At 46.9% G+C, this 71,626-nt stretch overlaps 1 protein-coding gene and 2 long non-coding RNA genes across 3 annotated transcripts; 2 read left to right on the forward strand and 1 right to left on the reverse strand.

The window, feature by feature from the left end:
* Positions 1 to 26,941: 26,941 nt before the first annotated feature.
* LOC107324622 (uncharacterized) lies at positions 26,942 to 29,040 on the forward strand. Its single transcript, XR_014938469.1, has 3 exons — positions 26,942 to 27,116; positions 27,566 to 27,653; positions 28,115 to 29,040. It is a non-coding gene; the product is annotated as an uncharacterized LOC107324622 (long non-coding RNA).
* Positions 29,041 to 40,672: 11,632 nt separating this feature from the next.
* On the forward strand, positions 40,673 to 41,656 carry LOC146755135 (olfactory receptor 14J1-like). The gene has a single exon (XM_085526380.1). It carries the CDS (start codon positions 40,691 to 40,693, stop codon positions 41,654 to 41,656), a length of 966 nt encoding a protein of 321 aa, XP_085382506.1. The 5' UTR covers positions 40,673 to 40,690.
* Positions 41,657 to 58,666: 17,010 nt separating this feature from the next.
* On the reverse strand, positions 58,667 to 60,044 carry LOC146755136 (uncharacterized). Its single transcript, XR_014938408.1, has 3 exons — positions 59,771 to 60,044; positions 59,233 to 59,320; positions 58,667 to 58,769 (listed from the first exon to the last, which is right to left on the reverse strand). It is a non-coding gene; the product is annotated as an uncharacterized LOC146755136 (long non-coding RNA).
* Between the last annotated feature and the right edge of the window lie 11,582 nt (positions 60,045 to 71,626).

The following is a 71,626-nucleotide window of genomic DNA, read 5'->3' on the forward strand; positions in this document are numbered from 1 at the left end:
AATCATCCGGGACCTCACCTGACAGCCACAACTTCTCAAATATGATGGAGAGCGGCTCAGCAACCACCTCAGCCAGCTCCTTCAGGACCCTGGGATGCACGCCATCTGGCCCCATAGACTTATACTCATTCAGTCTAAGGAGGCACTCTCGGACTTGCTCTACCCTTACAGTGGGGAGGGATTTACCTCCTTGGTCCCCACATTGAGGTATGGGGGTGCAAGACTTAGGCACGTGAAAAAGACTAGAATCCTGGCCACCAGTGAAGACTGAGGTGAAGAACTCATTCAGCACTTCAGCTTTCTCTTCATCTGTTGAAGCCAGTTCTCCTTTTAAATTTACCAAAGTAGGTACGCCCATTTTGGCCTGTCTCTTCTGGCCAATGTACCTGTAGAAGGTTTTCTTATTGTTTTTCACGTCCCTCACCAAGTTCAGTTCTGCCTGCGCCTTGGCTTTCCTGATCCCACGTCTGCAAGTCCGGACGGCATCCCTGTATTCTTCCCAGATGACACGGCCTTGTTTCCAGAGCTTGTACACCCCTTTCTTCACCCTCAGTTCTCTTAGCAGGTCCTTGCTGAGCCATGCCGGTTTTCTACCTCTCCTGCCCACTTTCTTAATCAGGGGAATGGAGACCTCTTGTGCTGCCAGGAGGGCATCCTTGAAGAGCAGCCAGCTCTCCTCAACGTCCTTGTCTTTGAGGGCAGCACGCCAGGGGATATTGGCCAGCAATCTATTGAGTAGCTTGAAGTCAGCTCTTCTAAAGTTCAGCGTCCTGGTCCTGCTCTTTGCCAGGCCCACATGGCTTGAGATCACAAACTCAACCAGGGCATGATCGCTGGAGCCCAGGCAGCCTCCAACCTTGACGCCTTTGATGATCTCCTCAGCGTTGGTGAGCAGCAGGTCCAGCAACGCTTGTCCTCTGGTCGGTCTGTCCAATACCTGAACCAGGTATAGTATGTATTCAGTTATAGTATGTAAAGATTCACTCACCAAATCTCTTGGCTGCACTGTAACCCTTGTGGCATACACTGCACAGCTTCAGCTAATGGGCTGGCAGCAGGTTATGTGCTGCATAGCAGGGTGAGGAGTGTAAGGCAAAACCACATGGTTAGTAAAAGGTTTGTGCTGTGATAATCACAAGGTAGCAGCTGCCTTGCCCTCTCTTCATTTTCTTTTGACATCCACTCCACTTCTTTTATAATTACTTGGGCTCATCATGTGGGTAAAAATATCTTCTCTATTGAAGGAGGATGGATGGTTTTTAATGGTTGGTTTTTTTTTTTTGTTTGTTTGTTTTTTGCTTTTTTTTTTTTTTCTTCTTTAGCATTGAATGAATTGTGGTTGAGCTGGAAACTGACAGAACAGAAATGTATGTTTTTATTAGAGAAACGCTTGATTAGGTTAATTGAATGAGATTCAATGTGGTGTGTGTGTGGCCAACTTAAAAGCTTTCTAACTTTGTCTTGGGTGGAGGTAACTGTATGTCAGGAGTATGAAACACTGAGGGGGCTCTACTGAATTAGCAGGGGGAATCTAATTTCTTTCTGTAACAAAACTCCAACAGCACCAGGGTGCATGTGAAGACAGGTAAACCAGAAGAGCACGTCGCTTTCAGGAGGACTGGGAAGCATTGAAAGTACTGGGATGTCCACTCTCATCCATTCATCATCACTGAACAGTGAATTCTTTCCCGTTTCTGTCTGAGTTCATATCCAAATCCAGAGCGATAACAGCGGTCACAGGGACCCAGCTTGGAGGAGAGTTTGTGTTTGTGATATCCGTGATGGTGTAAAAATCTTTATACCGTGATGGTATAAAATCATCTTTTATACCAAAGTCTGAGGATCCCCCAGGGAGTCCTAGTTGTCAAGCGAGGTGCTTTCATTAAGCCATGATGTGAGATTGATAAGCCATATTTTCCATGCAAATTCGTGCCTCATAGGATAGGATATAGCAGAGTCTGGTGTTTGGAAAGACATTGCAGGAAATAACCTTGAAATACCAACTTCTTGCCTCTTTTATTATGTATGCTGGAGAGTAAGGGTTCGTAATGTCTGCTGGGGAGCTCTGTCCTCCTCCTGATTTTGGTTTATGGTCATGCTCTGACGGTTGCCCTGTGCCCCTATCCGCTGTGTCTGGAAATAGAACACACAAAATGCAGCCCACTGTGCTCCCATTAATAGGAGCAGCATCCATCTCTCTGTAGCCCAGCACTGAGGTTAAATGCAGCAGATCTGAGTGCAGCAATTGCCTGTGTTAGAAGGGGCCAGTTAGATCCTCCATCCTGCGATACAGTTCACAGGACTAGTTGTGGCTTTTGGGAAGGGACTAAGGGATTAAAAAGAACAATATTTACTTTCATCTTTGTTAGCATCTTTATTTTTGCAGGACAGAAAGACAGTGATATTGAAAGTCCTTCTTAAAGTGCTAAGCCTTATCTTATAGATGCAGCTGTCTGCAGAGAGGCCAGGAAAGCACGTGTTGTCCAAGCACTGCAGAGAACCACTCAAAGGGTTGAACTCTCATTTTAATTACTAGCTCTGCTTTATATGATGTCTTTAGAGCTAACTTTATAAGAACCTCTGCATCTGGATTCTGGGATGATGAAATGATGGAGACTCTAGAGGGCAGTGCAGTATCCTTGTAATATGAGGAGCTCTAGTATGTTTGTTTCTTTTCTTTTATACCAATCTTACTCATTATGATGATTGTTTAAAATATTTGGCAGTAGTTTAGGCTTTATTTTAGAGAAGGTTTTGGCTGCTGAATAGTTTTGTGCAAAGAAGACCTGCTCTTTGTCAGAGAACTCCAGACGTTACACTGGCTGTGCTGATTTTTAAAAGCTTTTAATCACTTGTGGGATACTCATGCAGGATTTAAGCAAGCAACCAGCCTAACCTCAGCATTCCTGTGCATCCACATCTGAGCTAATTGTTCCCACACTGCTTTCCTCCACCTCCAGCAGCATATCTTTATGACTGGAGGTGCTATGTGCTTTCCTTGTGTAGAGAAAAATCAATAAATCATCATGTCAGCAAAACACAGCTTGAAAAGAAACTTCCCTGTTCTGGATGGTTTCGAATTAAATTTGGATGGGAATTCAAATGTGCCATCCACACGTCTGCAGATAACCTTATGAGGCTGCTTTCAAAATGATAAGGTGGTGATGCAGGTTGGCAAGCTGCTGCTCTTAAGGATATTGGGCTACAAGCTCAAGGCTGCTTTAGCTGTCAGAAGGGGTTGGTAGCTCCTTTCTGCTCAGTTCAGCTGGCTGAATTACCTAATGAGCATTTAACACGGGCTTTTGCTTTATGACTTTTTGTGTTTCTGCAGAGTGAACCAAAGCCCAGGTCTGGCAGTGCAGGAAGGCTGCGGAGCTGGTTGTCCTCTGGGCATTTGCTTGTTGTGAGCTAGTGCAGGAGCCATACTTGGGTGCCTGCAGTTCTTTTTGGAAGTGTGTGTGTGCGCGTGCAGATAATTATCGAGAAGGATGGAGGGCATGCTTGGCATACGTGACCCTCTTTCCCTGATAGCAGAGAAGAGGTGCACGCGGTACCACCTGCTGTTGTACAGCATCAGCAAGGCTTGCTGCTGTGCTCGCATCCTCCCAGGGGTGCCATGGGGCTGCCCCTACCTTGGGCAGCACCTGCACACTGCTCACACAGGTGCACAGAAGAAGAGGATCATCCCAAACAGTTGCTCTGGGTGCATGCAAGAATCTCTGAGTGAACTCAGCATTACAGAACAGATGACTCTCCTTTGATGTGCATCATTTCTGTTTAGGGGCATTCCATTAATGACATTACCAACAGCTACTGCCTTGTGTGTTATGTCAATTACAAAATGAGCATCCCTGGGCAAAGTGTTTTCACTTCTCTTTGATACTTTTGAAATAATCTGTTTGTTTTCTAACTAGGATGCACCTTGTCAGGTTGAGCAAATTAGAATTGATAGGTAAGCATAAACAGGAGATAAGACACAGGGCTTTAAATTACAGAGCTGAAAAATAAGACAGAACATTCTCTGGTTTCAACCATCCCTGACTGTGCTCAGGGCTGTGTTGGATGGAGCTCTGGGCAGCCTGTTCTGGTGCAGGTTGTCCCTGCCCATGGCAGGTCTTGGAAATGAATGAGATTTAAGGTCCCTTCCAACCTAGACTGTGCAGTGGTTCTGTGAGCTGTCACAGGTGTTACTTGGAGCAGTCCAGCTGCAGGATCATGGAGCTCTGTAGGGGCACAGCAGGTAAATCAGCCAGGTCCATTGCACCCTGGGATCTGTAGGGCATTTTTTCAGGGCTAGCAGTGGTGTTGGTGTGTTCAGCTGGCCAAGTGAATGGATACTGTCTGTTGGACAGCCCTGCTTTTCAAACACTTGTTCTTAAGTATGTTACTTATCAGTAAGTCTTTCTGAATCCTGTTGACTGCTGAGCGATGTGTTGCATAGGTGTTATGTAGAAATGACAGTTAATTTATGTTTGTGCCAATTAATTTCACTGTTTTCTAATTAGTTAAGGTGTGACTTTAAAGTGGATTAACAGAATGATGATAAAACTCCGTGTACGCACTTTCCTTGTGAATGGAGGTTGTTATTTCTCTGCCGCTTAAAACTGATCTGCATGTGCTATCTTAATATATTTAAATTAAAGGAACAATCAGCTTAATTGTGTACTGTTGTGATTCAGGGCTGCTTTGGCTTTTGAAGAGGAGATATTGCAGAAGGCCTTACTGCTGTTGAGCTGATATGCTGTGAGTTCTTGCCTTTAGCATTTCTTCTCTGTGCATCTCTGCCAGCCCTTGTAAAGTGAGAGGCCCCTTCCCTGCTCCCGCTGCTGCCCTCATTGTCTGCTTGGCATTCTCACTCTGTTCTTTGGACTGCTGGTGCTCCAGCTGTTCAGCAGCCGAGGTAGAACAGAAGAAAAAAATCAATATTTTTTTTTTTTCTGCAATTTGAGAGTCCAAGCAAGGCTGTGAGGTTTTTAAGCTCTTTTCTTGCTGTTTTCCTCCAGGTGATTTGGTCCTTCATTAATGGGGGCAGATCTGCCACTAGGCACTGAACTTGGCCTGTTTTGATAACAAAAGATTAAAAAAAGAAACCCCGACACACACAAAAAACCTCCCTGTAATAGTTCAAAAACAGCAGAGGATTCAGTATAAGCAGGCTGTGAATGTGTAGATTTCTTATGCTGTGCCTAGAACTTCCATTTACCAGCTATAGAGAGAAGTTAACTGTCCTCCTAATGACAGATACCTCTGTCAGCTGGGTCAGTAGGGAATTAAACAGGATGACTCTGGGCCCCAAAGCTTATATACTGGTATTACTACATTCATAATTCTTGCTCTTGAATGATGACCATTGGGCTTTTAATTCTCCCTTTATAGGTGTGTTCCTGGCTTATTGAGGTAGAGCTGATGCAATCATCTCAGCTCCCCAGCTTTGCTGGAATTACTCTGCTACCCTGGAAGATCTGGCTGAGGTTTTAAAATGAAATGTGGTTGTGTTTAGCTGTTAGTGAAGGCTGTCCTCACTGCTGGGCTGCAGGTATGTGGTAACCTCACAGGAAATGTGGACCATCTCCTATGTGAAATGGCAAAGTGGGTGAGCAGTGCTGGAGAAGGTGCACCACTCTGCTGTGTGTTGCTGTTCACGTGCTTGTTCCTCTGGTGCTGCCACATGGTGTGGTGCTGAGTGAGTCCTTTATGTGGCTGGGGAGACTGCAACTCCCAGGGCCCTTTGGCAGTGGGTCCTTTCCAGGGAGCGCAGACGGTGAGTGCTTTGCTAGAAAGGTGTGAATTTCTGCTGCTGGAAGAGGAAAGTGCAGGACAGGGACTGGTGGGTGAGTCATGAACATAAGCTGCTCAGACTTGACAAGTCTGTTGCAGCTTTGCCAAGATACAAGGGCTGGTGTCTGCCACCTCTCGTGACCCTCTCAGCAGTGACATGAGGTGTTGGAACCATTCAGGTGTGCTGTGCTTTTGTGCCCAGTGCCCTGCCTGCATCCGGGAAGGGTGCAGCGTTAATCAAGAGAGGGATGGCCAAGCCACATGGGATCCTGGTGTGCTCTATATAGTTAGTACAGCAGGAGCTTGCAGGTGCTTCAGCATCTTTGCCCTGTGGTTTAAATATAATCTTTGTGCACCTCCTGGGTAGGGGTGGTAAGAGGCAGAAGGGCCAAGCTGGCAAAGTCCTAGGAGTGCTGGCAGACAACGAGAGGAAATGAAGTTTTCTGGTCTGCCCCAGGGCTGTGAAGGGCACCATAACTGTCGTGGTTGGAAGAAAGATGTGTCTAGCCAGCATCCTGTCTGTGACAGCAAGGAACGTCTGCGAGGAACACAGGAGCAAGGCAGACAAGAGCTGCTTCTGCTCGCATGGCTTCTCCCAGCTTCCATGATTTGCAGTCCTCAAGCAGAGATGGTTATCAGCTGCTTTCCTTCCCCGAGCTGCACAGATGTGAACTGCAGGCTGGCAAGGTCACTCTGCTTTCCTGTAAATGGCAGGCATGTGCAAAGTGTAATGGATAATTCCATGATGTCAACGACCAAAAGCAAACGTCTTGCAGGGTGTAATTTTTTTTTCTATAGTGTCAAGAGCTTTTATGTGTTCAGCATAAATATCTTCGTATTGATTGGGAGAAGGAGATAAAAATCGATGATTTACAATGCTGAAGTGCTTAGAACATGACATTAAAATGACTCTGGAAGACTTAGCTCATAGGAGACATAGTAAATACTCAGGAGGTACAGGAAATGAAGAGGCTCTTCCCAAGTCCTGAAATCAAGCAATAAATTTAATAGAGTCTGTCTTTTTCCACCTAATGGGTTTTAATACTGACTTTCCTTTAGCAGATTTACTCTCACTTTTGATGTTTGGCTGTGGTTGGTTTGTAACTGTTTTGTTGTTGTTGTAGTTCTTGTTATTTGGCTGTTTAGAACCTGAGGCTGATGGGAGGCTGTTTTATGAGGAAACTTTAGCTTGAATGAAATGGGCACCAAACCCTATTCTGACTGGCTTTGTGTACTGATCAGAAAGAGGGTGTCTTGAACAATGGCATCTTAGGAGCACAGATAATCGTAGAGAGTAATGGTGGAAGGACCACAGGTCCATTCCCTTGCTCTGTGTATAGATGAGCTTATCTAAATCACTCCTAACAGATCTTCCTGCTGCATCGTATCTAGTAAATTTTGAGATCATATCCTTCTGTTTCTATACGTAGTAATATTTGTACGTTTCCCTCCCTTTTCAGCCTAAATTGATCCTTTCTTTGCCCTCTCCTTGTGCACTGAGATATTTCTTCACCTTTTGTTATATTATTCTTTCAGTGGGTGTTTACATTGCTCCTTTCTTTATCCCCATTGTGCTCCCATACACTAGGAGGAGTATGGAGAAGTCCTGAGAAGTACAAGAGGAGGGGTTGCTTCTCATGCTTCATGCAAGGATGATCACAGCTCCATTCTACCAAACACAAACATCTCCTGTCACGTGGGATTTGCAGTGTAAAGGCAAGAGGAGGGTTGTGCAACTCAGCAGTGCCAGGTGCAGATGGAGCTGACATCTCTTGGCTGTAGGTGCTCTGTAGTTATAGAAGACTCTTCACAGGTGAGAGGGTTTCATTGCAGAGAAGCTTACAGGCTTTTCTGTGTCTATCCTGAAAATGATTTGTTGGCAAGATTAATTCATATGAGAATTTGATTCCTTCAGGGCTGGAGAATGGGAATGCAGTAGTGGCTTGTGCTGCAACTATTTGTATTTTGTTTTTGTGTCAAGCAGGAAAATGCTGCCTTTCCTTGCTAACAGCAGCTGCCATTAGTAGCTGTTCCTTGAAGAGGATAAAGGAGGAGCTCTGGGCTTATTGCAGCTTCTTCTCTGAGGATCTCAACTTGAGTTTAGGTTTTAAACCAGAAGGAGAATGTCACTGTAGGGATGAAGAATCCTAGATTGCATTGTTAGAGGAGCAAGAGTCCGTGTAGCAGCACCTGCCAGTGGATTGCTGGTCTGTTTTGCTGAAAGTCAGATGCTGCATTCTATGTGAGGGGCGTACAATGTGGGATGTTCCTAAAGCTCATCCACATGAGCAAATGGCCCAGAAGGCTTTACTCTGTTCATCAGACATCTGTAAGTAGCAAGGCCGGGCAATTACCTGAAGTAGTTTTTCCATGGTTCTTTCAAGAATTTGTGTGCTGCTGCCTGCAGATACAAGTAAAAGGTGGCATAGATCTGCTGTCTCTCTCTGTCTTTCCTGAATCTATATGGGGGAAAGAAAAACTGTTCACTCAAGACTTTGTGTCTCATCAATGCACGGGTCAAATTTGACTTTGGCTGCTTGCTTTAATTGCTGTTTAATGGAAAAGCTATAAAAAGCCTTTGGAGCAACCAATAAGTCAGTAATACATATGGCAAAATGAAAAAGCACATGCATTCCTCAGATGACATGAGAGCAGCTGGGGATGTGATTTGCTGAGGTCTTTCCACCTTTCTTCCCCCAGAAGCTCAGGGGAAGCTCCGTCTGTCCCTTCCACTGCTTTAGCCCAGCTGTGCAGAGCTGTGTGTGCTGACTGTGCATTGCCCAGCACTACCAGGGAGCTCTGCTCAGGATGAGGCCGAAGGGACTCTTATTGTTGGGATTTTGCAAAACCAAAAGGCTACTGCTAAACAGAGGAGAGTGCTGTGAACTGAAATAATTAACAGTGCTTTCATTATTGAAACACGGATTGCTTTGTGTGTGCACTATGAGTACTACAGAGTTTAAAGGAAAGAGTGAAAGGTGTTAATGATACCTCCTCATTAACTAATCCTTCAGATGGGTGTTTCGAGGATTAGGTCCTGTTTTCTCTCCTTGCCAGCAAAGTGATGCATGATCTGTATTCCACCCCTTCCCTGCTGTGCCTGCTCTTTCTTAGTGTGGCTGCGTAGCACCTCCCGCTGTGGTGTCCCAGTCATGGTTGACGTCTGTGAAAGTGATAATGCAAAGCAAGTCTCAGTGTGCCAAAATGGGCTTTATTAATGCATACAAATGCGGTTGTCGCAGAGCTCCAGATGAATGAAGCAGGTCTGTCAGTGAGCAGGAAGGCTGCCTGCTCAGTGCTGCATGTTTCTCACCAAGGGCTGCGTGCACTGGATGCTTGATGGGAAACCAACCTGGTTTCTGGATGACTGGTTAGCTGTGCTGATTTGCTTATACCTGCAAAGCCATGAGGGATGCAAAACTGCCCTTTGTTTGGTTTATAGGGGTAAAGATCTGAACGAAGAGTCAATCATGCTTTTTGTTATGTGATTAAATAGGTCTTTCTTCTTAGCACATCTCCTCTTCCTGTGCCTCTCCCATTGCTCCAGTTTGTGGTTTGTTGCGGGGAGATGCTGGGTAGAATGAATGTGTGGTGGTTTAAAGCAGTCTAGGTGGCCCAGCCATGTGGTTGCTGCTGGCTCACCCACCACAAGGTCAGCATTGCTGGTGTCACTTCACATGGATGAGTGGAGTTGTCCCAGCCTGCCCTCCAGGCAAGGTGCTCAGCAGGAGCACAGGCCTGACTGCAGAGCTGCAGCAGGATGCTCTGGGAAGAAGGCCATGCTTTTTTTTTTGCTGCCTGGCTATCACCACCTGCTGTTCTCTCCTTCTGCCATGCTAGGACAACCACAAACCCTGTGGTGCATCCCCTTCTCCCCCTCCTGCGTGCCCTTGTAAGAGCCTGAGAGAATGAGGATCGTAGTGTGAATGCACAGCAGTGATTGGGAACATCTGCTCAAACCAAAGAATAAGCAGAAACAGCAATTTTGCAAAGCTGCTGGGAGTTTGGGGAAGTGGAAGTGATGAGTAAGAACTTTGCTGTCCAGTCCCATCCACCAGCAATGAGGTGTGTGGGGTGTCCTGGTCCAGGCACAGTCTATGCAGGGATGGCAGTACTCCCTATTGGGGCAGCTCTCCTTGCAGACCCTGCCTGCCTGGAATGCTTGGCTGGAAGAAAAAAGATTAGTAGAAGCAGAAATTCCTACAGCATGCCTACCTGCCAAGTGGTGGTTTCGGTTGGCCCATGATGCTGGAAAGCAGCTCTTAGCTTGGGCATGTGTCCATCTCCATCCGATCTGTGCAGCATCCAACCCCACAGAACAGCAGTGAAGAGACTCCTAGGGCCTGTCGTGTAGAAGGTAAATCACCATATGGGAGTTGATGGCACAGTGTGGCTGCGTGAGGCAACTGGGGCGGGAGAGAGGAAACCCAGGGCCTGCACCTCTTAAAGTAAACTTTTGGAAAACACTTTTTCCCTCCCTAACAATCCATCTATGATCTGTGAGGTTGAAATAATTCAGCCTTGGAAGATAGTAGTGAAGATGGAGAATTAATTTTCCTTCTCATCAGTGGTCACCTCCTGCACTGCAGCGATTCAGAATGACAGCCCACCTCATTAAAACTCAGCGCGTGTGTACTTGATATTAAACAAATCAGATAGCTCTGAGATTGCTTATTTATTCCAGAGAGATAAGGCTGAATTGAACCAAAGCAGCTTGCAGCCCGATGTGTTTCAGCTGAAGGCTGCTAATGACGCATCCTAGAAATACAGAGCATCAGCAAGTCCTTTGTACCTTGCTAATATTTCCCCTCCAGTAACATGAGTGCAATTATAGCTTGGAAGGATGGGAACTGGAAGGCTGGAGGAGAAATCTGAAAAGAGGATTTCATGATGCGAAGTCAGGGGGTGTATGTGGGTGAGTGGGGAGCGGTACCTATAAATAGTTGGTGCTGAAAGCTGCTTTAGGATTGTATGGGAATTTGGAAAGATACAGGTGAAACACTTGTAAATGTGCTTGTTTTACAGAAAGAGGAGAGCAGTGTGCATGCAGGTTGAGGAAAGGAGCAGAGAAGCTGGACAGGAATCCGTGGGAGGGGTGAGAGAAAGCGGAGCCTTAATGGGGAGAAGCTGGGGAAGAAAGAGATGAGTGTGAAGCTGTTTGCGGGAAGGGATGTAAAACTACCATGTGGCTGATGGAAAATTTACTGTCTTGCTCGTGACCACCAGAGAGGAGAGATTGCTGCTGCCTGCCCTCCCTTCCCCCGGTTCATCTTTTGACTTATAGTAATAAGAAACTGTCCTTCCTAAGAGCAGATCATGGGGCTCGGCCGAGGGATTAGAGCTGCACCGCTGACCTCTGAGCGTGCTGTGATGCTGGTGAGTCACTGACTCATCCTCTGTATTGGCAGCCTGATGGATCCCCTGGCAGCTTGTTGGTGGCATCTCTGTGTTGCTGCCTGAGCTGTGCCTGTTGTGCTTAAACTCTGACCTGAGAAACAAGTTCATTCCCGGCTCTTTGTGTTTCTCTCCTCCTCCTTTTCTCAGCTTTTACTTCTTAAAATGTAGACTTCTTTTGACAGATCATCTCCATGGTAACTAACAGGACCGGGCTGCCTACAGAAATTGTAGTAATAAAGTGGTTGGTTTTTACACATGATGAAAAGATGATGAAGCACAATGATAGGTGATAAAGACACAGGTAATTGGTCTAGAATAATATTGCTGCCAAGAAGATGACTGAACTTCCCACACAGAAGATGAACAGATGGCGTATTTATTGAAATTCGTAGGCTGCGAGCAGGAAAAATGTAATTGATGGCTGTGTAGGTTTTGTTTCAGTTTACTATATGTTAAATGGAGCTGGGGAGCAGCGTGCCAGCAGATGGAGCCCGTATGCAGAGCCACCACTCTTCTCTTGGGGAGCTTGTTTTTTGCCTTAGCTCAGAATTCCAATCAGAGCCATAAAAGCAGCAGAACTGCTAATTGCTCTGATGCATTTGCTGGTTTAGATCTGTCGCGTAGCCCTGTTTTATTTTAGAAAGGGTGTAACGCTTTTGTAAGAACAGTTGTGGTAAATTATTTCAGCCTGCTGGGAGGGCTGGAGGAGAAAGCAGAGAAGTGAGTACTTGTGAAACTTGTGCTCAGTGCTGGCTCAGGTGCACGGTTGTGTTAGTAAACAGCAGCTGGAGCTTATTTGCTACCTCAGCTGCTGAAGACTCTCCTCTGGTAGGACGTTCTGTTTTGCAGAAGCCATGGGAAGACAAAGGCAGGATTTCTGCTCCAATTGGAAAAGACCAGTGAGATCATCTGTCTAACCCAACCAAAGATCACCTAGTCCAGCTTGGTCTCAATGGCTCCCTCGCCTCTTTGTGGTGCTGTGCGAGGGCTCTGAGCGTGCAGGGCTGTGGCACCCCTAACTAAGGGCTAGGAGCCCTTAGTTCCCAAAAGATCACAGCAGCTCGAGCTGAAGTGCCACTGCTTCCTCAGCTGCTCCAGCACCTTGGTGTGCCCTGCTGGCTCCCCACGTGCATCAGTAAGAATGTTGTGTGCTGCTTAGTGCATCGTAGGGCTCTCTTCCTCTATGGTGTGGTGCTACTTTATTGATTGGGTAACTCATTTTCTCATCAGGTTTGCTAAGGAAGCCTGTTTTAATTGTGGTTTCAGATTGCTGTTGCTTGCTGTTTGCATACCTGTCTCCCTTAGCCCTGCAGCCAGTATCCCAAACTGGTTGCTTTTGCTTATCTGTTCCTTTTTTATCCCATCACACTGCTTCCCTACTGGCCTTGCTTGCTGTGCTGCCCCTCTGCTCTCCATGTTTGGGGATTTTCAGTGTCCTCTGAGTTTTTTCTGCCTCTGAACCTTCCCTGCTGCCTCTGTGGTTCACAGATCAGGAGCAATTCTTAATGAAAAGCTGGGGACTGACAGTGGAAGCTGCCCATTCTTTCCAAGCATCTTACTTACAAAGTACTTATATTTACGTGTTGTTTTCAGATAAATGCTTTTCCAAGTGATAGGAATATGGAATATTGCAGCTGAAATCCACTTATAAACAAACCTGTGTTGCTACACTGTTGTATAAGCCCAGAGTTTAGCTTAAGTACTGCACATGCTTTTATCCCCTCCCCTCCAGCAGAACTGGAAGGGTTCCTGGCACAGGGCTGGACTGATTTGCAAAGGCTCATTAATGGTTTAGGTTGGAAGAGACCTTAAAGATCATCTACTTCCAACCCCCTTCCTTAGGCTGGCTGCTCCCCACCAGCTCAGGCTGCCCAGGGCCCCATCCGTGGCCTTGGGCACCTGCAGGGATGGAGCACCCACAGCTCAGGGCAGCAATGCCAGCACATCACCACCCTCTGAAATAAAGGAAAGGCAGTTTGCTCTTTGGGGTCTGACAGAGATCTGCAGGGTAGCAGCAGAGGGATTTGTAGGGAGTCCCCTTCATGGCCTCGTGAGGTCTGGGGGTGTCACAAGAAAGCAAGCTCAGAAGGAGCAGAAAGAGGGGGACCTTCATGCATAAGGTGGTCAGCCTGGAGGGGTCCTGGTGTGGAGGGACTGTGTCCTCATCTTGTGCTGAAGCTCTTGGAGTAGGTTTTGATTTACATCTCTGATCTCCACCAGACCTTCACCTAATTGAGTAGATTGACCCTGGCTCATACACAGCAGGCAATTAATCATAGACTGACTAATCAGCTTTCTCAATGGCTGGCACCTTGCAGAAAGGCTGAGAATCGCACACTACCTTCACTCACCAGTTTCAAGATTTGTAGCCAGCTAATTCTATTGAATTCTGTGGATTTACTGTAAACTTTAATTATTATAAGCTCTGAAACGTAATGAAAGTTACTTTGCTTAGCTAACCAAAGTGGTTATTTAAATACTAAGTTCTGTAGATGCTTTAAGTAATTGCACTCAATAGTTTTCCACGCTGTTAACATTTAGCTCAAATCTGTCATATCTATCTAAATGTAAATCCCTTGAAAACCGAGTACCAGAGTGTAGAAGTGTTATAGAAGTGTTATTTAAGGTTTAAAGGTAGTTTTATTCAAACGTCTTCATTTTTCTCTTTCCTCTGGTTCGCCTTCTCACTGCCCTGAACTGTGGAGGACCTTCATGAGCTTATTCATTGCTTCCAATGACTGCTGGACAAGTGGAGCCCGGTCACGTTCTCCTCTGCTGTGTGCTTTATAGTCCTTGGTGCCTGTGTTGTAGAAGCTTCTATACTACAGCCATTGCTCATTCTCCCACTGGACAAGCTATCACTGAGCACATTTATCAAACACTGAAATCCATTCTTATTATTAAACAAAAAAGGGGGAATATGGGAGACACACTACAAGAAATATTATGCAAGGTTTTGCTTGTTTTGCTTGTGCTGAATTTTTTGAAAATATTATGTAAGGTTTTGCTTGTTTTGCTTGTGCTGAAGTTTTTGAATCGTGTTCATAGAGATACAGCTTGTGTGGATCGTCATTTTGAGGCTTCCCCAGTGCTAAAGGAACAGCCTATGGTTAATGTTTGGAATATGGCCACGGGACTTTGAGACTGTTCCCTACCACTGACAACTTGGGGTTGTGAATATGCTCGTATTTCCACAGGGACTGGCCCTATGTGGGTTCCAGCATGATATCTTCGGTCTCATCTGAAGGCAGAAAATAGCATCCAGCCTTCATAGTAATTGTAATTGTGTGTTTCTTACTTAGTGGTATTGCTTTGTAACTTGCTGTGTTATAGATAATATTAGTAATAGTTTGACATAGTGTGTGATTTTCTGTTTTACCAATGCAGTCTCAAGAATTAGAGTTTAAGGCATTAGCTAGGATGTTGTGTGCTTCTTCTATTTTAGTAATAGATCAGATGTGTATTAAACAGGATTTGATGTAATCAATGCTAGAATCTACAGGAATAGCTCTTTTAATGTTTTAGTACTGTTTGGTTATGATGTTATTAGCCTATTAGTTAGCTTTTCTTAATTTGCAAAGACAAAACCTGGAAAGGAATCCCAGGCAAAGAGATGACCCTGTATCATAGAATAGATACCTCTCTTACATCCAACTAATTGGGATTTTTGAAATATAACCATGCATCGTTTTAGACAAAAGTGCACGCTAATAGAACTAAATTTGATAGTTTATTCTGTTTTCCAAGCAGGTGTTCCACTTGGGCTCTATATCACGCACTGGCCATGCGGATGCGGTGTACAACTGGAAGAAATCCTTCAGACCCTGAATGCAGGAGAGAATCTGTGATGGGTGAGAGAGGAAATGTGCACCTTGAAGCAGGGGACGCCCTGCTGGCACTACCTGTCGCATCCACCACCAACATGAAATGCTGTTTCTCAAGGGTCAATAAGTAATAATGCCCCTAGTGATACTTTAGTACGTTTGTCCTCTAAAATTGGTTCTATTTGACATGTTACTTCATAAAATTGCACGATCATTAATCAATTATTAGCCCGGATAACTCAGTCGGTAGAGCATGGTTATGAGAATCCTAAAAGCATTTATTGCACAAATTTTAGTGGTCATTAAAATCAATATATCAGAGTATATGAAAATTGAAGACTTTTCCTGATCAGTTACAGATTAACACAATGGGACCCTCATGGATTTATTTTCAGGTTGCAGAAACTTAGGTTGCAGTACAAACATGTTTGTTCTTTTTAGTGGGTTTAATAGTAATGTTGTTATGTTGTATTTGACTTGTCTCTTTTTCATTTTTAGAGTATTGTCAATCGAGGCCTTGATTGAGTTATAATAGTTATGTTATTAATTTAAGTAGTGTTGCTATTCTATAGGCAGTATTGTAAGAAGAATTCTACGGAGCGTCCGTCATGGATCCAGATGAGAAGTTCACAGAACAGCAGCTACGAAGCAGGATAAAACTACATGAGAACTGATTGAACAAATGAACTGAACTGCTTGTTAAATATGATTAATCGGTCGTTAAATCAAACCCTTTTTCATCCTAAAAGGAAACGGGGGAAATGTAGAGAGTGTTTTTTACAGCTAGCTGAGAAGGGTCGTAAACACGGTGCAGTTAATCAAGCAGCCATAACACCTGCAAGGACAGTGAGATCAACAGGATGCCCTGGGATGGTGAGAAACTAACCATGGTTTTGTGAACTCGGCAAGGGAGTAACTTTCAGGATGATAACAACAAGCTGCAAAGATACTCGGGGATGGTATGTAATTGGGAACCAATGATGAGCTCCACTTTTGCAATATGTATGAGCTAATTATCCATATTATAAAGGTACACGCAGCCAAGGAATAAACGAGAATAGCTGATCATATGTCAATGACAGGTGTGGTCGTCTGCTTTTCTCCCGCCGTTCTGCAACAGAAACAGAAAATAAGATGAAAGATCAGATGGCAGAACAGACAGTTGAAGAGAGTTTCAATTCCAGACAATAAACTTAAAATCTCTGAAGCCAAGTCAAAAACTGTAAAATATTCTAAAGAGGACGGGAGTCTAATTAATGATTTGGAAGGGAAGAGAACAAGCTGACAGATGGGTGCATGCCCAAGTGGACACATTGTTATGCCCTTTAGTATTTTATGGAAATTTGTTTTAAGGGAAGATAAGAGAATATATTGGGCAAACCAACACTACAAAGTACAGTCCCAGTACCAGGAACAGGGCACAAGTGGGCCTCATGGGAAAGGGCCTTCCAGGGCAACAGTGGCAAATTGATTGAAAATTGAACTCCCAAGAAAAGGGGCGTATCACTGTATGAATATTTCCGTAACCTTAGAAACAATTGAGGATGCTGCTGCAGGTGCCTGATGGACAATCCAAGAGGAGGTATCCTGTTTATTCAAAGTTGCATTGCAACATGGAGTAGGCAGGGTTAACACCGATTAGGGAATAGTTTTCTCTGGACCATGGGATAAACTTACTAGTTGCCAAATTTAGGATGACTAAAACAGCTTTTCTTAGTCTGCATCACCTTGCTACTCTTGGTGTGTTTTACTTGTGTTGTTATAAGATGCTTTTTGTGTCTGTGCCAGGATACCAGAAGGGAAAATGGGGTATGGGAGAGACATGAGCTAAGACAAAATGTAGAGAGCGGGCCTTATTTCAGGACACGTCAAGAAAGAATAGAATGATGCAGCAGGTGGAAACCCTGCTAGATTAAAGAAAAAGGGGGAACTGAATAGTGAAAAAATACCCCATAGTAGATGAAAAGGGAACACTTTGCTACAGAAAGGGAAAGGGGGCCTCACTAAGGCAAAGGGTAGTTACAGATAGATAGTTTATGTTAAGGGGGAGCAGAGAAAACAGAGGGATGAAGGCCATGAAGATCAGGGTGGAACAGCCCGAGAACAGTGTGGTGATTAGATGTCCACAGTGCAAGCTGGAACCAGTTTGGGGGGTGCCCCTCCCGAAGTGTCGAAAGTTTACGGTGAGGAAGATGATGAGCCTTCATCCCATGACCACCCCCACAACTCACTACGCATGCGCAAGGGGGGAGGGACTGCATGCTAATGGAGTCTCAGGAATTTAATGAATATGTATACAAATACTTGCATACTATTGATTATGTATTAGTTCAGCCTATATCGGTTGCATGCTTTCTCCTGGAGATGTGCAAGGAAGGTGGAGCTATCCCCCTTGCACCAGGGTGTATGCGCATCACTCATTAAACATACCTGCTTTAGAACTACTTTGTGGTTATGGAGTTTGATTCCGCAAGTCATATGACATAATTATTATTTATTTCTTTTTCTCTGTCTTAGTAAATAGCTTTAACCGAGCAAATTCTAATCTGCAGCAGTGCCCTGATTCCCTTACAGATCTCCTTTGGGCACTTGAATCTGACCCGGTCACGCAGTGAAGAGTACGAGAAGATCTTGAGGTCTTTTCAGGGAGCATCTCCTGAGGTATATTCCTTACACCAGCTTTGGAAGAGGCCTCCATTTCTCTGGTCCTGCTCTGAAGGGGCCCTCTTCTTATGGCATTGCCAGCGAGGAGACCGGCTCTGACACAGCCGTTTGTATTGCCGGCTACTGACTGCAGCAATTGAGTGAACCTGTAGAGACAACTGGACTGTTGTGAGACACACAAGACCTTCAGTCTTGCACAAATGAGAGGCCTTGAGAGCACTGTGACAGGGTAAATAGAGCAGGAATGAAAAGAGCATGTTGTGCTGCTGTCTGTGGCTGTACCTCCCCCAGACCCATACAAAGTAGGAAGAGAGAAGAGATAAGGAAAATTCTATTTTGATATCTTTTTATTTATCTCTTAAACTATTCAGGGTATATGGTTCCACGTTTACATGAGCTCTTGGAGTGAGAAAATGGAAAGTAGGTAGGAAAAAAGTGAAATAAATTTTTATTTATAAGTTCAATCACATTTTTTTTACAGGTTGCTATATCACACACAATCAAACAATCAAAAATTGGTAAAACATAAAGAACCATCACTGGGAATCCTATGAGGAAGTTGTGCATTTTATAGAAGCTGGAATAGTGCGTATTGCAACATCTTTCTGAGAGCGTGCTTGATCTCCCTGTTCCTCATGCTGTAGATAATAGGGTTGAGTGCTGGAGGAACCACTGAGTACAGAAGTGACACTGTCAGATCCAGGAGTGGGGAGGAAATGGACAGGGGCTTCAGGTTGGCAAAAAAGGCAGTGCTGAGAAACAGGGAGACCACGGCCAGGTGAGGGAGGCACGTAGAGAAGGCTTTGTGCTGTCCCTGCTCAGAGGGCATCCTCAGCACAGCCACGAAGATCTGCACATAAGACACCACTATGAAGACAAAGCACCCAAAGAATAAACTACCACTAAAAATGAGAAACACAATTTCCCTGAGGTAGGAGGTTGAGCAGGAGAGCTTGAGGATCTGGGGGATTTCACAGAAAAACTGGTTGACAACATTGCCTTGGCAGAGAGGCAGTGAAAACGTACTGGCAGTGTGCAGCAGGGAATTGAGAACCCCAGCGCCCCAGGCAGCTGCTGCCATGGTGGCACAAGCTCTGCTGTCCATCAAGGTCCTGTAGTGCAGGGGCTTGCAGATGGCAATGTAGCGGTCATAGGACATGATGGTGAGAAAGGAATATTCTGCTGAGGCAAAGAAGACAAAGCAAAAGACCTGTGCAGCACATCCTTTGTAGGAGATGGCCCTGGTGTCCCAGAGGGCGTTGGCCATGGCTTTGGGGAGAGTGGTGGAGATGCAGCCCAGGTCGAGGAGGGCCAGGTTGAGGAGGAAGAAGTACATGGGGGTGTGCAGGCGGCGGTCGCAGGCTACGGCTGTGCTGATGAGGCCGTTGCCCAGGAGGGCAGCCAGGTAGATGCCCAGGAAGAGCCAGAAGTGCAGGAGCTGCAGCTGCCGCGTGTCTGCCAACGGCAGCAGGAGGAACTCGCTGATGGAGCAGCTGTTGGGCATCTGCTGTTGTTGTGCTTGGAGTCCTGCTCAGAGTGCAGAAGATAATGACAAGTCCAGACCATTCTCAGAGACACTCGTCCCGCTGTACTGCGAAATGTTTTCATTTACCTTTGGATAATTTTCATTTAACTCCATAACTTGAATTTATATTCATGAGCTTCACTATCCCTAAAGAAATAGAAGATTAAGGAGCTCTTACTTTCTTCTCATTTCATAATCATCCCGAACTTCTGAATATTTTCCTCTTGGGAGCTGTTTACATGTCTCATATCTTCACTCCAACTGTTCTCAGTGCCCCCAACCCCAGCCTCTTTGCACTTCAATATGTTTTAGTCAAATATGCCTGTTTGCAGGATAAGTGCACTATTGAAGTCTGCAGAAAACAAGAAAAACTTGAACTGATTCTTTCCTTTTAGAAACGAGAGGCTGAAAGCACAACCTGTGTGGCTGTTCACAAAACAGGCAATTGATTGAAGAAATATTTGGGAGTAACATAGCTGTGTTTTAAATTTTACAGCCTCTATTAGATTTCCACCTCTAATCCTTTCTGCCTTCCCTCAGATCAAGATATGGAAAATCCCTTTCTTGGCTCTCCTCTTCAAAGTGCCCTCAGAAACATTCAGTTGTGCAGTGGAGCTGTGATCCCCTGCCCCAGGCAGCAGCTGTGGCAGCACAAGCCCTGCCGGGGGGCTCCGTTCCCCCACACGTCTCCCCGCAGCGCCCTGGGCAGCTCCCCGGGCAGGCTGAGTGCAGACACTCAGGGCTGTGCTCTGACACTGCAGCATGGAAGCCCTCGGGTGGAGCAGAACAGTTTTTCCACAGTAAAGAAACATGCAGTGCCTGCAGCCAGATCTTCTACAGGATGTCCCTGGTTTGGTTAACCCTCTATGAAAAGCAGCTGCATGGTCAGCAGTGAGACTTACCTTTTCATGGTCTGTGAGCAATGTTCCTGCTGTGTGCCCACAGCCTGCTCACACCGTACACATCCTGGAAGCTCTCTCCCCTTTCTCTCCTCTCCTTCTGTCAGCTGCAGGCTGTGCTGTGCACAAGAGCTGCTCCTGGGCACAGCTGTCTCTCTGCAGCACTGCCCACTTGTATGAGCTCCCTGTGTCCCAGGAGCCCGGCCCAGCTCAGCAGCAGAGGATGTCATACTTTATCCTTCTCACTCATCTCCCCTGAGATGTCCCTGTGTCCTCTTGGCCAACAGATCCTGGAAAACAGCCACATCATGATTGTATTTTGAAATCTGATGAATTAAACACCAAATGTACAGTGGTCAGTGACTGATTCCAGACCTGATACCTGAGATCCTGTGATGAAACAAAATGGGCATACAGGCAAGGACAGAGAGAGGTGGACTGCCACTTTGCAGGGCAGTGATTTAACTGAGGCAGTGCAGGAGTCTCATCCCTAATGGGAAACCCTGGGGCTGAAATGGGATTCAACTCCCCATGGACACACAGTATCATTAGGATTCCTCTGGTTCAGCTCCAATGTACACAAGGAGTTGCCTGCATGTGAGCTCCTGCTCTGAGTCCTCGGTCCTTCAGCAGGGAGGCAGTTGCTCACACACAGACACTGGGTGATGCCCAAGGTGCCTGGGCTGCTCCTGGATGTGTTCCAGTGCTGATAAACTGTGTGGGAAGTCCCTGAGATAGACACCTCTTTCCTGAACATCAGCTGCGGGGCAGAGAGGGAACAGAGGTATTATCGACCATCCTGAATGACAACAGACCCCAGCGTTTAGGGCACTTCATTCTGCCTTTGTCTCCACCTCCACTGAGAATGCAGAGTTACACAGCTGACTAAATGGATGAGCTCACAAAAGAAGAGCCAGATCTTTCTCTGTTCTCCATCTGAGGCATATTCTGGAGCTTAAGGCAATACAAAGATAACATACATCTTTATTCTTCAACAGATATAACCTCAGTTTTCAGTAGGCTCTCAAGTGAATGGCTTCAGAAGCAGCCTAGTGTCTCTGGGCTCTCCCACACACTCACATGCAGCTGTAAATGCAGCACAGGACCTTCAGGAAAGCCATGCCCATGGTGTGTCTGTGCTGCTGTGTCAACTTCAAGACCCACGATGGATCTAAAGCCTGTGTGCCACCTTCTTCACAGTAATACCATAGATGAGCTATCCAGTCAGGCTCTGTCCAGTGATGCTTTCCAATGAGTATGTTTACTTCTGTATTATTGCACTAATGAGAACAACAAGACTTGAGGAGCTAGAAATCTTTGTAGAGTTACATGCCTGCTGAGCTCTTATTTGGACCACAGTGGCACAGTTGAATGGCTTCCACAACTGCACTGTAGAACAAGGGGGATACAGATTCTTTATGATGGGTTGGCGAGGAGACAAGGAAGGGCGACTGTCCTCTGTGAGAGTGCACAGAGCTCTGCCTGGGGATGGCAGAGCAGCCAGGTCAGAGCTAATGGAAATGGCCAACAGAGGAGGCCAACAGTGCCTGTTCCTGTCTTCCTGATCAGGGAGAGCAAGTAGAAAGTGCCCTCTGCAAACAGATGGGAGTCTCATGTTGTCAGGCCATTGTCCCCTTTTGGAGCCTTTTTCACTCCAGTATCTGCTGCAGGGACAGCACAGCAGGGCATGTGCCGTCCAGCAGATCCGTGGAGAGCACAGATGGCAGCTTCTTGACCAAGCCATAGAGGAACCAAAGAGGAGAGGTGCTCTGCTGGATCTCATACTCTCTGGTATGGTAGGTCTGGTGGGAATTGTGAAGGTGAAAGGGGCATCAGGACATGTGCAAGATGCAAATGTGTCTCTTATTTATTTATTTATTTGTTTGTTTGTTTGTTTATTTATTTTTGAGGCTGTAAGCTTAAAAGATGAACATATATGGCAATATAACTGAAACAAAGAATTGAAGACAAAGATAGAAATCAATGAAAATGTATTAACCCTTCTCTCAAGATGAGAAGTTCTCATGAGTCTTGTTCCTTTTTTAGTTGTAAATATGTCTTTGATGGGATTTTGTGTTTTTTATTTTTTATTTTTTTCCTTGCTATTCAGGTGTCTTCAGGTTCAGGGCCACAGACAGCGGTGCCATTGCCAATGCCATGTGACTAAAGTCCAGTGTCCGCCGCTGCTCTTCCCTGCTGCCTATATGATGTCCCTCATCCACCAGGTGTCTTCAGCTCTCCTAAATAAATGGCTGTGGTTAAGGGCTTGTTTTCAGCTGGCCGTTTGGGCACACACTCCTGCCACTGCTTTCTTGATTTCCACATCCCTTGCTCTTTGTTCAGTGAGATACATCCCAGTTATCTGTCTGATTTCTGACTTACAGGGAGATTACTGGAATTTGCTCCATTCCTCAAAAGTCTGATGTACTTTGTTTTCAATCCTTCACCGTAATTCTATCTATCCGATCCTATCTGCGTCTAAATCATTTCTTGAACAAATATTCCCTATGAAAGAAAAACCTCAGCAGATGCAGCTTGGACATGGCATGCAGTTGATCACTATGTTTTACTGTTAATTCATTTGCATCACCTTTCCTTCAGTTTGCTGGCCAAAAAAAAAAAAAAAAAAAAAAAAAGAAGAGTAATTTTTACTTTTCTATATGCAGCTGGTTCTCTGTGGAAAGCCAGTGGGAGTTGGTGCAAAGGAGGTTTAACACTGAGCGGGTGACAGCAGAGGAGAAGAGTGATGTGAGGAAAAGTGATGTAAGTCCCATGGGGCCAATGTGAGTAGAAAGGGGGTGGGGATATAGAGGAGCTTTGTCAACACAGTAACAGAATAGAACTCGTTGGGACATCCTGGATTGGTATCAGTTGCACAGTGCTGTTTTAATGTCTTGATTAAACCAAAATATAAATAAATAGACAATAAATTTATAAAGGATTCTTCCTCTTTAAGCTCTCTCCAGGTATCTCTCCAGTTTGCTGAACAAGTTCTAAAAACCTGAAGAAGATAACAGGAAAGCACAAGGCACAGGAGGCTCTTTAGGTTATAATGGGCCCCAGGGCACATTTGATGCTGAGTCCATCCTCCAGTGCAGAGAGAAGTTTGCACAAAGTGCTCAACAAGACAAAGTCAGAAGTAACAGTGAAGTTTCTTGGAGTATTAATGGGCCCACTGAGGGCCATTAGCAAGCAAGCTTCCCAAGGGACTTGTTAGAGAAGATAATTGGAAGATATGACTACAGGCAATGAAAGGCACTGGCATGGTGGCTCTGATGCTGAGAAACCTCTCTTTGTCTTATGAAGCAGAAAGGCCAAGTCCTGATCCCAGACCCTTGGCAGGGAGGACCTCATGATGACTAAGGATCCTTCCTGGGACAGTGAGTTGGAAGTCCGTATGATGTTAAATGAAAGACATGGGGACAGAAGATCCCAGGCTGTGCATGGGGTGCAAGGACAGTGGGAAGTTCATGTCCCATATGGGCCCTGTGTTTCATCGCAGGATGTGGGATGTGAGAAGGGCCCAGTCTGAACAAGCAGTCAATCCCTGTGAAACTCTGAACTTCAGATCTCTCAGTTCCAGTGCCCTCCTTTGCACATTCTCCCATAGTTTGATGTTTTCTATGTTCTGCATTGCCCAGTAGTGCACCCAGTGCTCCAGGTGAGGCTGCAGCAGCTCAGAGCAGACAGGGACGATCCTTTCCCTCACCCAGCTGACAATAAATTGCTTGATGCACTCCAGGGGACCGTTGGCTTTCCTGGCTGCCTGGGCACACTGCTGACTCATGTTCAATTTGATGCTGACCAGGACCCCCAATCCTTTTCAGTCAGACTTCTCTCCAGTGTCCTGTATGCAGTCAGTGTGTATGTCCACTGTTGCCCCTGCCCAGATACACAATCAGGCACTTGTTATATTTTAGGCACTTGGTGCTTAGTACCAACTGGTACCCACTTCTCTGACTTGTCCACATCACTCTGCAAGTCCTCTCCACCCTCAGTGGAGGCAACAGCACCTCCTCATCTGCTATCATCAGCAAACATGCTCAGAACATCTTCTAGTCCAGCATGCAAGTCATCCACAAAAACATGAAAGAGAAGTGGCCCTAAAATGGAGCCATGGGGACCTCTGATAGTGACCATCTAACAGCCTGATGGAGCCCAGTGACTATAGTCCTTTGGGCTTGACCTATTGGCCAACTGTTCACGCACCATGTTCTGGAGTGCATGCGGCTGGGCCGCCACACAGCGTTGTTAGAGAGGGGAGGTACTTTGTTCCTTCTCTCCCCAGGTTTGTTCCCACTGTCACGGAGTGAGCTCTAGAGAGAACTCCATGGCAAAACGCAACAATTGGGTCTCAGCTTCAACTATGACACTTAGGACTCTTGGTTTGCAAGAAGCACGTACTGTGTGGCCATCACCTGCCTCCTGATGAGGCCTTGGAAGAGCAGGAGAATAGTTAGTGCGAAGCATAAGAACACAGAGACAATTCCCAGCCACGTGAGCACAGTGCCATGAATACCGCCGAACCACAGCCAATTCCAGAAGTCAGAGATACCCAGCTTGCTGCCCCATCAGTCATGATTGATGAACCCTTTCTTTTCTCAGAGCCTCTGCACAGCATTCTTCACTCCCTGCAGGGCAGTAGTGGTGTTCTTTTCCCCATTGGAGTTTCTATTCCTTTAGAGTGTGTTAAGAACCTCAGTCATTACCACTATCCCAGTGAACTTGGATAGTGGCCAATGGAGGTTGCAGCTCCTCTGAAGCTCCTCCTCTTCCTCATCCTCTTCATCTGCCAGTACTCGAACCATACCTGGAATGTTGCACAACACGGCCACTGATTAGGTGCAAATGAGGGCTCACGCTCACCATGTGTCATGGCATGTCAGGTAGTCAGTGGTGTTTTGCGACGCACTTAAAGTCATAACTGAGATATTAAGTCTCTTGCTGTAGTTCCCTGGCTTGAAGAAATACCCAGGGAGGGGAACCCTTTGTGTGCCCCGGTGGCGCAAGTGGTAGGAATGCCGCCTTGCAATCCCCCCTGTGGTGCAAGTGGTACAAGTGCCGCTCTGCAGCACAGAGGCTCGAATCCCGGGAGTTGGACTCGATGATCTCTAAGGTCCCTTCCAACCCGCACGAGACTATTACTATTACTATTACTATTACTATTACTATTACTATTACTATTACTATTACTATAACCCAAAATGAGCAGAGTGAGAAAGGGTCCCCTACAGATGATAAGGCCAGGCATATCACACAATTCTCCTGGTGGGAAGTCAGAGTGGCCAACTCTTTCCAGAAATTAGATGCCACTTGGTTGAGCAGAAATGAAAGAAGCAAGGACAGGCACTGTAGAGGTCTTATCCTAGAGTTTCTGGAAGAGTGTATTTCAGGACATAACAAATCTAGTCTTGAAATGAAACATCTTTGTCTGGAGAATATGACTCCCCGGTTGTCCAATCTGACCTGACTCTGCAAACACAATGACAATGCAAAGCGCCAGCAAGTCACTGCTATCCTTGCTAAGCCTGTAACAGTGACAATAAATGAAAAGCAGATGTATCCTTCTATTCAGGCTAAAATATGGGGAAGTCTTGAAGAGATCACAGGTCTCCCTGACGTAATGCTGGACAGTCTCATCAAAACAGGTACCACAGGGGATTTAGGATCCATTAAGGCTGAGGTTACAGCAACCACCGCGGCCCTTCTTGAACCATTCTCGTTCGACTTCTTTGGCTTCTCTCCTCCCACCCCTATTGATGGTTCCTGATCTAAAGTCGCTTCTGCATTGGTATCTTGTATTTCTCCAGCCGCAGGCTCCATCTGATTCCCCTTGTCTAGTGCCGCATCTGAGGGGGTGGCAAGGTTGTCAGACTCAGACTTGGGACAAACCTTATTAGACAAGCAGTCATGCGCTGCTTGCCATAGCTGTTGTGATTCCTTCACTCAGGAAAAAAGACGTAATGACCAAAAGGCTGGAAGCAGATTTTCTGCTTCCTTACTACCAGAGCAAAAATAGTTCTGGAATAGTTATCCTCTCGCCTTTTCTAAATTACATTTATTAGTGCATTCCCCAGGGGTTGAGCCAAACCCCTTCTTCATCATCCAATGTATTAGTGGCTTCAATTCCTTTTCATGGACTGGATAGTCCACATTCTGCCCTGTCCCTTTTAGCATACTCACCACTCGCTTCAATTAAGCCATAACAACCAGACTTCTCTCACCACGAGTGTGCACCCAGTTGTATCAAGTCAGGGTCACCAAATGTAGCCGCGATGCTAAGGACCTACGTTGATTGAATGGCAAACCAGCTAGGCTAACCCCCTACGTTCTGGACATCCACAGCCCAGGGCACACAGAACAGACACATGCAATGAATAACCGTGACCCATATGTCCTGCACATGTGTCCGCCCCCTGGTACATGCAGGCAGAATGTAAATGAGTTCCAGGAAAATAATGAATATGAAGATGAGTTCCAGGAAATTTGTTGGATATGTTTCAGTTTGGTTTTCAAATATATAACACTTCTGCTTACAGGTATGCAAAATAAAAGTGATCCCCTTACACCAGGTGACTAATAAGAGACTAATAACTAGACTTCCTAATTTAAAACCTAACTCTGGGTTATAGAGTTTGATTCCACAACTCAAAGTCATGCTTTTGGAATCAGTCTTTCCACTGGTGAATAACGGATCTGACATCCAAGTGCATTTAGCAGAGATGAGCCTGCTGTCTATCAGAAGGTTTCTGCTCTGTAGCCCCAGGGAAATCTCCTGGGGAAGCAGCGAGGAAGAGAAACTCAAATCCTCAGATGTGCCGAGCTAGGCTGGGCTCCTGGGACACAGGGAGCTCATACAAGTGGGCAGTGCTGCAGAGAGACAGCTGTGCCCAGGAGCTGCTGTTGTGCACAGCACAGACTGCAAGTGACAGACAGAGAGAAGAGAAAGGGGAAAGAGCTTCCAGGATGTGTACGGTGTGAGCAGGCTGTGAGAGCACAGCAGGAGAGTTACTCACAGAACAAGAAATGGTAAGTCTCACTACAGACCATGCAGATGCTTTTCATAGAAATTTCACTTAATCTGGGACATCCCGTAGCAGATCTGGCTGCAGGCACTGCATATTCCTTTACTGTGTTAATAGCCTTCTGCTCCAGCTGAGGGCTTCAGTGCTGCAGTATGAAAGAAAAGCCCTGAAGGCTGCGTGTCCCAGCACGGCTGCAGGCTGTGCAGCCGGAGCTGCAGGTGGGTGCCCAGGGCTGTCCTGCAGAGCAGGGTCCCTGCTGTGCCCCAGGGGCTGTGTGCCGGGTATGGGACTCTGCCGCCTGCCAGGCTCAGCACTCAGCCTGCCCGGGGAGCTGCCCAGGGCGCTGCGGGGAGACGTGTGGGGGGAAGGAGCCCCCGGCAGGGCTTGTGCTGCCACAGCTGCTGCCTGGGGCAGGGGGATCACAGCTCCACTGCACAACACTATGTTTCCTAGGGTCCATTGCAAAAGGAGAGCCAAGGCAGGGGGTTTCCATTTCCTGTTCTGAAAGAAGGAAAGAGGATTGTGGCAGAAATCTAAAAAGGTATGTCTAACTTAAAAACAGCTCTTCAACTCACAAATATTTTTTATCAATCCATCTTTTTTGTTGTTTTTGTTGTTTTTTTTTCTTTTGTGAACAGTCACACAGGTTGTACTTTCAGACTCTTCTTTCAAAAAGGAATCAATCAGTTTAACTTATCGCTGTTTTCTGCAGACATTAATAGTTGATGTCTCCTGCAAACAGGCAGATTTCTTGATTGAAGTACACAGAGGCAGGGGCTGGGATCTCAAAGAACACCTGCTCTAAAGGCGAAAATATGCAGGAGGCTGTGTGAGCAGGATATGAGAAGAAAATAAGAGCTCCCTAATCTACTTCTTTTAAAGGGATGGTGAAGTTCATGATAATGATCATTTTCCGAAGGGAAAGGAAAAAATTATAGTACAGCAGGAGGAGTGTCTCTGAGAATGGTCTATATTTGTCATTATCTTCTGCACTCTGAGCAGGACTCCAAGCCCAACAACAGCAGATGCCCAACAGCAGCTCCATCAGCGAGTTCCTCCTGCTGCCGTTGGCAGACACGCGGCAGCTGCAGCTCCTGCACTTCTGGCTCTTCCTGGGCATCTACCTGGCTGCCCTCCTGGGAAACGGCCTCATCAGCACAGCCGTAGCCTGCGACCGCCGCCTGCACACCCCCATGTACTTCTTCCTCCTCAACCTGGCCCTCCTCGACCTGGGCTGAATCTCCACCACTCTCCCCAAAGCCATGGCCAACGCCCTCTGGGACACCAGGGCCATCTCCTACACAGGATGTGCTGCACAGCTCTTTTTCTTTCTCTTCTTCATCTCAGCAGAGTTGTCCCTTCTCACCATCATGTCCTATGACCGCTACGTTGCCATTTGCAAGCCCCTGCACTATGGGACCTTGATGGACAGCAGAGCTTGTGCCACCATGGTAGCAGCTGCCTGGGGCACTGTGCTTCTCTATTCCCTGCTGCACACTGCCAGTACGTTTTCACTGCCTTTCTGCAAAGGCAATGTTGTCAACCAGTTTTTCTGTGAAATCCCCCAGATCCTCAAACTCTCCTGCTCAGAATCAAATCTCAGGGAAGTTGTGCTTCTATTTTTTAGTGCCAGTTTAGCCTTTGGGTGTTTTGTTTTCATATTGGTGTCCTATGTGCAGATCTTCATGGCTGTGCTGAGGATGCCCTCTGAGAAGGGACGGCACAAAGCCTTCTCCACGTGCCTCCCTCACCTGGCCGTGGTCTCCCTATTTCTTAGCACTGCTTCTTTTGCCTACCTGAAACCCCGCTCCATTTCCTCCCCACTCCTGGATCTGACAGTGGCACTTCTGTACGCAGTGGTTCCTCCAACACTGAACCCTGTTATCTACAGCATGAGGAACAGGGAGATCAAGCACGCTCTCAGGAAGGTGTTGCAATAAGCACTATTCCAGCTTCCATAAAATGCACAGCTTCCTCATACGATTCCCAGTGATGGTTCTTTATGTTTTATGCATCTTTGATTGTTTGCTTATGTGAGATATAGCAATGTGCAAAAAAAAAAAAAAAGTTATTGAACTTATAAATAAAAATTTATTTCACTTCTTTCCTACTTAATTTGCATTTTTTTCACTCCAAGAGCTCATGTAAACATATAACCAGATTACCCAAATACGTTATATGATACCTAAAAAGCTTTCAAAATTGACGTTTACTTAGCTTATCTTTCTTCCTACTTTGTCTGGATTTGGGGAGGTACAGCCACAGACAGCAGCTCAACGTGCTCTTTTCATTTCTGATCTCTTTACACCACCACAGTGCTCTCAAGTCCTCTCATTTGTGCAGTCCTGAAAGTCTTGTGTGTCTCACGACCGTCCTTTTGTCTCTACAGCAGCAATCCAGGGCTGCAGTCAGTAGCCGGCAATATGAACAGGTCTGTCAGAGCTGGTCTCCTTGCTGGCACTGCCATAACAAGAGGGCCCCTTTAGTGCAGGACCAGAGAACTGGAGGGAGGCCTATTCCAAAGCTGGTGTAAGGAATATACATCAGGAGCTGCTCCCTGAGAAAACCTCGAGATCTTCTGGTGCTCTTCAGTGTGTGACCAGATCAGATTGAATAGTCCCAACAAGATCTGTAAGCGTCTCAGGGCAGTGCTGTGGTTTAAGGTTTATGGGTTGAGACAAAGAGAAAAAGAAAAGGATAATAATTATGACAAATGTATTTATACATATATAATATATTTAGTGTATTTTCACACATATACAACATAAGCAGTTGGAGAGGAAAAGGCCTAAAAGATCATCCAGTCCAACCGTTCACCTATTACCTATAGCTCCCACTAAACCATGTCCCTCAACACAATATCCAGTACACCCCCGGACTCACAGAGGCGACAATGTAAATTGTGTAATTCCTAATTATATGGACAATATTACTTCCAAAACCCAAAGATGACCGCAGAGCTGAATGTGCACAAAACTTCACTTTGTCAGCTGCCAATTTTATCGTGGTACAAACTGAGGTAAAACAGCATAGCAAAATAAATACCCTAACACAGCATCCAAGCACCAAGTAAGGAGCTGTGCAGTGAAGCTTCATAAGAAGACTCAACAAGCTCCACACATAGGGAGCACATCCACACATATCAGCACCATGGCCTGCACTTCTCCAGCTCCCACAAAGCCCTGAGTTATCTCGCTCTGGACAGATGTGCTGCTTTCTCAACCCTTGGAGTCTCACATCAGGCACCAAAAGGATGGTGGTTGTTGAACCCAACGTGTGGCTCAGCAGCTCACAGTGCTTTGTGCACTGCCCAATTCCCAGTGGGATGGGGATGAGAACTGGGAAAAAAAGTACAACTTCTGGGTTGTAACAAAGCAGTTTACTAAGAGAGATAAAAGAAGAGGAGTAATAGTTATCACTATATATCCGTTGATATGGAATGGTATGTAACAACTGATGCACAAGCACTTGCTCAGCACCACCAGACTGATGCTCAGCTGGGCCCTGAGCAGTGAAGAGACTGAGATGAACTCCCACCCCTTTCAATACAATTTCTGCTTGCTGTCAGCTGATAGAGAACGTCCCTTTGGCCACTATCAGTCAGCTGTCCTCACTCTGTTCCCTCCCAGCTCCATGTGCCTTCTACTGACCATGGCCTTGGCTCTGTACAACACTGCTTAGCAGCAGCTGTAAACATCAGAGTGTTATCAATGATTTTCTCCGAGAACCAAAACACTGCACCATAGTAGGCAGTCTGAAGAAAAAAAATTCATCTGAGCTGTAACTCAGATTCCTGCCTGTCCCCTCTTCTTGTTCTTCCTGATCAGGAAGCAAGGAACAGAATCTGCCGCTCTCCTCTCTGGGCCCTTCCCATCAGTTCTCAGCTGGCTCCTCTGCCATCCCCAGGCAGAGCTCAGTGCCCTCTCACAGATGGCAGCAGCCTTTCTTCATCTTCATTGCCTAATCGTAATGAAGAGTCTGTACCTACTTTGCTACAGTTCAGAGGTGGGAACCATCCCACCATGTCTCTGTGAACCAAACAAGACCCTAGGCCAGCAAAGGCACAGAGATTTGGAGTTCGCTGAGTGAATGTTTGTGGTCCTCTCATTAGTGTAAGGATTCTTCAGAAAGCATCCCCTTCCAGAAGCATGCTTTGATTTAGCCTGTCTGGGTCTTGCATCTACACTGTGGTACTGATGTTCAGGGACTTGCTCAGAAGCAGCAGCCTGCATGAAAGGAAATGCTCTGTGGTTTTCTCTTGATTTGTCCCGTTTATTTCCCATGCTACCCGCACTGGTCTACAGGCACTTTAGGGCAGCAGCAGGTTGGGGTTACCCCCAGAGGGTTCACAATAAGATTTAGGACGGGGTATTGGCAACAAGACTTTCTCTGAGGAATCCTCACACAATCCTATAGAACAACACAGAGGCTTTCCATTCAATCTCCAACAGCAACAACATCCCTCAGCCCTTCTCTGTCACATCCAATTCCCCACCCTTCCCCATTTGGACCTGGTTTAAAGCCCTATAATCAATCAGTGCAGGAGCATTTCAGATGGGGTCATGGAGGAGGCAGACTGCCATTCTTGGGGTGGCCATTTTCCCAGGAGGGCATGGTGGGAGGGCTTTGTCCCATCGGTTCAACCAACACTTGCATCCACCCAGCAGAAGGCTGTGCCCTCTGTGTCCCACTTGAACTCTGCATGGAGCTTACAGTTGGCAGTGACATGGCTGAGAAGCTCTGGGCATGGATTAAGCGACAGGGAAGTAATGTGCCTTCCTAACTTCCTCCCTGCATACCTTAGCAACTTCCTTGTAATCTCCCCAAGTACCCAGCCCCTTCTTCCAGAGGGCGTAGATTCTCTTTTTCTTCCTGAGTCTCAATAGTTTTTCCCAGTTCATCTGCACTGGTCTTCTTCCCCTATGGCTCACCTTATGGCATTCAGGGACAGCCTGATCTTGTTCCTTTAAGATTTCCATCTTGAGGAGTGTCCAGGCTTCCTGGACCGCTTTACCCATAAGGAGCGACTCCCAAGGGACCTGTGCTACAAGTGTCCTGAACAGGTCAAAGTCCGCCCTCTAGAAGTTCAGGATAGTAGTTTTGCTAGTCACCCTTCTGACATCTCCAAGAATAGAGAATTCTACCATTTCATGGCCACTCTGCCCAAGACAGTCCCCAACCTTCTCAACTCCTACCAGTCCTTCACTGTTAGTGAAGAGCTGGTCTAGCAAGGAACCACCCCTGGTAGGACTTCATACCATCTGCGTAAGGAAGCTGTCTTGCATGCAATCTATAAACCTCTTGGACTGATTCCTCTGCTCTTTATTATATTCCCAGCATATATCAGAGAAGTTGTAGTCTCCCAAGAAAATGAGTGCTGGCAATCTTGCGACTTCAATAAGCTGCTCATAGAATGCCTCACCCATCAATTCATCTTCTTTAGTCAGTCTATAATAGACCATTAGCAAGATGTCACACCTACAGGCCTTTCCCCTGATCCTTACCCACATGCACTCGTCTCGATGGTTCTGAATCCCAAGCTCTTCAACATCAAAACTCTCTTTAATATAAAGGGCCACACCACCACCCTTCCTTCCTCATCTATCCCTTCTGAAGAGCTTGTAACCATCCATCACAGCACTCCAGTCATGGCATTGGTCCCACCATGGGTCGGTAATAGCAACTAGGTTATGGTTTGTCAGATGCACAGTTGATTCCAGCTCCTCCTGCTTGTTGACCAAGCTGTGTGCGTTGGTGTAGATGCACTTCAGCTGAGGCATCTGCCTCTCTCCCAACTCAAGCAGCATTTCCGTAGGTTCATCTCTGGTAAGCCCTGTTTTGTCCCCTCCCCCATCATAGCTAGTTTAAAGCTCTTTCCATAAGCCCCACTACCTTCTGTGCTAGGATTCATTTCCCTCTTTGAGACAGTTGGGTTCCATTCATGGATAACAGACCATGGGCCAGGTAAACTGCCCTGTGATCAAAGAACCCAAAGTTTCTGGCTCAATACCAGTCTCTGAGACAATTGTTCATTGCTTTGCTTTCCAAGCCTGCTCTGTGTCCCTCACTGCCACTGAAGGTATAGAACAAAAAAATCACTTGATCTCACACTCTGTGAACTAAATGGCCTAAATTCCTGAAATCTCTTTTCATAGTTTGTAGTCTTATCTAAGAAATTTCATCACTGCCCACCTAAACTATGAGTAGTGGAAAATAATCAGTGGACCTAACCAGCATTGGGAGTTTCCTCATTATGTCCCTGACCTGAAGCCAAGAAGGCAGCATACTTACTGATGGCTCGGGTCCAGTCTGCAAATGGGGCCCTCTATTCCTCTGAGAAGGGAGTCACCCACCATGGCCACCCTTCTTTCTTTCATGGCAGAGGAAGTCACAAGGCTTGGTAGTGACTGCCTTACATTAGTCTCCTTCCCAGGCAGATCCTCCATTGCCTCCCCATTCTTATCTCCTTCAGATTTCAGAGCGTCAAACCTGTTGCTTAGAGGGAGCAGGGGTAGAGGGCTAGGCAGGCATGGGGGGGCTCCTGTGACGTTGAGTTGGGACTCTCTTCCAACCCTCCTCATCAGTCAGGTCTGTCCGACTGTGACAGGGCAGGGAGTCAACCACTTTTCTGGGGGTATCTGCCTGGCAGTCTTCCCTCGGGGATGCCAGCAAGTCACTCCACCAGCCCATCTCCCGATCACACTCCCTGATGGTAAACTGTGAGTAAAACCTTGAGTAAAGTGAGAGTTCACCTAGAGAAAAGTATGAGTAGAAACCTGGACTGATGTGAGGGTAAACCCAGAGTAAACCCAGGATCCCATCCATCGGGCATGCTCAGCCTCTAAGGGGAACTTTTTCCAGTGTTGCTGTGTAAAAAAAATAGGTTCCTCACATCTAACCTATGTCTCCCCTTTTTAATTTAAATCCATTTCCATTTGTCCTGTTATCATCAGACCATCCCATCATTACTCTAGTGTTAGGCATCTCATCCTCAGATGGAAACCCTGGGGCTGAATTGGGATCAGTTTTTCAAAGAACCACGGGAGTTGCAAGTCCACCTAGCTGAGTTCAGATGTGCACAGTGAGGTGTCTGTGTGTGAGTCCCTCATCTGAATCCTTGGTTTTTATTCCACAGGGACTGCACTGCTCATACACAGACTCTCAGTGATGCCCAAGGTGCCTTGGGTGATCCTAGTTTTGTGCTAGTGCTTGTAAACTGTGACGGAAAATCTATGAGATAGACACCTCCTTCTGGAGCATCAGCTGAGGGCCAGAAGGGAGGTATTCTTGGCCATCCTAAATACCACCTCAGCCACGTGCTTAGGGCACCCATTGTGTCTTTTGCACCTGACCCCATGGAGTATGTAGTGATATTCAGCTTATCAAAAGGATGAGCTCAGAACAGAAGAGGCAGATCTTCCTCTCTGCTCCATCTGCGGCATACTGCGGAGTTCAAGGAGTTGCAAAGCTATGGCACATCTACGTTCTTGCACTGATGACACTTTAGCATGCTCTGGGCTCTCTTTTCCATGGCATCTAAAAATATCCAGGGTCATACCAGTTAACGGGAAGCTGGCAAATGTTGTCTCATTGTAAGGAAGAGCAAGAAAGATGAAATGAGCAATTATGGACCAGCCAGTATCACTCCAGTGCCTGTTAAAATTGTGGAGGAAATGATGGTGGGAGTTACGGAAAAACAGCTGAAGGACAATCCTGTCATGGGTTGCAGCTAATGCAAGATACTGAGGGGAAGGTCATTTCATTTCAGATCCTTTTATGACACGGTTATCCATTTAGCTGACCAAGGGAAGCTAGTTGATGTAATCCTTGAGGATTTCAGTAGAGCTTTTGATACTGTTTCTCACAGCACCCTTCTGGAGAGAATGTCCTGCATATGGCTAGACAGAAACAGAACATGGTGGGTGAGTAGTTGGCCAATAGGTCAGGCCAAAGGGATTATAGTCAATGGGTTCCATCAGCCTCGTAGATGGTCACTATCAGGGTCCCCCATGGCTCCATTTTCGGGCCACTTCTCTCATGTTTTTGTTGATGACTTCCATGCAGAACTAGATGTTCTGAGCAAGTTTGCTGGTGAGACCAGATGAGGAGGTGCTGTTGCCTCCACTGAGGGTGGAGAGGACTTGCAGAGAGATGTGGACAAGTCAGAGAAGTGGGTACCAGTCGGTACTAAGCACCGAGTGCATTAAGTGTAACAAGTGCCTGATTGTGCACCTGGGTAGGGGCAACCCTGGACATACACACTGACTGGATATGGGGCACTGGAGAGAAATCTGACTGAAAAGGACTGGGGGTCCTGTTCTGCATCAAATTGAATGTGAGTCAGCAGTGTGCCCAGGCAGCCAGGAAGGCCCTGGAGTGCATCAAGCATGTTTTGCCAATTGGGTGAGGAAAAGGATTGTCCCTGTGTGCTCTGCACTGCTGCAGCCTCACCTGGAGCACTGGGTGCTCTTCTGGGCAATGCAGAACATAAAGTGCATCAAACTATGGGAGAGTGTGCACAGGAGGGCACTGGAACTGAAAGATCTGAAGTTCAGAGTTTTACTAAAATTGACTGCTTGTTCAGACGGGGCCCTTATCACATCCCACATCCTGTGATGAGATACAGGGCACATGTGGGATATGAACTTGACAGCATCCTTGCACCACATGTAGAGCCTGGGATCTTCTGTCTCCATGCCTTTCATTTAGCATCATACAGACCTCCATCCCACTGCCCCAGGAAGGGTCCTGAGCCAACATGAGAGACAGGATCTCTCTACCACTGGTCTTGTAATCAGGGCTTGACCTGTCTGCTTCGTAAGGCAAAGGAGAGGTTTCTTAGCATGCCAGTGCCTTTCCCTGCCTATAGTCATGGCTTCCAGTTATCTTCTCTAACAAGTCCCTTGGGAAGCTTGCTTGATCATGGCCCTCAGTGGGCCCATTAGTACTGCAAGATACTTCACTATTACTTCTGACTTTGTCTTGCTGAGTACTTTGTGCAAACTTCTCTCTGCACTGGAGATTGATGGACTCAGCATCAAATGCGCCCTGGGGCCCATTATAATCAAAGAGTCTCCTGTGCCTCGTGCCATCTTGTTCTCTTCTTCAGGTTATCAGAACTTGTTCAGCAAAAAGCAGAGATATCTGGAGAGAGATTAAAGAGAAAGAATCCATTATAAATTTATTGTCTATTTATTTATAGTTGGGTTTAAAGAAGACATTAAAGCAGCACTGTGCAACTGATACCAATCCAGGATGTCCCAATGAGTTCTGTACTGTTACTGTGTTGACAAATGTCCTTCTCAACCTCCCTACCCAATTTCTGCTCACAATGGACCTATGGGACTTGCATCACTTTTCTTCACATCACTCTTCTCCTCTGCATTCATCTGCTCAGTGTTAAAACTTCTTTGCACCAACTCCCACTGGCTTTCCTCAGAGAACCAGCTGCACATGGAAAAGGAAAGATTTCTCTTTTTTATCTGGCCAGCAAACGGAAGGAAAGGTGATGCAATTGAATGAACAGTAAAACAGCGATCAACTGCATGCCATGTTCAAGCTGCATCTATTGAAGTTTGTCTTTCATATGGAATACTTTTAAAAGAAATGATTTATACTGAGGTAGCATAGGATAGATTGAATCACAGTGAAGGAGTTGACAACAGAGGCCATCAGACTCTGGGAGATGGAGCAAATTCCAGTAATCTCCCTGGGATAGATAAGCCAGGTAGTTGAGAGGTATCAACTTAAAACTGAACAGGACTTGTGAGTATTTCACACATTGAGAATGTTTAACACATTCTCATTTATTTATATCTTTGTCTTCAACTCTTATTTTTAACTTTTACTGACATTAATGAACATCTTTTAGACATTGTGCTTTAAAAAATTAAAAAGAAAGACAATTAGAAAAAGAAGTAAAAGAAGGAAAAGAAAAAAGAAGATAAAGAAAAAAAAAGTAAAAGAAGCAGAAAAAAAGAAAAAGAGAAAGGAAGAGGAAAAGGAAAAAGAAAGAGAAAGAGGAAAAGAAAAGGAAAAAGAAAAAGAAAAAGAAAGGGAAAAATAGAAAGAGAAAGAGAGAAAGAAAGAAAAAGAAAAGATAGGAAGGGATAGATAGAATTATGGTGAAGGATTTGACAACACAGTCAATCAGACTTTGGAGAGACAGAGCAAATTCAAGTAATCTCCTTGAAAGTCAGAAATCAGACAGATAATTGGGAGGTATCTGACTGAACAAGGATGGGGAAATATGGCAGGCAGTGGGAGGAGCGTGAGTCCAAATGGTCTGCTGAAAACATGCCCTTAACCACGGCCATTTATTCAGGACAGCTCCAGACACCTGAAAAATGAGGGACATCAAATAGGCAGCAGGGAAGAGCAGCGGTGGACGCTGGGCTTTAGTCGCAGGGCAATGGCAATGGCACCACTGTCTGTGTCTCTGTACCCGAAGGCATTTGAAATATAGGGAAAAAAAAAAAAAAAAAAAAAGAAGACACAAAATCCCCACAAATTCTCATATTTACAACTAAAAATGGATCAAGACTCATGAGAATTTCTCATGATGAGAAGGGTTAAAGGATTTTCATTGAATTCTTTGTCTTCAATTCTTTGTTTCAGTTTTATTGACATGTATGTTCATCTTTTAATCTTACAGCCTAAAAACAAACAAACAAACAAACAAATAAATAAAATTAGATCCATTTGTCTTTTGCACGTGGCCTGATGCCCCTCTCACCTTCACAATTCCCACTAGACCTTCATTGCCAGAGAGTATGAGATCCAGCAGAGCACCTCTCCTCTTTGGTTCCTCCACTGCTTGGTCAAGAAGCTGCCATCTGTGCTCTCCACGGTTCTGCTGGACGGCACATGCCCTGCTGTGCTGTCTCTGCAGCAGATACTGGAGTGAAAAAGGCTCCCAAAGGGGACAATGGCCAGACAACATGAGACTCCCATCTGTTTGCAGAGGGCACTTTCTACTTGCTCTCCCTGATCGGGAAGACAGGAACAGACACTGTTGATCTCCTCCATTGGCCATTTCCATTAGCTCTGGCCTGGCTGCTCTGCCACCCCCAGGCAGAGCTCAGTGCACTCTCTTTTCCTTGTCTCCTCACCAATCCATCATTAAGAATGTATACACCAGTGCTACCCCTGTATGCCCCTTGTGCTACAGTGCAGTTGTAGAAGCCATTCAACTGTACCACTGTGGTCCAAACAAGAGCTCAGGCATGTAACTCTACAAAGATTTCTAGCTCCTCAAGTTTTGTTGTTCTCATTAGTGCAATAATACAGAAGTAAACATACTCATTGGAAAGCATCACTGGACAGAGCCTGACTGGATAGCTCATCTATGGTATTACTGTGAAGAAGGTGGCACACAGGCTTTAGATCCATTGTGGATCTTGGAGTTGACACAGCAGCACAGATACACCATGGGCATGGCTTTCCTGAAGGCCCTGTGCTGCATTTACAGTTGCATGTGAGTGTGTGGGAGAGCCCAGAGACACTAGGCTGCTTCTGAAGCCATTCACTTGAGAGCCCACCGAAAACTGAGGTTATGTCTGTTGAAGAATAAAGACGTATGTTATCTTTGTATTCCCTTGAGCTCCAGAATATGCCTCAGATGGAGAACAGAAAAAGATCTGGCTCTTCTTTTGTGAGCTCATCCATTTAGTCAGCTGTGTAACTCTGCATTCTCAGTGGAGTTGGAGACAAAGGCACCATGAAGTGCCCGAAACGCTGGGGTCTGTTGTCATTTAGGATGGTCGATAATACCTCTGTTCCCTCTCTGCCCCACAGCTGATGTTCAGGAAAGAGGTTTCTGTCCCAGGGATTTCCCACACATTTTATAAGCACTGACACTCATCAGGAGCAGCCCAGGCACCTTGGGCATCACCCAGTGTCTGTGTGTGAGCAACTGCCTCCCTGCTGAAGGACCGAGGACTCAGAGCAGGAGCTCACATGCAGGCAACTCCTTGTGCACTTCTGAACTGCATCAGAGGAATCCCAATGATACTGTGTGTCCATGGGGAGCTGAATCCCATTTCAGCCCCAGGGTTTCCCATTAGGGATGAGACTCCTGAACTGCCTCAACTAAATCACTGCCGTGCACAGGGGAAGTCCGCCTCTCTCTGTCCTTGCCTGTATGCCCATTTTGTTTCATCACAGGATCTCAGGTATCAGGTCTGGAATCAGTCACTGACCACTGTACATTTGGTGTTTAATTCATCAGATTTCAAAATACAATCATGATGTGGCTGTTTTCCAGGATCTGTTGGCCAAGAGGACACAGGGACATCTCAGGGGAGATGAGTGAGAAGGATAAAACATGACATCCTCTGCTGCTGAGCTTGGCCGGGCTCCTGGGACACAGTGAGCTCATAAAGGTGGGCATTGCTACAGAGAGAAAGTTGTGCTCAGGAGCAGCTCTTGTGCACAGCACAGGCTGCAGGTGACAGAAGGAGAGGAGAGAAAGGGGAGAGAATTTCCAGGATGTGTACAGTGTGAGCAGGCTGTGGGCACATGAAAAGGTAAGTCTCACTGCAGACCATGCAGCTTCCTTTCATAGAGGGTTAACCAAATCAGGGACATCCCATGGCAGATCTGGCTGCAGGCACTGCATGTTTCTGTACTGTGGAAAAACCCTTCTGCTACAGCTGTGGGCTTCTGTGCTGCAGTATGAAAGCACAGCCCTGAGGGCTACATGTCCCAGCACGGCTGCAGGCTGTGCAGCCAGGGCTACAGGCAAGTGCCCAGGGCTGTCCTGCAGAGCCCCAGGGGCTGTGTGCCGGGTATGGGACTCTGCCGCCTGCCAGGCTCAGCACTCAGCCTGCCCGGGGAGCTGCCCAGGGCGCTGCAGGGAGACGTGTGGGGGGAAGGAGCTCCCCAGCAGGGCCTGTACTGCCACAGCTGCTGCCTGGGGCAGGGGATCATAGTCCCACTGCACAACTGAATGTTTGTGAAGGCCCTTTGCAAGAGGAGAGCCAAGGAAGGGTTTTTTCATATCTTGTTCTGAGGGAAGGCAGAAAGGACTGGAGGTGGAAATCTTATAGAGGCTTATAGAGGTAAAATTTAAAACACAGCTATGTTACTCCCAAATATTTCTTCAATCAATTGCTTGTTTTGTGAACAGCCACACAGGTTGTGCTTTCAGCCTCTCGTTTCTAAAAGGAAAGAATCAGTTTAAGTTTTTGCTGTTTTCTGCAGACTCTAATATTGCACTTATACTGCAAACAGGAATATTTGACTAAAACATATTGAAGTGCAAAGAGGCTGGAGTTGGGGGCACTAAGAACAGTTGGAGTGAAGATATGAGACATGTAAACAGCTCCAAAGAGGAAAATATTCAGAAGCTCAGGATATGATTATGAAATGAGAACATATTAAGAGCTCCTTAATCTTCTATTTCTTTAGGGATTGTGAAGCTCATGAATATAAATTCAAGTTATGGAGTTAAATGAAAATTATCCAAAGGTAAATGAATACATTTCACAGTACAGCAGAAGAACTGTCTCTGAGAATGGTCTGGAATTGTCATTATCTTCTGCACTCTGAGCAGGACTCCAAGCCCAACAACAGCAGATGTCCAACAGCAGCTCCATCAGCGAGTTCCTCCTGCTGCCGTTGGCAGACACGCGGCAGCTGCAGCTCCTGCACTTCTGGCTCTTCCTGGGCATCTACCTGGCTGCCCTCCTGGGCAACGGCCTCATCAGCACAGCCGTAGCCTGCGACCGCCGCCTGCACACCCCCATGTACTTCTTCCTCCTCAACCTGGCCCTCCTCGACCTGGGCTGCATCTCCACCACTCTCCCCAAAGCCATGGCCAACGCCCTCTGGGACATCAGGGCCATCTCCTACACAGGATGTGCTGCACAGCTCTTTTTCCTTCTCTTCTTCCTCTCAGCAGAGTATTCCCTTCTCACCATCATGTCCTATGACCGCTACGTTGCCATCTGCAAGCCCCTGCACTACGGGACCTTGATGGACAGCAGAGCTTGTGCCACCATGGCAGCAGCTGCCTGGGGCGCTGGGGTTCTCAATTCCCTGCTGCACACTGCCAGTACGTTTTCACTGCCTCTCTGCCAAGGCAATGTTGTGAACCAGTTTTTCTGTGAAATCCCCCAGATCCTCAAGCTCTCCTGCTCAGAATCCTACCTCAGGGAAGTTGTGTTTCTCATTTTTAGTATCAGTTTAGCCTTTGGGTGCTTTGTTTTCATAGTTGTGTCGTATGTGCAGATCTTCATGGCTGTGCTGAGGATGCCCTCTGAGCAGGGAAGGCACAAAGCCTTCTCCACGTGCCTCCCTCACCTGGCCGTGGTCTCCCTATTTATCATCACTGGCTTTTATGCCTATCTCAATCCCTACTCTGTCTCCTCTCCATCCATGAACCTGATGGTGGCAGTTATGTACTCAGTGGTACCGCCAGCACTGAACCCTATTATCTACAGCATGAGGAACCAGGAAGTCAAGGATGCAGTGAGGAAAGCGATGTCCATATGTGTTTCAAAAACACTGAACTGCCCATCTTTTCTAATTCATGACAAGTAATGCAGCTTTTTACTGTTGCAAACACTTTGTTTTTTTTAGTTTTGATCAATTTTTATAATTGTAATATATTAAATGTTATTCTTTTTTTTTTTTTTTTTTTTGCTAAAATGTAATTATTGAAATAAATTCCTCTTATCTTGTGCCTTTGTTGTGTAGCCCAGAGACACTGTATATAATGAACCAGGCTCTCTGTGAACCTTAACAGAATAAAGGACGTGCAGTGACTTTGTCTGTCCTCCTTCTTGTGAGACATTTATGGAGGTCTTGGGGTTGGATGTGCTCAGAAACCCACAGTCCAGCAGGAAGCAAATAGCTATTCATCAAACTGTGCAGTGACTTCAGCCTGCAACAGCTGATGGGCCATCCCTGGTCTCCTGGCTGGGGTCTGTGTTTTCAGGCTCACATCTGTCAGTGCCTCTGACAGGCCAGCAGCAGCAGCTGATTTGCACGTTGGTTGTCACGTCCCCTCTTCATCATTCCCTGTGAGACCAGGACAAGTTCTTGGATATGGGTTATCACGTCAGAAGTTTCCAAGCTTCATAGAATCATAGGATCATAGAACTACCCAGGTTGGAAAAGACCTTGAATATCATCAATTCCAACCGCAGCCTAACCATAGTACACTAACTCTAACAACCCTCTGCTAAATCATATCTCTGAGCAGCACATCCAAAAAGCTCTTGAACACATTCAGAGACGATGACTCAACCACCACCCTAGGGAGCCTATTCCTGTGTTTAACTACCCTTTCTGTAAAAAGGTGTTTTATAACGTCCAGCCTGAACTTATCCTGGCACAACTTGAGGCCATTTCCCCTCATCCTGTCACTTGTCACCAGTGAGAAGAGAATTGCCCCACTCTCACTGTAAGCCCCCATCAGATCCCTCAGCCTCTCCTCATAGGGTTGATTTTCCAAGCCCTTCACAAGCCTCTTTGCCCTTCTCTGGACCTGCTCCAGTACCTCCATGACTTTATTGTTCTGAGCTGTCCAGAAATGAACACAGTACTCGAGGTGTAACCTCACCAATGCCGAGTACAGGGGTAGGATGACTTCCCTAGTCCTGCTCACCCCACCATTCCTGATCCAAGCCAGGATGCCATTGGCCCTCTTGGCCACTTGGGCACACTGCTGGCTCATATTCAGCCAACTGTCCATCAGCACACCAAGGTCCCTTTCCATCAGGTAGCTTTCCAGCCACACCTCCCCAAGCCTATATGGTTGCCTGGGGTTGTTGTGACCAAAATGCAGGACCTAACAACTGGTCCCATTGAAGCTCACGCCATTAATCTTGACCCACAGATCCAGCCTATCCAGGTCCCTCTGTAATGCCCTTCTCCCCTCAGGCAAATCAACACTCCCTTCCAACTTGGTATCCTCTACAAACTTACTGAGGGTGCACACAATCCCCTCATCCAGGTCATCAGTGAAGAAATATAGAAGATATACAAAATAGCTTCCAAAACCCAAAGATGAACTCAGAGCTGAATATGTACAAAACTTAATTTTGTCAGCTGCAAATTTTATCATGATATAAACCAAGGTCAAACAGCATAGCAAAATAAATACCCTAATCCAGAATCCAGAGTTGACAAATAATGCAGCAGGGAAAGGAAGCAGCAAGCAAGGAGCTGTGCACTGAAGCTTTATGAGAAGGCTCAGCAAGCTCCACAAATAAGGGAACAATCAGCATCATTGCCAGCAGTTCTCCAGCTCCCACGAAGCCCTGTGTTATCTCACTCTGAATAGATGTGCTGTTATCTCAACCCTTGGAGATTCACATCAGGCACCAAAATGACGGTGGTGGTTGAACCCAGCAGGCGGGTCAGCTGCACACAGTGCTCTGTGCACTGCCCCATTCCCAGTGCGATGGGGAGGAGAACTGGGAAAAAAAGTACAACTTGTGTGTTGTAACAAAGCAATTTACTAAGAGAGATAAAAGGAGAGGAGTAATAGTTATCACTATATATCTGTTGATATGGAATTGTATGTAACAATTGATGCACAAGCACTTGCTCAGCACCACCAGACTGATGCCCAGCTGGGCCCTGGGCAGTCAAGAGAGTGAGATGAACTCCCAACACTTTCAACACTCCTTCTGCTTGCTGTCAGATGGTACGCAACATCCCTTCAGCCACTTTCAGTCAGCTGTCCTCACTGTTCCCTCCCACTTCCTTGAGCCCTCCACTGACCATGGCCTTGGCTCTGTACAACACTGCTTAGCAGCAGCTGTAAACACCACAGTGTTATCAACGTTTTTTTTCACCTAGAACCAAAACACTGCACCATAGCAGGCAGTCTGAAGAAAAAAATTCCATCCCAGATGTAACTCATATTCCTGCTTTTCCTCCTCCTCTTGTTCTTCCTGATCAAGAAGCAAGGAACACAATCTGCTGTTCTCCTCTTTGTGCCCTTTCCATCAGTTCTCATCTGGCTCCTCTGCCATCCCCAGGCAGAGCTCAGTGCACTCTCACAGACGGCAGCAGCCATTTCTAATTGCCCTTGGCCATCCGTCATAAAGAATCGGTATCTGCTCTGCTACAGTTCAGAGGTGAGAACCATCCCACCATGTCCCTGAGAGACAAACAAGACCCTAGGCCCGCAAAGGCACAGAGATTTGGAGTTCGCTGAGTGAATGTTTGTGGTCCTCTCATTAGTGTAAAGATTCTTCAGAAAGCATCCCCTTCCAGAAGCATGCTTTGATTTAGCCTGTCTGGGTCTTGCATCTACACTGTGGTACTGATGTTCAGGGACTTGCTCAGAAGCAGCAGCCTGCATGAAAGGAAATGCTCTGTGGTTTTCTCTTGATTTGCCCCGTTTATTTCCCATGCTACCCGCACTGGTCTACAGGCACTTTAGGGCAGCAGCAGGTTGGGGTTACCCCCAGAGGGTTCACAATAAGATTTAGGACGGGGTATTGGCAACAAGACTTTCTCTGAGGAATCCTCACACAATCCTATAGAACAACACAGAGGCTTTCCATTCAATCTCCAACAGCAACAACATCCCTCAGCCCTTCTCTGTCACATCCAATTCCCCACCCTTCCCCATTTGGACCTGGTTTAAAGCCCTTTAATCAATCAGTGCAGGAGCATTTCAGATGGGGTCATGGAGGAGGCAGACTGCCATTCTTGGGGTGGCCATTTTCCCAGGAGGGCATGGTGGGAGGGCTTTGTCCCATCGGTTCAACCAACACTTGCATCCACCCAGCAGAAGGCTGTGCCCTCTGTGTCCCACTTGAACTCTGCATGGAGCTTACAGTTGGCAGTGACATGGCTGAGAAGCTCTGGGCATGGATTAAGCGACAGGGAAGTAATGTGCCTTCCTAACTTCCTCCCTGCATACCTTAGCAACTTCCTTGTAATCTCCCCAAGTACCCAGCCCCTTCTTCCAGAGGGCGTAGATTCTCTTTTTCTTCCTGAGTCTCAATAGTTTTTCCCAGTTCATCTGCACTGGTCTTCTTCCCCTATGGCTCACCTTATGGCATTCAGGGACAGCCTGATCTTGTTCCTTTAAGATTTCCATCTTGAGGAGTGTCCAGGCTTCCTGGACTGCTTTACCCATAAGGAGCGACTCCCAAGGGACCTGTGCTACAAGTGTCCTGAACAGGTCAAAGTCCGCCCTCTAGAAGTTCAGGATAGTAGTTTTGCTAGTCACCCTTCTGACATCTCCAAGAATAGAGAATTCTACCATTTCATGGCCACTCTGCCCAAGACAGTCCCCAACCTTCTCAACTCCTACCAGTCCTTCACTGTTAGTGAAGAGCAGGTCTAGCAAGGAACCACCCCTGGTAGGACTTCATACCATCTGCGTAAGGAAGCTGTCTTGCATGCAATCTATAAACCTCTTGGACTGATTCCTCTGCTCTTTATTATATTCCCAGCATATATCAGGGAAGTTGAAGTCTCCCAAGAGAATGCGTGCTGGCAATCTTGCGACTTCAATAAGCTGCTCATAGAATGCCTCACCCATCAATTCATCTTGATTAGGCAGTCTATAAGAGACTTTTAGCAAGATGTCACATCTACAGGTCTTTCCCCTGATCCTTACAAACATGCACGCATCTTGATGGTTCTGAAGCCCAAGCTCTTCAACATCAAAACTCTCTTTAATATAAGGGGCCACACCACCACCCTTCCTTCCTCATCTATCCCTTCTGAAGAGCTTGTAACCATCCATCACAGCACTCCAGTCATGGCAGTGGTCCCACCATGGGTCAGTAATAGCAACTAGGTTATGGTTTGTCAGATGCACGGTTGCTTCCAGCTCCTCCTGCTTGTTGACCAAGCTTCTTGTGTTGGTGTAGACACTTCAGCTGAGGCATCTGCCTCTCTCCCAACTCAAACAGCATTTCCCTAGGCTCATCTCTGGTGAGCCTTGTTTTGTCCCCTCCCCCATCGTAGCTAGTTTAAAGCTCTTTCGATAAGCCCCGCTACCGTCTGTGCTAGGATTCATTTCCCCCTTTGAGACAGTTGGGTTCCATTCATGGATAACAGACCATGGGCCAAGTAAAATGCCCTGTGATCAAAGAACCCAAAGTTTCTGGCTCAGTACCAACCTCTGAGACAATTGTTCATTGCTTTGCTTTCCAAGCCTGCTCTGTGTCCCTCACTGCCCCTGAAGGTACAGAACAAAATATCACTTGATCTCACACTCTGTGAACTAAATGGCCTAAATTCCTGAAATCTCTTTTCATAGATTGTAGTCTTATCTAAGAAATTTCATCACTGCCCACCTAAACTATGAGTAGTGGAAAATAATCAGTGGACCTAACCAGCATTGGGAGTTTCCTCATTATGTCCCTGACCTGAAGCCAAGAAGGCAGCATACTTACTGACGGCTCGGGTCCAGTCTGCAAATGGGGCCCTCTATTCTTCTGAGAAGGGAGTCACCCACCACGGCCACCCTTCTTTCTTTCATGGCAGAGGAAGTCACAAGGCTTGGTAGTGACTGCCTTGCATTAGGTTCCCTCCTAGGCAGATCCTCCATTGCCTCCCCATTCTTATCTCCTTCAGATTTCAGAGTGTCAAACCTGTTGCTTAGGGGGAGCAGGGGTTGAGGGCTAGGCAGGCATGGGGGGGCTCCTGTGACGTTGAGCTGGGACTCTCTTCTAACCCTCCTCATCAGTCAGGTCTGTCTGACTGTGACAGGGCAGGGAGTCAACCACTTTTCTGGGGGTATCTGCCTGGCAGCCTTCCCTCGGGGATGCCAGCAAGTCACTCCACCAGCCCATCTCCCGATCACACACCCTGATGATAAATTGTGAGTAAAACCCTGAGTAAAGTGAGAGTTCACCTAGAGAAATGTATGAGTAGAAACCTGGATTGACGTGAGGGTAAACCCAGAGTAAAACCAGGATACCATCCATCATCATGCTCAGCCTCTAAGGGGAACATTTTCCAGTGTTGCTGTGTAAAAAAATAGGTTCCTCACATCTAACCTATGTCTCCCCTTTTTAATTTAAATCCATTTCCATTTGTCCTGTTATCAACAGACCATCCCATCCTTATTCTAGCGTTAGGCATCTCATCCTCAGATGGAAACCCTGGGGCTGAATTGGGATCAGTTTTTCATAGAACCACGGGAGTTGCAAGTTCACCTAGCTGAGTTCAGATGTGCACAGTGAGGTGTCTGTGTGTGAGTCCCTCATCTGAATCCTTGGTTTTTATTCCACAGGGACTGCACTGCTCGTACACAGTCTCTCAGTGATGCCCAAGGTGCCTTGGGTGATCCTAGTTTTGTGCTAGTGCTTGTAAACTGTGACGGAAAATCTATGAGATAGACACCTCCTTCTGGAGCATCAGCTGAGGGCCAGAAGGGAGGTATTCTTGGCCATCCTAAATACCACCTCAGCCACGTGCTTAGGGCACCCATTGTGTCTTTTGCACCTGACCCCATGGAGTATGTAGTGATATTCAGCTTATCAAAAGGATGAGCTCAGAACAGAAGAGGCAGATCTTCCTCTCTGCTCCATCTGTGGCATAGTCTGGATTTCAAGGCATTGCAAAGCTATGGCACATCTATGTTCTTGCACTGATGACACTTTAGCATGCTCTGGGCTCGCATTTCAATGGCATCTAATAAATCTAGGGTCATACCTGGTGACAGGAAGCTGGCAAATGTTGTCACATTATAAGGAAGAGCAAGAAAAATGACACGGGCAACTATGGACCTGTCAGTCTCACTACAGTGCTTGGTAAAATTATGGAGAAAATGATGGTGGGAGTTATGGAAAAACAACTGAAGGACAGGTCACAGACAACACAAGATCCTGAGAGGAAGGTCCCATTTAATTTCAGGTCTTTTTATGACACCTTTATCCATTGAGCTGAACAAGGGAAGGCAGTTGATGTAATCCTTGAGGATTTCAGTAGAGCTTTTGATACTATTTCTTCAGCACCCTTCTGGACAGAAATTCCTGCATACAGCTAGACAGAAACAGAACGTGGTGTGTTGTAATACAAGAAGAATTTTACAGAGCAGCAGCCATGGATTGAGATAAGGAGTTCACAGAGCAGCAGCTGCGGAGAAGGATAAACAGCATGAGAACAAAGGACATCTCTAGGAAAAGAATGAATGGCTCGTGGCTTTGAAGGGGGGTTATAGGGTTGTTATTGCAGTAGCTTTCCTCCAATTAGCGTGTGTGATTTTTGGACACCCTTGTCTGTCTCCTTTAAAATCATGGCTTTTCGGGCAATAAATTGATGCAGCTATATGTAACTATATTGGTGTTTGTCTGTTTGTCCCAGCACGCTGACATTTTGCCTTTCAGGTTCACCAGCAGTGGTGGGTGAGCAGTTGGCCAGTAGTTCTGTCCCAAAGGATTATAGTCAGTGGGTTCCATCGGGCTGGTAGATGGTCACTTCCAGAGTTCCCCAGGGTTCCATTTTAGGGCCACTTTCCTTTCATGTTTATGCAGATGACTTGAATGCAGGACTAGAAGATGTTCTGAGCAAGTTTGCTGATAAGACCAGATGGGGAGGTGCTGTTGCCTTGACTGAGGGTGGAGAGGACTTGCAGAGAGATGTGGACAAGTCAGAGAAGTGGGTACCAATTGGTACTAAGCACCAAGTGCATAACACATAACAAGAACAAGTGCCTGACTGTGCACCTGGGTATGGGCAACCCTGGACATAAACACTGTCTGTATATTGGACACATGACAGACGTCTGACTGAAAAGGCTTGGGGGTTCTGCTCAACATAAAATTTTAAGTGAGTCAGCAGTGTGTCCAGCCAGCCAAGAAGGCCAACAGTCCCCTAAAGTGCATCAAGCAATTTATTGCCAGCTGGGTGAGGGAAAGGGTCGTCCCTGTCTGCTCTGCATTGCTATAGCCTCACCAGGAGCTCTGGGTGCACTTCTGGGCAATGCAGAAAATAAAGGACATAAAACTATGGGAGAGTGTGCACTGGAGGGCAGTGGAACTGAGAGATCTGAAGTTCAGAGTTTCACAGGGACTGACTGCTTGTTCAGACTGGGCCCTTCTCACATCCTACATCCTGCAATGAGACACAGGGCACATGTGGGACATGAACTTGACAGTATCCTTGCACAAAATGTAGAGCCTGGGATCTTGCATTCCCATGTCATTCATTTAACATCATATAGACTTCCAACTCACTGCCCCAGGAAGTGCCTTGAGCCAACATGAGAGACAGGATCTCCCTACCTCTGGTCTTGCAATCAGGGCTTGACCTGTCTGCTTCGTAAGGCAAAGGAGAGGTTTCTTAGCATGCCAGTGCCTTTGCCTGCCTGTAGTCATGGCTTACAATTATCTGCTCTAACTAGTGCTTTGGGAAGCTTACTTGGTAATGGCCCTCAGTGGGCCCATTAGTACTCCAAGAAACTTCACCATTACTTCTGACTTTGTCTTGTTAAGCACTTTGTACAAACTTCTCTCTGCACTGGAGGTTGATGGACTCAGCAGCAAATGTGCCCTGGGACCATTATAACCTGAAGAGCATCTTGTGCCTTGTGCCTTCCTGTTATCTATTTCAGGTTATCAGAACTTATTCAGCAAAATGGAGAGATATCTGGAGAGAGCTTAAAGTGAAAGAATCCAGCAGACATTTACTGTTTATTTGTTTATAGTTTTGTTTAAATAAGGTATGAATGCAGCACTGTAAAACTACTTGTGAACATCTGAGCTGAACCAGAGGAATCCCAGCTCCTTTGTTTCTGTGGGGAGCTGCATCCCATTTCAGCCCCAGGATTTCTAACTGGGGATGAGTTACCTGCACTGTCTTCTCTGGATCACTGCCCTGCACAGGGGAAGTCCAACCTTCCTTATCCTTGTCTGGCTGCAATTTTTGATTCATCAAACACTCTCTAGTAGGATTCATCTCATGTTAAAAATTTACTGGTGGATAATGGAGCAGGTTTCAAAGAACAGTTATGATACTGCTGCCTTTCAGGAGCTGATGGCCATGATGACACAGGGACATCTAAGGGGAGATGAGTGGGAAGGATAAAAATGACATCATCTGCTGCTCAGCTGGGCCACGCTCCTGGGACACAGGGAGCTCATAAAAAAAGATGGTGCTGTAGAGAGACAGCTGTGCCCAGGAGCAGCTCTTGTGCACAGCACAGCCTGCAGGTGACAGAAACAGAAGAGAGAATATGGAGAGAGCTTACAGCATGTGTGCGGTGTGAGTGGGCTGTGAGATCACTGCAGGAATATTGCTCACAGACCATGACACAGTAAGACCCTTGCAGTAGGTAATGCAGCTGCTACTCATAGAGGGTTAACTAAATCTGGGACATCCCATAGAAGACATGGCTGCAAGCAGTGCATGTTTCTTTACTGTGGAAAAAGACTTCGGCTCCAGCTGAGAGCACAGCCCTGAGGGCTGCCTGTCCCAGCACGGCTGCAGGCTGTGTTGCTGGGGCTGCAGGCGGGTGCCCAGGGTTGTCCTGCAGAGCAGGGTCCCTGCTGTGCCCCAGGGGCTGTGTGCCGGGTATGGGACTCTGCCGCCTGCCAGGCTCAGCACTCAGCCTGCCCGGGGAGCTGCCCAGGGTGGTACAGGGAGACGTGTGGAAGGTAGGAACCCCCTGGCAGGGCTTGTGCTGCCACAGCTGCTGCCTGGGGCAGGGGATCACAGCTCCACTGCACAACAGTATGTTTCTGAGGTTGCTTTGCCAGAGGAGAGCCAAGGCAGGGGGTTTCAATTTCCTGTTATGGGGGAACGCAGAAAGGATTGGAGGCAGAAATGTAAAAGGGGCTGTCACAGCTCTGAGAATTTTTCTTCACTCAATTGCTTGTTTTGAGAACAGTCACACATGATGTGCTCTCAGTCTCCCATTTCCTGAAGGATGGAACCAATTGAAAATATCCTCATTTTCAGTAGAAATGAATAATTCACTTAACCTGCAAACAGGCAGTTTTTTAGAATTCACACTGAATGGCACAGAGGCTGTTTTTGGGGCTCTAAGAGCAGTTGGGTTAAAGATATGAGACATGAAACACAAGAAAATATCCAGGGAGGCGGGATAAGAAAAGAAGAGGAAGGTTAGAGCTCCATATGCTGCTTCTGCTTAAGAAATGTTGAAATACATGAAATTAAATGCAAGTAATGGTGCTAAATGTACACTGTTGTAGGAGAATGAAAATATTTTATATTATAGTAGGAGGAGTGTGTCTGAGAATGGTCTGGGCTTGTCATTATCTTCTGCACTCTGAACAGGACTCCAAGCCCAACAACAGCAGATGCCCAACAGCAGCTCCATCAGCGAGTTCCTCCTGCTGCCGTTGGCAGACACGCGGCAGCTGCAGCTCCTGCACTTCTGGCTCTTCCTGGGCATCTACCTGGCTGCCCTCCTGGGCAACTGCCTCATCAGCACAGCCGTAGCCTGCGACCGCCGCCTGCACACCCCCATGTACTTCTTCCTCCTCAACCTGGCCCTCCTCGACCTGGGCTGCATCTCCACCACTCTCCCCAAAGCCATGGCCAGTGCACTCTGGGACACCAGGGCCATCTCCTACACAGGATGTGCTGCACAGCTCTTTTTCCTTCTCCTCTTCATGTCAGCAGAGTATTCCCTTCTCACCATCATATCCTATGACTGCTACGTTGCCATCTGCAAGCCCCTGCACTACAGGACCTTGATGGACAGCAGAGCTTGTGCCACCATGGCAGCAGCTGCCTGGGGCACTGGGGTTCTCTATTCCCTGCTGCACACTGCCAGTACGTTTTCACTGCCTCTCTGCCAAGGCAATGTTGTGAACCAGTTTTTCTGTGAAATCTCCCAGATCCTCAAGCTCTCCTGCTCAGAATCAAATCTCAGGGAAGTTGTGTTTCTCATTTTTAGTGTCATTTTAGCCTCTGGGTGCTTTGTTTTCATAGTTGTGTCCTATGTGCAGATCTTCATGGCTGTGCTGAGGATGCCCTCTGAGCAGGGACGGCACAAAGCCTTCTCCACGTGCCTCCCTCACCTGGCCGTGGTCTCCCTGTTTCTCAGCACTGCCTGTTTTGCCTACCTGAAGCCCCTGTCCATTTCCTTCCCATCCATGGACCTGATGGTGGCACTTCTGTACTCAGTCGTGCCTCCAGCAGTAAACCCCCTCATCTACAGCATGAGGAACCACAAAGTCAAGAATGCTATGAGGGAAGTGATAACCAGATGTGTTTTAAAGGCAGTGAATTGCTCGTCTATTGGAATTCATGACATATAATGCAGCTTTTTACTGTTGCAAACTCTTTGTTTTGTTTTGTTTCAATCGATTTTTATAAGTGTAATATATTAAATCTTATTCTTTTTTTTTTAAATACTGTAATGCTTTTTACTAAAATGTCATTATTCAAATCAATTCCTCTTCAGCTTGTAACTTTTTAGTGTAGCCCAGACGCACTGTACATAATGGATTAGGCTCTCCATGAACCTTAAAAAAATTAAGGATGTGCAGTGACTCTGTCTGTCCTCCTTCTTGAGACATTTCTGGAGCAGTCGGGGTCAGATGTTCTCAGAAGCCCACAATCCAGCAGGAAGCACACGGCTGTTCATCAAACTGTGCGTTGACTTCAGCCTGCAACCATTTCCAGCTGGTCCCTTGCCCAGTGTTCCCCGTAACGCTGACAATGGAGTTTCAAAATATTCTTTTCTCATCTGACCTGACATCCTGCTTAACCAAGCTCCTCTGCAATAGTTAAGCCTTAGATTGCCCCCTTGCAGATCTTCATGGCTGTGCTGAGGATGCCCTCTGAGCAGGGACGGCACAAAGCCTTCTCCACATGCCTCCCTCACCTGACCGTGGTCTCCCTATTTGTCAGCACTGGCGTTTTTGCCAACCTGAAGCCCCCATCCATTTCCTCCCCACTCCTGGACCTGACAGTGGCACTTCTTTATGCAGTGGTTCCTCCAACACTGAACCCTACTATCTACAGCATGAGGAACAGGGAGATCAAGCATGCTCTCAGGAAAGTGTTGCAATATGCACTATTCCAGCTTTGATGAAGTGCACATCTTCCTCACACAACACCCAGTGATGGTTCTTCATGTTTTATTCTTTTTGGGTTTTTTTTATTTTATTTTTTGTAATACTGTAATCTGCAAATAAGTTGCGATTTATTTCACTTCTTCTTTCCTACCTGATTTCCATTTTCTTATTCAGGAGCTCAGGTAAACATGGAACCATATTGCCTGAATAGGTTAAGAGATAAATAAAAAGCTTTTATAATAGACTTTTCCTTAGCTCTTCTCTCTTTTTACCTTGTCTGTGTCATGGGGAGGTACAGCCACAGACAGCAGCACAACGTGCTGTTTTCAATCCTGCTCTATTTACACTGCCTCAGTGCTCTCAAGCCCTCTCATTTGTGCAGGCATGAAGGTCTTGTGTTTCTCACAACAGTCCCGTTGTCTCTACAGCAGCGCTCCGGCACAGCAGTCAGTAGCCAGCAATATGATCAGCTGTGTCATGGAGTTATCTAGATCAGTCTGTAACCATGACAGGGGGGCAGTAGACCTGTGGTCCACCTGGGCCCAAACAAATGGAATGGGGTAGGGAGATGGGAGCTGGGCTCAAGGAAACAATCATAGCAGCGGCAACGACCTAAGGAGGAAAACTTTTTTTTACTAACTGTGATACGTGGAATACCAATAGGAAAAATTACAAAACCATGACATTCCACCCTTAATTGTACATCACTATATCATGCTTAGAAAACATTTCTATACAGAAAGAAAGAATAATTAAAATGCACAACACACTTGTCTGTATACATATATATACATGGAATTACTGTCTGCACTCCCCCAACATCACATTCCCTTGTGGTACACATTGAACATCCCCATTTTCTGCATCACCCACCAAGTGCACCCTGGGTAAAAATGGTTCTAAGGAGAGCTTTGCCCTTTCCAGAGTCTGGAAGGACCCGAACAGCTTTTCCCAACATGTTCTTTGCATGCACTGCAGGGACCTTACCTCCCTCAACAGTATGTAGGGAGCTGGATTGGGTAGCACCATCTCTACTGACCGATCCACTTGTGTTAACTAGCCACATTCTTAATTCTTAAATATTCAGCCTCCCTTTGCTTTCACTATGTTTTTTTAACAACCCGTTGTAGCATTCAATCTTACCAGAGGCTTGTGCGTGATAGGGTACATGATAAATCCACTCAGTGCCAAGTTCTCTGGCCGAGGTATGCAGAAATGAATTTTTGAAATGAGTCTCATTATCAAACTGCATTCTTTCTGGGGTTTCCATGTCACCACAGGATTTGCCTCTCCAGACCCAGGATGGTGTTTTGGATAGTAGCATGGGGTACTGCGTACGTTTCGAGCCACCCAGTGGTTGCCTCCACTGTGGTAAGCACATAACACTTACCATTGTGAGATCGTGGCAAGGTGATATAATCAACCTGCCATACCTCCCCATATCTATACTTCTGCCATCTCCCTTCCCCCCAAAGAGGTTTCATCCTCTTGGCTTGTTTAATTATGGCACATGTTTCACAGTCATGAATAATCTGTGCAATAGCGTCCATAGTTAAGTCCACCCCTCGGTCTCTGCCCCACTTATATGTCGCTTCTCTTCCTTGATGGCCCGAGGTCTCATGGGTCTCATCGAGCTAGAAATAGCTCTCCCATGTTCTGCCAGTCCAAGTCTATTTGAGCCACCTCAATTCTGGCTTATCAATCTACCTGATTGTTATTCTGCTGTTCTTCAGTAGCCCGACACTTGGGTACATGGGCATCTACATGATGCATATTTATAACCATATTCTTTGTTCGGGCAGCAATGTCCTTCCATAATTCAGTAGCCCAAATATGTTTACCCCTCCGCTGCCAGTTATTTTGTTCCCACTGCTGTAACCACCCCCATAACACATTTGCGAACATACATGAATTAGTATAAATATACAGCATTGGCCACCTCTCCTATACAGCAACATCTAAGGCCAGCTGGACAGCCTTTACCTCTGCAAACTGACTCGATTCTCCCTTACCTTCAGTGGCCTCTGCAACCTGTTGTGTGAGGCTCCACACAGCAGCTTTCCATTTGCAAATCTTCCCTACAATACGACATGATCCATCAGTGAACAGGGCATATTTCTTTTCATTTTCTAGTAGTTCATTGTATGGTGGGGCCTCTTTGGCACGTGACACCTCTTCTACTGGTGATGTGCTTAATTTTTTACCTTCAGGTCACTCCATGATCATCTCTAAGATTCCTGGATGACTGAGGTTCTCTATCCACGCTCGTTGTGTAATCAGAACAATCCACTTGTTCCGAATGGCATCAGTAGCATGATGGGTGAAGGGAACCTTTCCTTTGGACATCCAGTTCAGCTCCGGCAGTCCAGGTGCCAAAAGGAGCTGCATCTCAGTACCGACTATTTCAGAAGCAGCCCAAACCCCCTCATAGGCAGCTAAGATCTCCTTCTCAGTTGGAGTGTTGCCCTCCTTGGATCCCATGTACGCTCAGCTCCAAAATCCCAGGGGTCGGCCTCAGGTCTCACCTGAGGCTCTTTGCCACAAACTCCAAGTGAGGCCTTTCTCTCCAGCAGCAGTATAGAGGATGTTCTTTACATCCTGTCTAGTATGTAGACAGGGCTACAGCACGGGCTATCTCTTGTTTAATCTGTTCAAAAGCCTGCTGCTGCTCAGGGCCCTATGCAAAATCATTCTTCTTCTGCGTCACCTGATAAAGGGGGCTTACAATGAGGCTGTAGTTTGGAATGTGCATCCTCCAAAAGCCCACTGCACCCAGGAAAGACTGTGTCTCTTTCTTGCTAGTCAGTGGAGACATGGCAGTGATTTTGTCGATCACATCTGTTGGGATGTGACAACGTCCATCCTGCCACTTTATACCTAAGGACTCAATTTCCTGAGCAGGCCCTTTTACTTTGCTTTGCTTAATAGCAAAGCCGGCTTGTAGAAGAATCCGGATTATCTGCTCTCCTTTTGTGAAAACCTCCTCTGCTGTATCGCCCCACACAACAATGTCATCAATGTATTGCAGGTGTTCAGGAGCACCACCCTGTTCCAGTACAGTTTGGACCAACCCATGGCAAATGGTTGGGCTGTGTTTCCACCCCTGGGGCAAACGGTTCCAAGTATACTGAATGTCCCTCCAGGTGAAGGCGAACTGTGGCCTACATTCTGAGGCCAAAGGAATAGAGAAGAAGGAGTTAGCAATGTCAGTGGTGGCATACCATTTGGCTGCTTTTGACTCCAGCTCGTACTAGAGTTCCAACATGTCCGGCACAGCAGCGCTCAATGGGGGTGTGACCTCATTCAGGCCACGGTAGTCTACTGTCAGCCTCCATTCTCCACTGGCTTTACGCACTGGCCATATGGGACTGTTAAAAGGTGAGTGAGTTTTACTGATCACTCCCTGATTCTCCAACTGGTGAATCAAATCATGAATGGGGAGCAAGGAATCCCTGTTGGTGCGATACTGCCGTCTGTGCACTGTCTTTGTAGCAATCGGTACCTGCTGCTCTTTTACTCGTAGCAGCCCCACAACAGACGGGTCCTCTGACAGGCCAGGCAAAACAGACAGCTGCTTAATGTTGTCCATATCTACAGCAGCTATCCCAAAGGCCCATCGATACCCCTTAGGATCCTTGAAATGCCCCCTTCTGAGGTAATCAATACCTAGTATACATGGAGCCCCCGGGCCAGTCACAATAGGATGTTTTTGCCAGTCTTTGCCAGTGAGGCTTATTTCAGCCTCCAGCACCGTCAACTGAAGTATCCATACTTTACGTGATGTTATGATGTGGAATACTGATAGCAAAATTACAAAATTACAAAACCATGACAACCGCTAAGCATGATACCATCAGTAAACACTGAATCTTGCTGTCTGCCTCATTGATAAAGATGCTGAAGAGCATTGGTTTCAAGATAGGGATTGGGGGACCAAACTCATCATCAGACCCCACCTGGATGACACCAGCTTGCCCTGGAGAATCTACCTTGGCAGGTCCGTGTGCTAAGGAGCTGGACAGAACATGTTTTTGGAGAGTCAAACAGGCAGGTTCAACAAGTACCCAAGGTGGCCTTGCAAAACCAACTGGTTCTAGACATATTGCTGTTAAAAGAACCACAGGGTTCAGCTCCTGAGGTATATTCCTTACACCAGCTTTGAAAGAGGCCTCCAGTTCTCTGGGCCTGCTCTGAAGGAGCCCTCTTGTTATGGCAGTGCCAGCAAGGAGACCAGCCCTGACACAGCCGTTCGTATTGCCGGATACTGACTGCAGCCCTGGATTGCTGCTGTAGAGGCAACAGGACGGTCGTGAGACACACAAGACCTTCAGGACTGCACAAATGAGAGGGCTTGAGAGCTCTATGGCAGTGTAAAGAGATCAGAAATGAAAAGAGCACGTTGAGCTGATGTCTGCGGCTGTACCTCCCCAAATCCAGACAAAGTAGGAAGAAAGAAAAGCTAAGTAAACGTCAATTTTGAAAGCTTTTTAGGTATCATATAACGTATTCGGGGAATCTGGTTATATGGTTACATGAGCTCTTGGAGTGAAAAAAATGCAAATTAAGTAGGAAAGAAGTGAAATAAATTTTTATTTATAAATTCAATAACATTTATTTATTTTTTTTTTTTTGCACATTGCTATATCTCACATAAGCAAACAATCAAAGATGCATAAAAAAAAAAGAACCATCACTGGGAATCCTATGAGGAAGTTGTGCATTTTATAGAAGCTGGAATAGTGCGTATTGCAACACCTTCCTGAGAGCGTGCTTGATCTCCCTGTTCCTCATGCTGTAGATAATAGGGTTCAGTGTTGGAGGAACCACTGCATACAGAAGTGCCACTGTCAGATCCAGGAGTGGGGAGGAAATGGATGGGGGCTTCAGGTAGGCAAAAAACGCAGTGCTGACAAATAGGGAGACCACGGCCAGGTGCGGGAGGCACGTGGAGAAGGCTTTGTGCCGTCCCTGCTCAGAGGGCATCCTCAGCACAGCCATGAAGATCTGCACATAGGACACCAATATGAAAACAAAACACCCAAAGGCTAAACTGGCACTAAAAAATAGAAGCACAACTTCCCTGAGATTTGATTCTGAGCAGGAGAGCTTGAGGATCTGGGGGATTTCACAGAAAAACAGGTTCACAACATTGCCTTGGCAGAAAGGCAGTGAAAATGTACTGGCAGTGTGCAGCAGGGAATAGAGAAGCACAGTGCCCCAGGCAGCTGCTGCCATGGTGGCACAAGCTCTGCTGTCCATCAAGGTCCCGTAGTGCAGGGGCTTGCAAATGGCAACGTAGCGGTCATAGGACATGATGGTGAGAAGGGACAACTCTGCTGAGATGAAGAAGACAAAGAAAAAGAGCTGTGCAGCACATCCTGTGTAGGAGATGGCACTGGTGTCCCAGAGGGCGTTGGCCATGGCTTTGGGGAGAGTGATGGAGATGCAGCCCAGGTCGAGGAGGGCCAGGTTGAGGAGGAAGAAGTACATGGGGGTGTGCAGGCGGCGGTCGCAGGCTACGGCTGTGCTGATGAGGCCGTTGCCCAGGAGGGCAGCCAGGTAGATGCTCAGGAAGAGCCAGAAGTGCAGGAGCTGCAGCTGCCGCGTGTCTGCCAACGGCAGCAGGAGGAACTCGCTGATGGAGCTGCTGTTGGGCATCTGCTGTTGTTGGGCTTGGAGTCCTGCTCAGAGTGCAGAAGATAATGACAAATATAGACCATTCTCAGAGACACTCCTCCTGCTGTACTATAATTTTTTACTTTCCCTTCGGAAAACGATCATTATCATGAACTTCACCATCCCTTAAAAAGAAGTAGATTAGGGAGCTCTTATTTTCTTCTCATATCCTAATCACATCACAGCCTCCTGCATATTTTCGCCTTCAGAGCAGGTGTTCTTTGAGACCCCAGCCCCTGCCTCTGTGTACTTCAATCAAAAAATCTGCCTGTTTGCAGGAGACATCAACTATTAATGTCTGCAGAAAACAACGATGAGTTAAACTGATTGATTCCTTTTCAAAAGGAGAGGCTGAAAGTACAACCTGTGTGACTGTTCACAAAAGAAAAAAAACAACAAAAACAACAAAAAAGATGGATTGATAAAAAATAATTGTGAGTTGAAGAGCTGTTTTTAAGTTAGACATACCTTTTTAGATTTCTGCCACAATCCTCTTTCCTTCTTTCAGAACAGGAAATGGAAACCCCCTGCCTTGGCTCTCCTTTTGCAATGGACCCTAGGAAACATAGTGTTGTGCAGCGGAGCTGTGATCCCCCTGCCCCAGGCAGCAGCTGTGGCAGCACAAGCCCTGCCGGGGAGCTCCTTCCCTCCACACATCTCCCCGCAGCGCCCTGGGCAGCTCCCCGGGCAGGCTGAGTGCTGAGCCTGGCAGGCGGCAGAGTCCCATACCCGGCACACAGCCCCTGGGGCACAGCAGGGACCCTGCTCTGCAGGACAGCCCTGGGCACCCGCCTGCAGCCCCGGCTGCACAGCCTGCAGCCGTGCTGGGACACGCAGCCCTCATGGCTGTGGTCTGATACTGCAGCACAGAAGCCCTCAGCTGGAGCAGAAGGCTATTAACACAGTAAAGGAATATGCAGTGCCTGCAGCCAGATCTGCTATGGGATGTCCCAGATTAAGTGAAATTTCTATGAAAAGCATCTGCATGGTCTGTAGTGAGACTTACCATTTCTTGTTCTGTGAGTAACTCTCCTGCTGTGCTCTCACAGCCTGCTCACACCGTACACATCCTGGAAGCTCTTTCCCCTTTCTCTTCTCTCTGTCTGTCACTTGCAGTCTGTGCTGTGCACAACAGCAGCTCCTGGGCACAGCTGTCTCTCTGCAGCACTGCCCACTTGTATGAGCTCCCTGTGTCCCAGGAGCCCAGCCTAGCTCGGCACATCTGAGGATTTGAGTTTCTCTTCCTCGCTGCTTCCCCAGGAGATTTCCCTGGGGCTACAGAGCAGAAACCTTCTGATAGACAGCAGGCTCATCTCTGCTAAATGCACTTGGATGTCAGATCTGTTATTCACCAGTGGAAAGACTGATTCCAAAAGCATGGCTTTGAGTTGTGGAATCAAACTCTATAACCCAGAGTTAGGTTTTAAATTAGGAAGTCTAGTTATTAGTCTCTTATTAGTCACCTGGTGTAAGGGGATCACTTTTATCTTGCATACCTGTAAGCAGAAGTGTTATATATTTGAAAACCAAACTGAAACATATCCAACAAATTTCCTGGAACTCATCTTCATATTCATTATTTTCCTGGAACTCATTTACATTCTGCCTGCGTGTACCAGGGGGCGGACACATGTGCAGGACATATGGGTCACGGTTATTCATTGCGTGTGTCTGTTCTGTGTGCCCTGGGCTGTGGATGTCCAGAACGTAGGGGGTTAGCCTAGCTGGTTTGCCATTCAATCAACGTAGGTCCTTAGCATCGTGGCTACATTTGGTGACCCTGACTTGATACAACTGGGTGCACACTCGTGGTGAGAGAAGGCTGGTTGTTATGGCTTAATTGAAGCGAGTGGTGAGTATGCTAAAAGGGACAGGGCAGAATGTGGACTATCCAGTCCATGAAAAGGAATTGAAGCAACTAATACATTGGATGATGAAGAAGGGGTTTGGCTCAACCCCTGGGGAATGCATTAATAAATGTAATTTAGAAAAGGCGAGAGGATAACTATTCCAGAACTATTCTTGCTCTGGTAGTAAGGAAGCAGAAAATCTGCTTCCAGCCTTTTGGTCATTACGTCTTTTTTCCTGAGTGAAGGAATCACAACAGCTATGGCAAGCAGCACATGACTGCTTGTCTAATAAGGTTTGTCCCAAGTCTGAGTCTGACAACCTTGCCACCCCCTCAGACGCGGCACTAGACAAGGGGAATCAGATGGAGCCTGCGGCTGGAGAAATACAAGATACCAATGCAGAAGCGACTTTAGATCAGGAACCATCAATAGGGGTGGGAGGAGAGAAGTCAAAGAAGTCGAACGAGAATGGTTCAAGAAGGGCCGCGGTGGTTGCTGTAACCTCAGCCTTAATGGATCCTAAATCCCCTGTGGTACCTGTTTTGATGAAACTGTCCAGCATTACGTCAGGGAGACCTGTGATCTCTTCAAGACTTCCCCATATTTTAGCCTGAATAGAAGGATACATCTGCTTTTCATTTATTGTCACTGTTACAGGCTTAGCAAGGATAGCAGTGACTTGCTGGCGCTTTGCATTGTCATTGTGTTTGCAGAATCAGGTCAGATTGGACAACTGGGGAGTCATATTCTCCAGACAAAGATGTTTCATTTCAAGACTAGATTTGTTATGTCCTGAAATACACTCTTCCAGAAACTCTAGGATAAGACCTCTACAGTGCCTGTCCTTGCTTCTTTCATTTCTGCTCAACCAAGTGGCATCTAATTTCTGGAAAGAGTTGGCCACTCTGACTTCCCACCAGGAGAATTGTGTGATATGCCTGGCCTTATCATCTGTAGGGGACCCTTTCTCACTCTGCTCATTTTGGGTTATAGTAATAGTAATAGTAATAGTAATAGTAATAGTAATAGTAATAGTAATAGTAATAGTAATAGTAATAGTAATAGTAATAGTAATAGTCTCGTGCGGGTTGGAAGGGACCTTAGAGATCATCGAGTCCAACTCCCGGGATTCGAGCCTCTGTGCTGCAGAGCGGCACTTGTACCACTTGCACCACAGGGGGGATTGCAAGGCGGCATTCCTACCACTTGCGCCACCGGGGCACACAAAGGGTTCCCCTCCCTGGGTATTTCTTCAAGCCAGGGAACTACAGCAAGAGACTTAATATCTCAGTTATGACTTTAAGTGCGTCGCAAAACACCACTGACTACCTGACATGCCATGACACATGGTGAGCGTGAGCCCTCATCTGCACCTAATCAATGGCCGTGTTGTGCAACATTCCAGGTATGGTTCGAGTACTGGCAGATGAAGAGGATGAGGAAGAGGAGGAGCTTCAGAGGAGCGGCACTCTGCATTGGCCACTAACCAAGGTTACCGGGATAGTGGTAATGACTGAGGTTCTTAACACGTTCAAAAGGAACAGAAACTCCGTTGGGGAAAAGTACACTACTACTGCCCTGCAGCGAGTGAAGGATGCAGTGCAGCTGCCCTGAGATAAGAAAGGGTACATCAATCGCGACTGGAAGGGCAGCAAGCTGGGTATCTGACTTCTGGAACTGGCTGTGGTTCGGCAGTGTTCATGGCACTGTGCTCACGTGGCTGGGAATTGGCTCTGTGATCTTATGCTTTGCACCAACTATTCTCTGGCTCATCCAAGGCCTCATCAGGATGCAGGTGATGGCCGCGCAATACGTGCTGCTTGCAAACCAAGAATCATAAGTGTCATAGTTGAAGCTGAGATGTGGTTGTTGCATGTTGTCACGGAGTTCTCTCTAGATCTCACTCCGTGACTGCGGGAACAAACCCGGGGAGAAAAGGAGCAAAGTACCTCCCCTCTCTAACAACGCTGTGTGGCAGCCCAGCCGTGTGCACTCCAGAATGTGGTGGGTGAACAGTTGGCCAATAGGTCAAGTCCAAAGGACTATAGTCACTGGGCTCCATCAGTCTAGTAAGTAGTTACTATCAGGGGTCCCCAGGGCTCCATTTTAGGGCCACTTCTCTTTCATGATTTAGTGGATGACTTGCATGCAGGACTAGAAGATGTTCTGAGCAAGTTTGCTGGTGATACCAGATGAGGAGGTGCTGTTGCCCCCACTGAGGATGGACAGGACTTGCAGAGAGATGTGGACAAGTCAGAGAAGTGGGTACCAGTTGGTACTAAGCATCAAGTGCATAAAGTATAACAAAAGAGACTGATTGTGCATCGGGGTAGGGGCAACCCTTGACATACACACTGACTGCATACAGGACACTGGAGAGCGGTCTGACTGAAAAAGATTAGGGGTCCTTGCCAGCATCAAATAAAACATGAGTCAGCAGTGTACCCAGACAGCCAGGAAAGCCAACGGTCCCCTGGAATGCATCAAGCAATTTATTGCCAGCTGGATGAGGGAATGGATTGTCCTTGTCTTCTCTGCACTGCTGCAGCCTCACCTGGAGCACTGGGTGCACTTCTGGGCACATAAAGGACATTAACGACATCAAACTATGGGTGAGTGTGCACAGGAGGGCACTGGAACTGAGAGATCTGAAGTTCTGAGTTGCATTGGGATTGACTGCTTGTTCAGACTGGGCCCTTCTCATATCCCACATCCTGCGATGAAACACATGGCGCTTATGGGACATGAACCTCAGAGCGTCCTTGCACCCCATGCAGAGCCTGGGATCTTCTGTCCCCATGTCTTTCATTTAATATCATACGGACTTCCAACTCACTGTCCCAGTAAGGATCCTTAGTCATCATGAGGTCCTCCCTGCCAAGGGTCTGGGATCAGGACTTGGCCTTTCTGCTTCATAAGACAAAGAGAGGTTTCTCAGCATCAGAGCCACCATGCCAGTGCCTTTCATTGCCTGTAGTCATATCTTCCAATTATCTGCTCTAACAAGTCCCTTGGGAAGCTTGCTTGCTAATGGCCCTCAGTAGGCCCATTAATACTCCAAGAAACTTAACTGTTACTTCTGACTTTGTCTTGTTGAGCACTTTGTGCAAACTTCTCTCTGCACTGGAGGTTGATGGACTCAGCAGCAAATGTGCCCTGGGGCCCATTATAACCTAAAGAGCCTCCTGTGCCTTGTGCTTTCCTGTTATCTTCTTCAGGTTTTTAGAACTTGTTCAGCAAACTGGAGAGATACCTGGAGAGAGATTAAAGAGGAAGAAACCAGCAGACATTTATTGTCTATTTATTTATATTTTGGTTTAATCAAGACATTAAAACAGCACTGTGCAACTGATACCAATTCAGGATGTCCCAACAAGTTCTATTCTGTTACTGTGTTGACAAAGCTCCTCTACATCCCCACCCCCTTTCTACTCACATTGGCCCCATGGGACTTACATCACTTTTCCTCACATCACTCTTCTCCTCTGCTGTCACCCGCTCAGTGTTAAACCTCCTTTGCACCAACTGTGAAAAGTGAAAAAAAAAAACCAGAAAAGCTCTTTTTTTTAGAGTTTTTTGGAGCTAGCAGCAGTGCTGTGCTTGGGCTAGCAGCTGGCAGCTTGTGGGATGGCTCCTGACTCACCAGGGGCGGAGCTGACACTGCCTGCTCTTTATCACTGGTAATTGAACTTGACCCACTTGCTGTGTGGATAAAGAGAGGCCACACAACACAGAAGGTGTGAAAAGCTGTTCTGAGCACCTAGTTTGGAGGTAGTCAGTGTTTGAGGGCTGCTTGCACTGCCCACTCAATAAGGCAGCAGTGGTAGTGGAGGCTGGGTCTTGTGTGAGCACGGGTCAGTGCTCTTGTCTTTTTCTCAGTTAACTTGCTCTTCTGTTGACAAGACCTGACGCTAATGCTTCAAACATGGTCCTCACCAGGAAGCGGGCTTCCCGTGCAAAGCCTGTGGCAACCCAAACAGAGGGTCTGCTCCAAGATGTGGCAGTTCAGGTCTCTGGCTGTCAGGAGTGCCTCAACCTGCTGCTGCCAGGAGAGGATGGGAAGGATGCAACTTGTGTGCGGTGTGAGCAGCTAGATGAGCTGCTCAGCCTTGTGGTGGAGCTTAGGGAGGAGGTAGTTAGACTGCGGACAATCAGAGAATCTGAACAGGAGAGGCTGAGGTCCATTAAGGACTGTGAAATTGAAATTGATGGGTGGTGCCAGGCCCTATCGGCCCTGGGATCCAGGCACACAGCTGAGGCTCCCCAAGGAGCATGTTCCCCCGGTCGCCTTGCAAACAGGCGATAGAAAGGAGTGTGCAGATGGACTGTGCTCCTGCTGCACTGAGCCCTCAGTCCTCCCTTACCCCTACCAATACAAATGTAGAGGTAGGGGGTGTGGGACTGTCGGCAGAGCCTCTATCCTGCAGTTGCCAGTCAGACCAAAGTAGTCTGAGAGAAAAGGATGGGTGGAAACAGGTACCGGTGGCTCGGCGAAGTGGGAGTCCCCCCCCACGACCATGCTTGGCTCCCCAGGTGCCTCTGCAAAATAGGTTTGGGGCCCTGGAACCCGAGGGAGAGGTGAATGCCGATGTGGAAGCAGCCCCACCTGTGAGGGTGCCTCGGGGGAAGAGGACACACCTGTGCCTCAAAACTTCTTCCACACGGAAGGATAGAAGGGTAGTCGTCATAGGTGACTCCCTTCTGCGAGGAATGGAAGGCCCTATATGCCGTCCTGACCCTACCCACAGGGAGGTGTGCTCCCTCCTCGGGGCACCGGTCAGGGACATTGCTGGGAGACTTCCCAGTCTGATCTGCCCTTCTGACTACTATCCCCTGCTGATAGTTCAGGCTGGCAGTGAAGAAGTTAGTTAAAAAAGCCTGAAGGCTATCAAAGATGATTTCAGGGGACTGGGGCGAGTAATCGAAGGAACAGGTGTGCAAGTGGTTATTGCATCTGTACCTTCAGTGGCAGGGAGGGATACTGAGTTGGGCCTAAAAACCCACCTCTTAAACAAATGGTTAAGGAGTTACCTAAAAAGGTTTCAAAAAAGACATTTGCTTAGCTATTCTGTCTTCCTACATTGTCTGGATTTGGGACGTACAGCCGCAGACAGCAGCTCAACATTTTCATTTCTGATCTCTTTACACTGCCACAGTGCTCTCAAGTCCTCTCATTTGTGCAGGCTGAAGGTCTTCTGTGTCTCACGACAGTCCTGTTGTCTCTACAGCAGCAATCCAGGGCTGCAGTCAGTAGCCAGCAATATGAATGACTGTGTCAGTGCTGGTCTCCTTGCTGGCACTGCCATAACAAGAGGGCCCCTTCGGAGCAGGTCCAGAGAACTGGAGGCCTCTTCCAAATCTGGCTTAAGGAATATACCTCAGGAGCTGCTCCCTGAGAAGACTTCTAGATACTCTGGTGCATTTCACTGACTGCCAGGGATAGTTTCAGAAGTCCCAAGGAGATCTGTAAGGGACTCAAGGCAGTGCTGAGGATTAGAATCTGTGGTTTAAGGTCAAGATAAAAAGAAAACGATTATAAATATGATAAATGCATATATACATATCTTATATATATAGTATATTTTCACATATATACAATATAGGCAGTTGCTAACATATCTGCATGTACTAATACATATACATAGATGATAATAGTTTATATGCATATCTGTTTGCAAGTCTAGGACCTGTTGCAGGGGTTTTAACAGCCTCAAGGTTCACTGTAGGAACTGGAGAGGCTGTTTTCCTACTGCAGGAGTTGGAGCAACTGCAGAGCCCATTGCCAGAGCTGAAATCACCGTAGGACCTGTGACTGAAGTTGGAGCAGCCACTGCGCTCATTGGAGGGGTTGGAGGGTTACAGGGCTGTACCTCCTGGCACAGTGCACCTCCCTTGGGAAGCATTTGTTTCATTTTCTTATAGCAATACTTGGAACAGCTACAGGACCTGTAGCAGGAGTGACTGCAGAGCTCATTATGAGGGGTGGAGTGGCAGAAGGATCTGTCAGCAGATCCAGCTCTCTTCCCATTGATGATGCTGAAGAATGTTAAACACAGCTCAGTAGGTGTGGGCCAGGCCCTGGCAAACTCCAGTTATTTGTGCCTGTTTGAGATCTCCAGGGTTTCATCAGACCTTCCCCCAATATTCTACCAGTTTCTCAGGATCCTGCAGTTGCTCGGAGATGAAGTTCCAAAGCCCTGGGGGTGCCCACCGCTCCAGGCAGCTGCCCAGACCATCCCACACCCCCTGCCATGCAGAGCCTTCTCACCTAGAAACAGATCTCTCACTGATATTCCTGAATAATGTTTAACCTCAGTCCTAGAATTCTAGAATCACCAAGGTTGGAAAAGTCCTAAAAGATCATCCAGTCCAACCGTTCGCCTATTACCAAGAGCTCCCACTAAACCATGTCCCTCAACACAATATCCAGTCACTCCTTGAATACCCCTGGGCTCCCAGAGGAGACTATGTAAAATGTGTAATTCCTAATCATACCAACAATATTACTTCCAAAACCCAAAGATGTACAAAGAGCTGAATGTGCACAAAACTTCACTTTGCCAATTTTATCGTGGTACAAACCAAGGTCAAACAGCATAGCAAAATAAATACCCTAATCCAGCATCCAGAGTTGACAAATAATGCAGCAAGGAAAACAAGCAGCAAGCAAGGAGCTGTGCAATGCAGCTTCATGAGAAGACTCAGCAAGCTTCACAAATAGGGAAACTATCAGCACCATGGCCTGCACATCTCCAACTCCCACAAAGCCCTGTCCACTCTGGACAGATGTGCTGTTATCTCAACCCTTGGAGCTTCACATCAGGCACCAAAATGATGGTGGTTGTTGAACCCAACATGTGGCTCAGCAGCACACAGTGCTTTGTGCACTGCCCCATTCCCAGTGGGATGGGGAAGAGAACTGGGAAAAAAAGTACAACTTGTGGGTTGTAACAAAGCAGTTTTCTAAGAGAGATAAAAGGAGAGGAGTAATAGATATCACTATATATCTGTTGATATGGAATCGTATGTAACAACTGATGCACAAGCACTTGCTCATCACCACCAGACTGATGCTCAGCTGGGCCCTGGGCAGTGAAAAGACTGAGATGAACTGCCACTGCTTTCAATACAATTTCTGCTTGCTGTCAGGTGCTACAAAACATCCCTTTGGCCACTTCCAGTCAGCTGTGCGCAGTCTGTTCCTTCCCAGCTCCTTGAGCACTCCACTGACCATGGCCTTGGCTCAGTAGAACACTGCTTAGCAGCAGCTGTAAACATCAGAGTGTTATCAACATTGTTTTTCTCTTAGAACCAAAACACTGCATCATAGCAGACAGTCTGAAGAAAACAATTCCATCCCAGCTGTAACTCAGATACCTGCTTGTCCCCCTCCTCTTGTTCTTCCTGATCGGGAAGCAAGGAACAGAATCTGCTGCTCTCCACTTTGAGAACTTTCCATCAGTTCTCAGCTGGCTCCTCTGCCATCCCCAGGCAGAGCTCAGTGCACTCTCACAGATGGCAGCAGCCTTTCTTCATCTTCATTGCCTAATCGTAATGAAGAGTCTGTACCTACTTTGCTACAGTTCAGAGGTGGAAACCATCCCACCATGTCCCTGAGAGACAAACAAGACCCTAGGCCCGCAAAGGCACAGAGATTTGGAGTTCGCTGAGTGAATGTTTGTGGTCCTCTCATTAGCGTAAAGACTCTTCAGAAAGCATCCCCTTCCAGAAGCATGTTTTGATTTAGCCTGGCTGGGCCTTCCATCTGCACCGTGGTTCTGGTGTTCAGGGCCTTGCTCAGAAGCAGCAGCCTGCATGAAAGGAAATGCTCTGTGGTTTTCTCTTGATTTGTCCCGTTTATTTCTCACGCTACCCGCACTGGTCTACAGGCAATTTTGGGCAGCAGCAGGTTGGGGTTACCCCCAGAGGGTACACAGTAAGATTTAGGATGGGGTATTGGCAACAAGACCTTCTCTGAGGAATCCTCCCACAGTCCTATGGAACAACTCAGAGGCTTTCCCTGCAATCTCCAACACCAACAACATCCCTCAGCCCTTCTCTGTCGCATCCAATTCCCCTCCCTTCGCCCTTTGGACCTGGTTTCAAGCCCTTTAATCAATCAGTACAGGAGCATTTCAGATGGGGTCATGGAGGAGGCAGACTGCCATTCTTGGGGTGGCCATTTTCCCAGGAGGGCATGGTGGGAGGGCTTGTCCCGTCCAGTTCAACCAACACTTGTATCCACCCAGCAGAAGGCTGTGCCCTCTGTGTCCCATTTGACCTCTGCATGGAGCTTACAGTTGACAGGGGCATGGCTGAGAAGCTCTGGGCATGGACTAATGGACAAGGAAGTAAGGTAGCTTCCTAACTTCCTCCCTTCATACCTTAGCAACTTCCTTGTAATCTCCCCAAGTATCCTGTCCCTTCTTCTGGACGATGGAGATTCTCTTTTTCTTCCTGAGTCTCAACAGTTTTTCCCAGTTCAACTACACTGGTCTTCTTCCCCTATGGCTCACCTTATGGCATTCAGAGGCAGCCTGATCTTGTGCCTTTAAGATTTCCATCTTGAGGAGTGTCCAGGCTTCCTGGACCCCTTTACCCATAAGGAGCGACTCCCAAGGGACCCGTGCTACAAGTGTCCTGAACAGGTCAAAGTCCGCCCTCTAGAACTTCAGGATAGTAGTTTTGCTAATCACCCTTCTGACATCTCCAAGAATAGAGAATTCTACCATTTCATGGCCACTCTGCCCAAGACAGCCCTCAGCCTTCTCAACTCCTACCAGTCCTTCACTGTTAGCGAAGAGCAGGTCTAGCAAGGAACCACCCCTGGTAGGCCTTCATACCAGCTGCGTAAGGAAGCTGTCTTGCATGCAATCTATAAACCTCTTGGACTGATTCCTCTGCTCTTTATTATATTCCCAGCATATATCAGGGAAGTTGAAGTCTCCCAAGAGAATGCGTGCTGGCGATCGTGCGACTTCAGTAAGCTGCTCATAGAATGCCTCACCCATCAATTCACCTTGATTAGGCGGTCTATAAGAGACTTTTAGCAAGATGTCACACCTACAGGTCTTTCCCCTGATCCTTACAAACATGCACGCATCTTGATGGTTCTGAAGCCCAAGCTCTTCAACATCAAAACTCTCTTTAATATAAGGGGCCACACCACCACCCTTCCTTCCTCCTCTATCCCTTCTGAAGAGCTTGTAACCATCCATCACAGCACTCCAGTCATGGCAGTGGTCCCACCATGGGTCGGTAATAGCAACTAGGTCATGGTTTGTCAGATGCACAGTTGCTTCCAGCTCCTCCTGCTTGTTGACCAAGCTCCTTGTGTTGGTGTAGACACTTCAGCTGAGGCATCTGCCTCTCTCCCAACTCAAGCAGCATTCCCCTAGGCTCATCTCTGGTGAGCTCTGTTTTGTCCCCTCCCCCATCGTAGCTAGTTTAAAGCTCTTTCGATAAGCCCCACTACCTTCTGTGCTAGGATTTGTTTCCCCCTTTGAGACAGTTGGGTTCCATTCATGGATAACAGACCATGGGCCAAGTAAACTGCCCTGTGATCAAAGAACTCAAAGTTTCTGGCTCAGTACCAACCTCTGAGACAATTGTTCATTGCTTTGCTTTCCAAGCCTGCTCTGTGTCCCTCACTGCCCCTGAAGGTACAGAACAAAATATCACTTGATCTCCCACTCTGTGAACTAAATGGCCTAAATTCCTGAAATCTCTTTTCATAGTTTGTAGGCTTCTCTAAGATATTTCATCACTGCCCACCTAAACTATGAGTAGTGGAAAATAATCAGTGGACCTAACCAGCATTGGGAGTTTCCTCATTATGTCCCTGACCTGCAGCCAAGAAGGCAGCAGACTTACTGACAACTTGGGTCCAGTCTGCAAATGGGGCCCTCTATTCCTCTGAGAAGGGAGTCACCCACCATGGCCACCCTTCTTTCTTTCATGGCAGAGGAAGTCACAAGGCTTGGTAGTGACTGCCTTGCATTAGGCTCTCTCCTAGGCAGATCCTCCATTGCCTCCCCATTCTTATCTCCTTCAGATTTCAGAGTGTCAAACCTGTTGCTTAGATGGAGCAGGGGTTGAGGGCTAGGCAGGCATGGGGGGGCTCCTGTGATGTTGAGTTGGGACTCTCTTCCAACCCTCCTCATCAGTCATGTCTGTCCGACTGTGACAGGGCAGGGACTCAACCACTTTTCTGGGGGTATCTGCCTGGCAGCCTTCCCTCGGGGATGCCAGCAAGTCACTCCACCAGCCCATCTCCAGATCACACTCCCTGATGGTGAATTGTGAGTAAAACCTTGAGTAAAGTGAGAGTTCACCTAGACAAAAGTATGAGTAGAAACCTGGATTGACATGAGGGTAAACCCAGAGTAAACCCAGGATCCCATCCATCAGGCATGCACAGCCTCTAAGGCAACTTTTTCCAGTGTTGCTGTGTAAAAAAATAGGTTCCTCACATCTAACCTATGTCTCCCCTTTTTAATTTAAATCCATTTCCATTTGTCCTGTTATCATCAGACCATCCCATCCTTATTCTAGCATTAGGCATCTCATCCTCAGATGGAAACCCTGGGGCTGAATTGGGATCAGTTTTTCAAAGAACCACGGGGGCTGCAAGTTCACCTAGCTGAGTTCAGATGTGCACAGTGAGGTGTCTGTGTGTGAGTCCCTCATCTGAATCCTTGGTTTTTATTCCACAGGGACTGCACTGCTTATACACAGACTCTCAGTGATGCCCAAGGTGCCTTGGGTGATCCTAGTTTTGTGCTATTGCTTGTAAACTGTGACGGAAAATCTATGAGATAGACACCTCCTTCTGGAGCATCAGCTGAGGGCCAGAAGGGAGGTATTCTTGGCCATCCTAAATACCACCTCAGCCGCGTGCTTAGGGCACCCAGTGTGTCTTTTGCACCTGACCCCATGGAGTACGTAGTGATATTCAGCTTATCAAAAGGATGAGCTCAGAACAGAAGAGGCAGATCTTCCTCTCTGCTCCA

This window comes from Coturnix japonica, chromosome 36, assembly GCF_054131305.1.
Source record: "Coturnix japonica strain WE chromosome 36, WE-NBRP24, whole genome shotgun sequence".
In the NCBI taxonomy this organism is placed as follows: domain Eukaryota; kingdom Metazoa; phylum Chordata; class Aves; order Galliformes; family Phasianidae; genus Coturnix; species Coturnix japonica.

Excerpts from the sequence above, each read along its gene's own strand:
- LOC146755135 (XM_085526380.1), top strand. The coding sequence starts at position 40,691 with ATGTCCAACAGCAGCTCCATCAGCGAGTTCCTCCTGCTGCCGTTGGCA.